General features: G+C 43.6%; 1 protein-coding gene and 1 long non-coding RNA gene across 4 annotated transcripts; one reads left to right on the top strand and one right to left on the bottom strand.

The window, feature by feature from the left end:
- Nucleotides 1-22408: 22408 nt before the first annotated feature.
- Nucleotides 22409-25834, bottom strand: LOC123106725 (uncharacterized). Of its 2 annotated transcripts, XR_006451446.1 has the most exons (6): nt 25551-25834; nt 24889-24956; nt 24186-24458; nt 24019-24087; nt 23330-23413; nt 22409-22690 (listed from the first exon to the last, which is right to left on the bottom strand). It is a non-coding gene; the product is annotated as an uncharacterized lncRNA (long non-coding RNA). The 2 variants fall into 2 exon arrangements; XR_006451445.1 differs by having other exon boundaries at nt 24019-24458.
- A 17348-nt stretch (nt 25835-43182) lies between these two features.
- Nucleotides 43183-59623, top strand: LOC123102673 (phosphoglucomutase). Of its 2 annotated transcripts, XM_044524096.1 has the most exons (18): nt 43183-43356; nt 44529-44750; nt 44955-45021; nt 46387-46570; nt 47565-47617; nt 49815-49903; nt 53239-53463; nt 54391-54455; nt 56822-56882; nt 56956-57073; nt 57144-57225; nt 57306-57378; nt 57478-57539; nt 57630-57725; nt 58100-58254; nt 58802-58898; nt 58986-59063; nt 59159-59623. In XM_044524096.1, the coding sequence occupies exons 1-18, from the start codon at nt 43194-43196 to the stop codon at nt 59264-59266; spliced, it is 1998 nt and encodes a 665-aa protein (XP_044380031.1). In that variant the 5' UTR covers nt 43183-43193; the 3' UTR covers nt 59267-59623. The 2 variants fall into 2 exon arrangements, with proteins under 2 accessions (XP_044380031.1, XP_044380033.1); XM_044524098.1 differs by lacking the exon at nt 44529-44750 and having other exon boundaries at nt 43198-43356.
- The last annotated feature ends 12466 nt before the right edge of the window (nt 59624-72089 follow it).

Below are 72089 nucleotides of genomic sequence, written 5' to 3'. Positions count from 1 at the left end.
AAATACAGGCTTCTCCAAAAGTCTGTACAAACCCAAATGCTTTGATTACACTATCAAAGCGTTTATTCCAACTCCGAGAGGCTTGCACCAGTCCATAAATGGATCGCTGGAGCTTGCACACTTTGTTAGCTCCTTTTGGATCGACAAAACCTTCCGGCTGCATCATATACAACTCTTCTTCCAGAAATCCATTCAGGAATGCATTTTTGACATCCATCTGCCAAATTTCATAATCATAAAATACGGCAATTGCTAACATGATTCGGACAGACTTAAGCATCGCTACGGGTGAGAAGGTCTCATCATAGTCAATCCCTTGAACATGTCAAAAACCTTTTGTGACAAGTCGAGCTTTGTAGACAGTAACATTACCGTCAGCGTCAGTCTTCTTCTTGAAGATCCATTTATTCTCAATTGCTTGCCGATCATTGGGCAAGTCAACCAAAGTCCACACTTTGTTCTCATACATGGATCCCATCTCAGATTTCATGGCTTCAAGCCATTTTGCGGAATCTGGGCTCACCATCGCTTCTTCATAGTTCGTAGGTTCATCATGATCTAGTAGCATGACTTCCAGAACAGGATTACCGTACCACTTTGGTGCGGATCTTACTCTGGTTGATCTACGAGGTTCAGTAGAAACTTGTTCTGAAGTTTCATGATCATCGTCATTAGCTTCCTCACTAATTGGTGTAGGTGTCACAGAAACCGGTTTCTGTGATGTACTACTTTCCAATAAGGGAGCAGGTATAGTTACCTCATCAAGTTCTACTTTCCTCCCACTCACTTCTTTTGAGAGAAACTCCTTCTCTAGAAAGTTTCCGAATTTAGCAACAAAAGTCTTGCCTTCGGATCTGTGATAGAAGGTGTATCCAATAGTTTCCTTTGGATATCCTATGAAGACACATTTCTCCGATTTGGGTTCGAGCTTATCAGGTTGAAGCTTTTTCACATAAGCATCGTAGCCCCAAACTTTAAGAAACGACAACTTTGGTTTCTTGCCAAACCATAGTTCATAAGGCGTCGTCTCAATGGATTTCGATGGTGCCCTATTTAACGTGAATGCGGCCATCTCTAAAGCATAACCCCAAAATGATAGCGGTAAATCAATAAGAGACATCATAGATCGCACCATATCTAGTAAAGTACGATTACGACGTTCGGACACACCATTACGCTGTGGTGTTCCAGGTGGCGTGATTTGCGAAACTATTCCGCATTGTTTCAAATGTACACCAAACTCGTAACTCAAATATTCTCCTCCACGATCAGATCGTAGAAACTTTATTTTCTTGTTACGATGATTTTCAACTTCACTCTGAAATTCTTTGAACTTTTCAAATGTTTCAGACTTATGTTTCATTAAGTAGATATACCCATATCTGCTTAAGTCATCTATGAAGGTGAGAAAATAACGATATCCGCCACGAGCCTCAACATTCATTGGACCACATACATCTGTATGTATGATTTCCAACAAATCTGTTGCTCTCTCCATAGTACCGGAGAACGGTGTTTTTGTCATCTTGCCCATAAGGCACCGTTCGCAAGTACCAAGTGATTCATAATCAAGTGGTTCCAAAAGTCCATCAGTATGGAGTTTCTTCATGCGCTTTACACCGATATGACCCAAACGGCAGTGCCACAAATAAGTTGCACTATCATTATCAACTCTGCATCTTTTGGCTTCAACATTATGAATATGTGTTTCACTACTATCGAGATTTAATAAGAATAGACCACTCTTCAAGGGTGCATGACCATAAAAGATATTACTCATATAAATAGAACAACCATTATTCTCTGATTTAAATGAATAACCGTCTCGCATCAAACAAGATCCAGATATAATGTTCATGCTCAACGCTGGCACCAAATAACAATTATTTAGGTCTAATACTAATCCCGAAGGTAGATGTAGAGGTAGCGTGCCGACCGCGATCACATCGACTTTGGAACCATTTCCCACGCGCATCGTCACCTCGTCCTTAGCCAATCTTCGCTTAATCCGTAGTCCCTGTTTCGAGTTGCAAATATTAGCAACAGAACCAGTATCAAATACCCAGGTGCTACTGCGAGCATTAGTAAGGTACACATCAATAACATGTATATCACATATACCTTTGTTCACCTTGCCATCCTTCTTATCCGCCAAATACTTGGGGCAGTTCCGCTTCCAGTGACCAGTCTGCTTGCAGTAGAAGCACTCAGTTTCAGGCTTAGGTCCAGATTTGGGTTTCTTCTCCTGAGCAACAACTTGCTTGCTGTTCTTCTTGAAGTTCCCCTTCTTCTTCCCTTTGCCCTTTTTCTTAAAACTAGTGGTCTTGTTGACCATCAACACTTGATGCTCCTTCTTGATTTCTACCTCCGCAGCTTTCAGCATTGCGAAGAGCTCGGGAATTGTCTTATCCATGCCTTGCATATTATAGTTCATCACGAAGCTCTTGTAGCTAGGTGGAAGTGATTGGAGAATTCTGTCAATGACGCACTCATCTGGAAGATTAACTCCTAATTGAATCAAGTGATTATTATACCCAGACATTTTGAGTATATGCTCACTGACAGAACTGTTCTCCTCCATCTTGCAGCTATAGAACTTATTGGAGACTTCATATCTCTCAATTCGGGCATTTTCTTGAAATATTAACTTCAACTCTTGGAACATCTCATATGCTCCATGACGTTCAAAACGTCGTTGAAGACCCGATTCTAAGCCGTAAAGCATGGCACATTGAACTATCGAGTAGTCATCAGCTTTGCTCTACCAGACGTTCTTAACGTCGTCAGTTGCATCAGCAGCAGGCCTGGCACCCAGCGGTGCTTCTAGGATGTAACTCTTCTGTGCAGCAATGAGGATAATCCTCAAGTTATGGACCCAGTCCGTGTAATTGCTACCATCATCTTTCAACTTTGCTTTCTCAAGGAACGCATTAAAATTCAACGGAACAACAACGCGGGCCATCTATCTACAATCAAACATAAACAAGCAAGATACTATCAGGTACTAAGTTCATGATAAATTTAAGTTCAATTTGTTGGGGAACGTTGCAGAAAATTAAAATTTTTCCTACGGTTTCACCAAGATCCATCTATGAGTTCATCTAAGCAACGAGTCAAGGGAGAGAGTTTGCATCTACATACCACTTGTAGATCACGTGCGGAAGCTTGCAAGGTGATGATGTAGTCGTACTCGACGCGATTCGAATCACCGATGACCAAGTGCTGAACGGACAGCACCTCCGCGTTCAACACACGTACGGGACGGAAGACGTCTCCTCCTTCTTGATCCAGCAAGGGGGAAGGAGAGGTTGAGGAAGATAGCTCCACCGGCAGCACGACGGCGTGGTGATGGTGGAGAGGCAGTACTCCGACAGGGCTTCGCCAAGCGCACAACGGAGGAGGGGAGGTGTTGGGGAGGGGAGGGCTGCGCCTTGGAGGGTGGTGCGGCTGCCCTCCCCTCACCCCTCTATTTATAGGGGGAAGGGAGAAGGGGGCCGGCCCCCTAGAACCCATCTAGGGGGGGTGCGGCGGCCTAGGGGGGAGGGGAGAGGGTGGCTTGCCCCCCAAGTCAAGGGGGGCGCCCCCTCTAGGGTTCCCCCTCAACCCTAGGCGCATGGGCCCAAGGGAGGGGGGTGCGGCCAGCCCACCAGGGGCTGGCTCCCTGCCCCATGCAGCCCATGTGGCCCCCCGGGAGGGGTGGCCCCTCCCGGTGGACCCCCGGAACCCTTCCGGTGGCCCCGGTACAATACCGGTATGACCCCGAAACTTCCCGGTGTCCGTTTGACAACTTCCCATATATAAATCTTTACCTCCGGACCATTCCAGATCTCCTCGTGACGTCCAGGATCCCATCCGGGACTCTGAACAACATTCGGTAGTCACATACTAGTCTTCCTAATAACCCTAGCGTCACCGAACCTTAAGTGTGTAGACCCTACGGGTTCGGGAGACATGCAGACATGACCGAGACGCTCTCAGTCAATAACCAACAGCGGGATCTGGATACCCATGATGGCTCCCACATGCTCCTCGATGTTGTCATCGGATGAACCACTATGTCGAGGATTCGATCAAACCCTGTATGCAATTCCCTTTGTCAATCGGTACGTTACTTGCCCGAGACTCGATCGTCGGTATCCCAATACCTTGTTCAGTCTCGTTACCGGCAAGTCACTTTACTCGTACCGTAATGCATGATCCCGTGTCCAACACCTTGGTCACATTGAGCTCATTATGATGATGCATTACCGAGTGGGCCCAGAGATACCTCTCCATCATACGGAGTGACAAATCCCAGTCTCGATCCGTGTCAACCCAACAGCTACTTTCGGAGATACCTGTAATGCACCTTTATAGTCACCCAGTTACGTTGTGACGTTTGATACACCCAAGGCACTCTTACGGTATCCGGGAGTTACACGATCTCATGGTCGAAGGAAGAGATACTTGACACTGGCAAAGCTCTAGCAAAACGAACTACACGATCTTTTATGCTATGCTTAAGATTGGGTCTTGTCCATCACATCATTCTCCTAATGATGTGATCCCGTTATCAACGACATCCAATGTCCATAGTCAGGAAACAATGACTATCTGTTGATCACAACGAGCTGGTCAACTAGAGGCTCACCAGGGACATATTGTGGTCTAAGTATTCACACGTGTATTACGATTTCCGGATAATACAGTTATAGCATGAATAAAAGACATTTATCATGAACATTGAAATATAACAATACTTTTATTATTGCCTCTAGGGCATATTTCCAACAGTCTCCCACTTGCACTAGAGTCACCAATCTAGTTACATTGTGATGAATCGAACACCCATAGAGTTCTGGTGTTGATCATGTTTTGCACGCGAGAGAGGTTTAGTCAGCGGATCTGCGACATTCAGATCCGTGTGCACTTTGCAAATCTCTATGTCTCCATCTTGAACATTTTCACGGATGGAGTTGAAACGACGCTTGATGTGCCTGGTCTTCTTGTGAAACCTGGGCTCCTTGGCGAGGGCAATAGCTCCAGTGTTGTCACAGAAGAGTTTGATCGGCCCCGACGCATTGGGTATGACTCCTAGGTCGGTGATGAACTCCTTCACCCAAATCGCTTCATGCGCTGCCTCCGAGGCTGCCATGTACTCCGCTTCACACGTAGATCCCGCCACGACGCTCTGCTTGCAGCTGCACCAGCTTACTGCTCCACCATTCAACATATACACGTATCCGGTTTGTGACTTAGAGTCATCCAGATCTGAGTCGAAGCTAGCGTCGACGTAACCCTTTACGACGAGCTCTTCGTCTCCTCCATAAACGAGAAACATGTCCTTCGTCCTTTTCAGGTACTTCAGGATATTCTTGGCCGCTGTCCAGTGTTCCTTGCCGGGATTACTCTGGTATCTTGCTACCAAACTTACGGCAAGGTTTACATCGGGTCTGGTACACAGCATGGCATACATAATAGATCCTATGGCTGAAGCATAGGGGATGACACTCATCTCTTCTTTATCTTTTGCCGTGGTCGGTGACTGAGCCGAGCTCAATCTCACACCTTGTAACATAGGCAAGAACCCCTTCTTGGACTGATCCATTTTGAACCTCTTCAAAATCTTATCAAGGTATGTGCTTTGTGAAAGACCTATGAGGCGTCTCGCTCTATCTCTATAGATCTTGATGCCTAATATATAAGCAGCTTCTCCAAGGTCCTTCATTGAAAAACACTTATTCAAGTAGGCCTTAATGCTGTCCAGAAATTCTATATTATTTCCCATCAAGAGTATGTCATCTACATATAATATGAGAAATGCTACAGAGCTCCCACTCACTTTCTTGTAAACGCAGGCTTCTCCATAAGTCTGCATAAACCCAAACGCTTTGATCATCTCATCAAAGCGAATGTTCCAACTCCGAGATGCTTGCACCAGTCCATAAATGGATCGCTGGAGCTTGCATACTTTGTTAGCGTTCCGAGGATCGACAAAACCTTCCGGCTGCATCATATACAGTTCTTCCTTAAGATGCCCGTTAAGGAATGCCGTTTTGACGTCCATTTGCCATATCTCATAATCATAGTATGCGGCAATTGCTAACATGATTCGGACGGACTTCAGCTTCGCTACGGGAGAGAAAGTCTCGTCGTAGTCAATCCCTTGAACTTGTCGATAACCCTTAGCGACAAGTCGAGCCTTATAGATGGTAACATTACCATCCGCGTCCGTCTTCTTCTTAAAGATCCATTTGTTTTCTATCGCTCGCCGATCATCGGGCAAGTCTGTCAAAGTCCATACTTTGTTTTCATACATGGATTCTATCTCGGATTTCATGGCTTCAAGCCATTTGTTGGAATCCGGGCCCGCCATCGCTTCTTCATAGTTCGAAGGTTCATTGTTGTCTAACAACATGATTTCCAGGACAGGGTTGCCGTACCACTCTGGTGCGGAACGTGTCCTAGTGGACCTACGAAGTTCAGCAGTAACTTGATCCGAAGTACCTTGATCATCATCATTGTTTTCCTCTTCAGTTGGTGTGGGCATCACAGGAACGGTTTCCTGCGCTGCGCCACTTTCCTGCTCAAGAGGTAGTACTTCATCGAGTTCTACTTTCCTCCCACTTACTTCTTTCGAGAGAAACTCTTTTTCCAGAAAGCATCCGTTCTTGGCAACAAAGATCTTGCCTTCGGATCTTAAGTAGAAGGTATACCCGACAGTTTCCTTAGGGTATCCTATGAATACGCATTTTTCCGACTTGGGTTCGAGCTTTTCAGGTTGAAGTTTCTTGACATAAGCATCGCATCCCCAAACTTTTAGAAACGACAGCTTAGGTTTCTTTCCAAACCATAATTCATACGGTGTCGTCTCAACGGATTTAGACGGTGCCCTATTTAAAGTGAATGTAGCTGTCTCTAGAGCGTATCCCCAAAATGATAGCGGTAAATCGGTAAGAGACATCATAGACCGCACCATATCCAATAGAGTGTGATTACGACGTTCGGACACACCGTTTCGCTGAGGTGTTCCAGGCGGTGTGAGCTGTGAAACGATTCCACATTTCCTTAAGTGTGTACCAAATTCGTGACTTAAGTATTCTCCTCCACGATCTGATCGTAAGAATTTTATCTTTCAGTCACGTTGATTCTCTACCTCATTCTGAAATTCCTTGAACTTTTCAAAGGTCTCAGACTTGTGTTTCATTAAGCAGACATACCCATATCTACTCAAGTCATCTGTGAGAGTGAGAACATAACGATATCCTCCGCGAGCCCCAACGCTCATTGAACCGCACACATCGGTATGTATGATTTCCAACAAGTTGGTTGCTCGCTCCATTGTTCCGGAGAACGGAGTCTTGGTCATTTTGCCCAAGAGGCATGGTTCGCACGTGTCAAACGATTCATAATCAAGAGACTCTAAAAGTCCATCGGCATGGAGCTTCTTCATGCGCTTGACACCAATGTGACCAAGGCGGCAGTGCCACAAGTATGTGGGACTATCGTTATCAACTTTAAATCTTTTGGCATCTACACTATGAACATGTGTAATATTACGCTCGAGATTCATTAAGAATAAACCATTGACCATCGGAGCATGACCATAAAACATATCTCTCATATAAATCGAACAACCATTATTCTCAGACTTAAATGAGTAGCCATCTCGTATTAAACGAGATCCAGATACAATGTTCATGCTCAAACTTGGCACTAAATAACAATTATTAAGGTTCAAAACTAATCCCGTAGGTAAATGTAGAGGCAGCGTGCCGACGGCGATCACATCGACTCTGGAACCATTCCCGACGCGCATCGTCACCTCGTCCTTTGCCAGTCTCCGTTTATTCCGCAGCTCCTGCTGTGAGTTACAAATATGAGCAACGGCACCGGTATCAAATACCCAGGAGTTACTACGAGTACTGGTAAGGTACACATCAATCACATGTATATCAAATATACCTTTGGTGTTGCCGGCCTTCTTATCCGCTAAGTATTTGGGGCAGTTCCGCTTCCAGTGACCCTTCCCCTTGCAATAAAAGCACTCAGTCTCAGGCTTGGGTCCATTCTTTGACTTCTTCCCGGTAACTGGCTTACCAGGCGCGGCAACATCTTTGCCGTCCTTCTTGAAGTTCTTCTTACCCTTGCCCTTCTTGAACTTAGTGGTCTTATTGACCATCAACACTTGATGTTCTTTCTTGATTTCAGCCTCTGCTGACTTCAGCATCGAGAACACTTCAGGAATGGTCTTTTCCATCCCCTGCATGTTGTAGTTCATCACAAAGCTCTTGTAGCTTGGTGGGAGCGACTGGAGGATTCTGTCAATGACCGCCTCATCTGGGAGGTTAATGTTCAGCTGGGTCATACGGTTGTGCAACCCAGACATCTTCAGGATGTGCTCACTGACAGAACTGTTTTCCTCCATCTTACAACTGTAGAACTTGTCGGAGACATCATATCTCTCGACCCGGGCATGAGCTTGAAAAACTAGTTTCAGCTCTTCGAACATCTCATATGCTCCGTGGTGCTCAAAACGCTTTTGGAGCCCCGGTTCTAAGCTGTAAAGCATGCCGCACTGAACGAGGGAGTAATCATCAGCACGAGACTGCCAAGCATTCATAATGTCTTGGTTCTCTGGGACGGGAGCGTCACCTAGCGGTCCTTCTAGGACATATTGTTTCCTGGCAGCTATGAGGATGATCCTCAGGTTCCGGACCCAGTCCGTATAGTTGCTGCCATCATCTTTCAGCTTGGTTTTCTCTAGGAACGCGTTGAAGTTCATGTTGACATTAGCGTTGGCCATTGATCTACAAGACATATTTGCAAAGGTTTTTAGACTAAGTTCATGATAATAAAGTTCTAATCAAATTATGAACTCCCACTTAGATTAGACATCCCTCTAGTCATCTAAGTGTTACACGATCCGAGTCGACTAGGCCGTGTCCGATCATCACGTGAGACGGACTAGTCATCGTCGGTGAACATTCTCATGTTGATCGTATCTTCCATACGACTCGTGTTCGACCTTTCGGTCTCCGTGTTCCGAGGCCATGTCTGCACATGCTAGGCTCGTCAAGTTAACCCTAAGTGTTTTCGCTGTGTAAAACTGTCTTACACCCGTTGTATGTGAACGTAAGAATCCATCACACCCGATCATCACGTGGTGCTTAGAAGCGACGAACTGTAGCAACGGTGCACAGTTAGGGGAGAACACTTCTTGAAATTTTATAAGGGATCATCTTATTTACTACCGTCGTCCTAAGTAAACAAGATGCATAATACATAATAAACATCACATGCAATTATATAGTTGTGACATGATATGGCCAATATCATATAGCTCCATTGATCTTCATCTTCGGGGCTCCATGATCATCTTGTCACCGGCTTGACACCATGATCTCCATCATCATGATCTCCATCATCGTGTCTTCATGAAGTTGTCACGCCAACGACTACTTCTACTTCTATGACTAACGTTTAGCAATAAAGTAAAGTAGTTTACATGGCGTTATTCAATGACACGCAGGTCATACAAAAAAATAATGACAACTCCTATGGCTCCTGCCGGTTGTCATACTCATCGACATGCAAGTCGTGAATCCTATTACAAAGAACATGATCTCATACATCACAATTCATCATTCATCACAACTTCTGGCCATATCACATCACATGATCAATCGCTGCAAAAACAAGTTAGACGTCCTCTAATTGTTGTTGCATCTTTTACGTGGCTGCAATTGGGTTCTAGCAAGAACGTTTTCTTACCTACGAATTACCACAACGTGATTTTGTCAACTTCTATTTACCCTTCATAAGGGCCCTGTTCATCGATTCCGCTCCAACTAAGGTGGGAGAGACAGACACCCGCCAGCCACCTTATGCAACTAGTGCATGTCAGTCGGTGGAACCGGTCTCACGTAAGCGTACGTGTAAGGTTGGTCCGGGCCGCTTCATCCCACAATACCGTTGAGCAAGAAAAGACTAGTAGAGGCAAGTAAGATGACAAAATCCACGCCCACAACAAAATTGTGTTCTACTCGTGCAAAGAGAACTACGCATAGACCTAGCTCATGATGCCACTGTTGGGGAACGTTGCAGAAAATTAAAATTTTCCTACGGTTTCACCAAGATCCATCTATGAGTTCATCTAAGCAACGAGTCAAGGGAGAGAGTTTGCATCTACATACCACTTGTAGATCGCGTGCGGAAGCTTGCAAGGTGATGATGTAGTCGTACTCGACGTGATTCGAATCACCGATGACCAAGTGCTGAACGGACAGCACCTCCGCGTTCAACACACGTACGGGACGGGAGACGTCTCCTCCTTCTTGATCCAGCAAGGGGGAAGGAGAGGTTGAGGAAGACAGCTCCACCGGCAGCACGACGGCGTGGTGATGGTGGAGAGGCAGTACTCCGACAGGGCTTCGCCAAGCGCACAACGGAGGAGGAGAGGTGTTGGGGAGGGGAGGGCTGCGCCTTGGAGGGTGGTGCGGCTGCCCTCCCCTCACCCCTCTATTTATAGGGGGAAGGGAGAAGGGGGCCGGCCCCCTAGAACCCATCTAGGGGGGGGTGCGGCGGCCTAGGGGGAGGGGAGAGGGTGGCTTGCCCCCCAAGTCAAGGGGGGCGCCCCCTCTAGGGTTCCCCCTCAACCCTAGGCGCATGGGCCCAAGGGAGGGGGGTGCGGCCAGCCCACCAGGGGCTGGCTCCCTGCCCCACGCAGCCCATGTGGCCCCCCGGGAGGGGTGGCCCCTCCCGGTGGACCCCCGGAACCCTTCCGGTGGCCCCGGTACAATACCGGTATGACCCCGAAACTTCCCGGTGTCCGTTTGACAACTTCCCATATATAAATCTTTACCTCCGGACCATTCCGGATCTCCTCGTGACGTCCAGGATCCCATCCGGGACTCCGAACAACATTCGGTAGTCACATACTAGTCTTCCTAATAACCCTAGCGTCACCGAACCTTAAGTGTGTAGACCCTACGGGTTCGGGAGACATGCAGACATGACCGAGACGCTCTCAGTCAATAACCAACAGCGGGATCTGGATACCCATGATGGCTCCCACATGCTCCTCGATGTTGTCATCGGATGAACCACTATGTCGAGGATTCGATCAAACCCTGTATGCAATTCCCTTTGTCAATCGGTACGTTACTTGCCCGAGACTCGATCGTCGGTATCCCAATACCTTGTTCAGTCTCGTTACCGGCAAGTCACTTTACTCGTACCGTAATGCATGATCCCGTGTCCAACACCTTGGTCACATTGAGCTCATTATGATGATGCATTACCGAGTGGGCCCAGAGATACCTCTCCGTCATACGGAGTGACAAATCCCAGTCTCGATCCGTGTCAACCCAACAGCTACTTTCGGAGATACCTGTAATGCACCTTTATAGTCACCTAGTTACGTTGTGACGTTTGATACACCCAAGGCACTCTTACGGTATCCGGGAGTTACACGATCTCATGGTCGAAGGAAGAGATACTTGACACTGGCAAAGCTCTAGCAAAACGAACTACACGATCTTTTATGCTATGCTTAAGATTGGGTCTTGTCCATCACATCATTCTCCTAATGATGTGATCCCGTTATCAATGACATCCAATGTCCATAGTCAGGAAACAATGACTATCTGTTGATCACAACGAGCTGGTCAACTAGAGGCTCACCAGGGACATATTGTGGTCTAAGTATTCACTCGTGTATTACGATTTCCGGATAATACAGTTATAGCATGAATAAAAGACATTTATCATGAACATTGAAATATAACAATACTTTTATTATTGCCTCTAGGGCATATTTCCAACACAATTGGTCATATTACTAAAGAACTCCCACTTAGATAGACATCCCTCTAATCCTCTAAGTGATCACGTGATCCAAATCAACTAAACCATGTCCGATCATCACGTGAGATGGAGTAGTTTCATTGGTGAACATCACTATGTTGATCATATCTACTATATGATTCACGCTCGACCTTTCGGTCTCCGTGTTCCGAGGCCATATCTGTTATATGCTAGGCTCGTCAAGTTAAACCTGAGTATTCTGCGTGTGCAACTGTTTTGCACCCGTTGTATTTGAACGTAGAGCCTATCACACCCGATCATCACGTGGTGTCTCAGCACGAAGAACTTTCGCAATGGTGCATACTCAGGGAGAATACTTTTACTATGATAATTTAGTGAGGGGTCATCTTATAATGCTACCGTCAATCAAAGCAAGATAAGATGCATAAAAGATAAACATCACATGCAATTAATATAAGTGATATGATATGGCCATCATCATCTTGTGCTTGTGATCTCCATCTTCGAAGCACCGTCATGATCACCATCGTCACCGGCGCGACACCTTGATCTCTATCGTAGCATCGTTGTCGTCTCGCCAATCTTATGCTTCTACGACTATCGCTACCGCTTAGTGATAAAGTAAAGCATTACAGGGCGATTGCATTGCATACAATAAAGCGACAACCATATGGCTCCAGCAAGTTGCCGATAACTCGGTTACAAAACATGGTCATCTCATACAATAAAATTTAGCATCACGTCTTGACCATATCACATCACAACATGCCCTGGAAAAACAAGTTAGACGTCCTCTAATTTGTTTGTTGCAAGTTTTACGTGGCTGCTACGGGCTTAAGCAAGAACCAATCTTACCTACGCATCAAAAACCACAACGATAGTTTGTCAAGTTGGTGCTGTTTTAACCTTCGCAAGGACCGGGCGTAGCCACACTCGGTTCAACTAAAGTTGGAGAAACTGACACCTACCAGCCACCTATGTGCAAAGCACGTCGGTAGAACCAGTCTCGCGTAAGCGTACGCGTAATGTCGGTCCGGGCCACTTCATCCAACAATATCGCCAAACCAAAGTATGACATGCTGGTAAGCAGTATGACTTATATCGCCCACAACTCACTTATGTTCTACTCGTGCAAATAACATCAACACATAAAACCTGGCTCTGATACCACTGTTGGGGAACGTAGTAATTTCGAAAAAAATTCCTACGCACACGCAAGATCATGGTGATGCATAGCAACGAGAGGGGAGAGTGTTGTCTACGTACCCTCGTAGACCGACAGTGGAAGTGTTATGACAACGTGGTTGATGTAGTCGTACGTCTTCACGGCCTGACCGATCAAGCACCGAAACTACGGCACCTCTGAGTTCTAGCACACGTTCAGCTCGATGAGGATCCCCGGACTCCGATCCAGCAAAGTGTCGGGGAAGAGTTCCGCCAGCACGACGGCGTGGTGACGATCTTGATGTTCTACCGTCGCAGGGCTTTGCCTAAGCACCGCTACAATATTATCGAGGATTATGGTGGAGGGGGGCACCGCACACGGCTAAGAGAACGATCACCAAGATCAACTTGTGTGTCTAGAGGTGCCCTCCTGCCCCCGTATATAAAGGAGCAAGGGGAAGGGAAGGCCGGCCAGGAGGAGGCGCGCCAGGGAGGAGTCCTACTCTTACCGGGAGTAGGACTCCCTCCTTTTCCTTGTCCAACTAGGAGAGGGGGAAGGAAGGGAGAGAGGAGAGGAAGGAAAGGGGGGGCTCCGCCCCCCCTCCTTGTCCAATTCGGACTAGAGGGGGAGGGGTCACGCGGCCTGCCCTGGCCGCCCCTTCTCTTCTCCACTTTGGGCCCATGAGGCCCATTAAGCCCCCGGGGGGGGGGGGGGTTCTGGTAACCCCCCGGTACTCCGGTTTTATCTAAAACTTCTCCGGAACACTTCCGGTGTCCGAATATAGCCGTCCAATATATCAATATTTATGTCTCGACCATTTTGAGACTCCTCGTCATGTCCGTGATCACATCCGGGACTCCGAACAATCTTCGGTACATCAAAATATATAAACTCATAATGAAACTTTCATCGTAACGTTAAGCGTGCGGACCCTACGGGTTCGAGAACAATGTAGACATGATCGAGACACGTCTCCAGTCAATAACCAATAGTGAAACCTGGATGCTCATATTGGCTCCTACATATTCTACGAAGATCTTTATCGGTCAGACCGCATAACAACATACGTTGTTCCCTTTGTCATTGGTATGTTACTTGCCCGAGATTCGATCGTCGGTATCTCAATACCTAGTTCAATCTCGTTACCGTCAAGTCTCTTTACTTGTTTCGTAATACATCATCTCGCAACTAACTCATTAGTTGCAATGCTTGCAAGGCTTATGTGATGTGCATTACCGAGAGGGCCCAGAGATACCTCTCCGACAATCGGAGTGACAGATCCTAATCTCGAAATACGCCAACCCAACATGTACCTTTGGAGACACCTGTAGAGCTCCTTTATAATCACCCAGTTACGTTGTGACGTTTGGTAGCACACAAAGTGTTCCTCCGGCAAACGGGAGTTGCATAATCTCATAGTCATAGGAACATGTATAAGTCATGAAGAAAGCAATAGCAACATACTAAACGATCGGGTGCTAAGCTAATGGAATGGGTCATGTCAATCACATCATTCTCCTAATGATGTGATCCCATTAATCAAATGACAACACATGTCTATGGTTAGGAAACATAACCATCTTCGATTAACGAGCTAGTCAAGTAGAGGCATACTAGTGACGTTTAGTTTGTCTATGTATTCACACAAGTATTATGTTTCCGGTTAATAGAATTCTAGCATGAATAATAAACATTTATCATGATATAAGGAAATAAAATAATAACTTTATTATTGCCTCTAGGGCATATTTCCTTCAACTAGATTGGTAGTTCTTGCCATGGGAGAAGTGCTTAGCTTTGGGCTCGATCTTGCGGTGTCCTTTCCCAGTGACAGAAGGGGCAGCAAGGCACGTATTGCATCGTTGCCATCGAGGATAACAAGATGGGGTTTATTTCATATTGCATGAATTTATCTATCTACATCATGTCATCTTGCTTAAGGCGTTACTCTATTTTTAACTTAATACTCTAGATGCATGCTGGATAGCGGTCGATGAGTGGAGTAATAGTAGTAGATGCAGAATCGTTTCGGTCTACTTGTCACGGACATGATGCCGATATACATGATCATGCCTAGATATTCTCATAATTATGCTCAATTCTGTCAATTGCTCAACGGTAATTTGTTCACCCACCGTAGAATACTTATGCTCTTGAGAGAAGCCACTAGTGAAACCTATGGCCCCCGGGTCTATTCTCATCATATCAATCTCCATAACTTTAATATTGTTTTGCTATTTACTTTGACTTTACTTTTTACTTTGCATCTTTATACCAAAAATATTCTATCTATCAGATCTCACTCTCGTAAGTGACCGTGAAGGGCTTGACAACCCCTAATCGCGTTGGTTGCGAGTAGCTATCGTTTTGTGCAGGTACGAGGGACTTGAGCGTGGCCTCCTACTGGATTGATACCTTGGTTCTCAAAAACTGAGGGAAATACTTACGCTACTCTGCTACATCATCCCTTCCTCTTCGGGGAAAACCAACACAAGCTCAAGACGTAGCAGGATCATATTCCTCAAAAGGATCAAAGTGCTCATATGAACATCATCGTGCTAACCCGTCTGTTTCGCAGGGAAGATCTAAGGATTATGGATATGTGCATTATTCTTCAAATCATTATGTCCATAAGTCCTCGAAGAATTTCTTTGCTTACTCTTATGCGTACTCTAACCCCTCTTATGTGAAACGAAATGGAATGGCTTCTATGCCATCCTTCTCGTATGGAGCTCGCAGAATGATGAACTCTTTGCCACCCCTTCAGATGTGGGTGGTGAAGAAAAGGAACTAATCTCTTCTGCAGGGTCAGGTCTCCAGACGTACGTAATCGTCTGAAGAATTTGCTGGAGACCTGAGTATGCCTGATAGGACACAGGCTAATCATGAAGAAATGAACTTTCATTTCTCACATCCTCATATTGCTTTATCTGTTCTTTTGCTTGATGAAATTGATCTGATTAATTGATGTCATATTCTTCCCTGATGAAGTATATGAGTTTGTAAGCTGCACTAATTCATCTACAGGATGATCAACCCAAAGCCACTAAGTGGGTCCTCGATAGTGGATGTATAAATCACATGACTGGTGACAAGAATCTATTGATGGATGCTCCATTATCTCCGTCGCATCTGAAGTATATCATCTTTGCTGACAAAGGAAAAAGTCAGGTATTGGGTCTAGGTAAGGTTGCGATCACAAAGGATTGACACATGGACAAAGTCATGCTTGTTGAGTCCTTAGGGTACAACCTTATGTCTGTCTCAATGCTTTGTGATCTTGATATGGTTGTTGTCTTTGGCAAATACCGTTGTGTTCTGGTTATGGAAGCTGACAATTCCAAAGTCTTCGAAGGTTTTAGGAGAGGAGACCTGTATATTGTTGATTTCTCTATAGGACCACAACCAGCCGTGTGCTTACTTGCAAAAGCTTCAGAAGGCTGGCTCTGGCATCGACGACTTGGTCATGTAGGCATGAGGAATTTGCACACGCTTGCGAAGAAGAAGCATGTCATTGGCATTGAGAATGTCAAATTCCTCAAGGATCACTTATGCGGAGCCTATGAAGCTGGAAAGATGACCAAGGCCAAGCATCCAGCGAAGACTATCATGACCACTACTCGTCCATTTGAATTGCTTCACATGGATCTCTTCGGTCCTAATCATTATTCTACTGTTTCAAATGAAGCATCTCAATATGGCTTTGTTATTGTTGATGATTACTCTCGATACACATGGGTACACATTGTTACTTATAAACATGAAGTGCAGGAAGTCTTCAAACGATTTTCCTCGAGGGCTTCAACCAACTTTGGTGTGAAGATCAAGCACATCAGAAGTGACAATGGCACTGAGTTCAAGAATTCTGATCTCGATGACTATCTTGATAAACTTGGTATTACTCATGAGTTATCTACACCTTACACTCCTCAGCAGAACGGCGTCGTGGAGTGCAAGAACAGGACTCTTGCTGAGATGGCTCGTACTATGCTTGATGAATACAAAACGCCTCGTCGTTTCTGGACTGAGGCAATTGATACTGCGTGCCACATCATCAACAGAGTATATCTTCACAAATTCTTCAAGAAGACTGCCTATGAACTCCTCACTGATAAGAAACCCAATGTAAGTTATTTCAAAGTCTTCGGTGCTACATGTTGGATTAGAGATCCTCATCACAACTCAAAATTTGCACCGAAAGCACATGAAGGTTTTATGCTTGGTTGCGGAAAGGACTCGCACACCTACAGAGTCTTCAACAACGTTCTTCACAAGGTTGTTGAAATTGTAGATGTGCGGTTCGATGAAACTAATGGCTCGCAAAGAGAGCACCTACCTACTGTGATAGATGAACCAGCACCTGAGGAAACTATCAAGTTCAAGGCTACTGAGGATGTCATTCCCACTGAAGAATCTGCTGAAGAATTCATTCCAGAACATGAAGAACGTCGAGCTAATGCACCTGAAGAAAATACTGAAGAAAATGGTGTTGAAGAGAATGTTGATCAAATTCTTCAACGACAACTAGCTCATCCTCGCATTGCAAAAGAAGTGCAAGTTGAAAAGATCATCAATGACATCAAAGCGCCAGGTCCTCTCACACACTCAAAAGCTTCACATTTATCTAACTTTTGTGGGCACTATGCTTTTGTCTCTATTACAGAGCCCACTAAGGTAGATGAAGCATTTCTGGAGCCTGAGTGGATTCAGGCCATGCAAGAAGAATTACATCAGTTCAAGCTCAACAATGTCTGGGAACTGGTCAAACGTCCAGATCCTCGCAAGCACAATATCATTAGCACAAAAGTGGATCTATCGCAACAAGCAAGATGAAAATGGCCTTGTGGTGAGGAATAAGGCACGACTTGTAGCTCAAGACTACACACAGGTTGAAGGAATTGATTTCGATGAAACTTTTGCACCTGTTGCTAGACTTGAGGCTATTCGCATATTACTTGCTTATGCTAACCATCATGATATCACTTTATATCAAATGGATGTGAAAAGTGCATTCCTCAATGGTAAGCTTGAGCAAGAAGTATATGTTGCTCAACCCCCAGGTTTTGAAGATCCAAAGAATCCTGACAAAGTCTTCAGACTCAACAAGGCCCTCTATGGCCTCAAGCAGGCCCCACGGGCATGGTATGACACCTTGAAGGAATTCCTCATGAAGAAAGGCTTCGAACCCGGTTCACTCGACCCTACTCTTTTCACTAAATCTTATGATGGTGAATTGTTTGTGTGCCAAATATATGTTGATGATATTATCTTTGGCTGTACTGACCAACGTTATAGTGATGAATTTGCCTATATGATGAGTGAAGAATATCAAATGTCTATGATGGGAGAGTTGAAATTCTTCTTAGGTCTTCAAATTCGTCAACAACGCAATGGCATATTCATATCTCAGGAGAAATACCTCAAGGATGTACTGAGGAAATTCGGCATGCAAGATTGCAAAGGCGTCAAAATTCCTATGCCCACAAATGTCCATCTATGCACTGATGAAAATGGTATCAACTTCGAACATAAGGTATGCCGCTCCATGATTGGCTCTTTTTTGTACTTATGTGCATCTAGGCCAGATATAATGCTTAGTGTTTGCATGTGTGCCTGATTTCAAGCTACACCGAAGGAATCACACCATAAGGTTGTGAAGCATATTCTTCGATATCTTGCTCACACACCAACACTTGGATTATGGTACCCCAAGGGCTCGGCTTTTGATCTCATTGGATATTCTGACTCTGACTATGCTGGTGATCGTGTGGACCGCAAGTCAACATCTAGTACATGTCATTTCCTCGGACGATCTTTGGTCTGTTGGTCCTCAAAGAAACAGAATTGCATATCACTATCTACTGCTGAAGCTGAGTATATTGCCGCTGGTTCTTGCTGTGCTCAATTGCTATGGATGAAGCAAACTCTCAAGGACTACGGCGTCAACATGAAGAATGTGCCTCTCTTCTGTGACAATGAGAGTGCCATCAAGATTGCTCACAACCCAGTTCAGCACCCGAAGACAAAGCACATTCAGATTCGTCATCATTTTCTTCGTGATCATGTGTTGAAGAGCGACATTTCTATTGAGCATGTGAAGACTGAAGAACAACTAGCCGATATCTTCACAAAGCCCTTGGATGAGAAGAGATTTAGCAAGTTGCGTTGTGAGCTAAATATCCTAGAATCTTCGAATGTTCTTTGAAAAGGATACTCATCCTAACACTTATGCAAAATTGATGACTTAGATGTGCAACACATGAAGAAACGTTTTTCTTCAATCAATGAAGAATAACACTCTTAGTGTGAAGAAATTAACGAAGAATTTGATTCTCAGAACCCTACGATAATTGTACGCGGTGTTTGAAATCATCATTCTTATACAGTGGGTTACACCACCACCAAAAATTGCAATTCCTCAATTGTTCATATTCTTCAACTTTGCATTGTCTTCACTGTTTCCGTCGTTTTCTTCATTGGCTATATATATATGAATTTATGTCCTCTACATCATTCACTTATTGCTAATTCTTCAAGTTGGTTTTTCTGCTAAGTGAATGTGATCGGACCCTTCCCCTCTATGCTATACTCAACCCAATCTGTTCACAAATTCTTCATGTGCATTCTATTTGAAACTCGTTCAAAATCTTCACTGTGTCCTTGTCAGCTGAAGAAATTGTGAACGGAACTTTAAAACCTATCTTATTGAATTTTTGGCTTTGCCGCTCAAACCGTTCCGCATCCCACGATACACTTATCCATTCACCCATGATCGCACATGATCTCCACCTCTTAGTACGTGGGTGACACATGTCAAGCGGATGAGAAGGGTCAGGGGCACGTTCGTCCAATTTCTTCGGGCGAATAGTTATTCACCGTGGCTATAAATACCCCTCCTTCCCTTCCTCACTTCTTTTACTCCACTCGATCTCTCTCCAGCTCGAGCTTCTCAAACCCTAGCGCCGCTGCTACTTCACCGTCGCCGTTGAGGAAGAGCTTCACTGCCTCGACCTCGTCGCCGACGTACTCGCACCGACCACGGAAATCTTCACTCCGCCGCTGCCGTAGCCGTCTTCCTCCGCCAAGTTAGGGCGTGGAAGATCTACACAGACGAACTTCACATCTCCACTTCACTGTTCATCGTGTTCGTCGTCCAGGGTAATTAAAAGTTACTTTTACTATCCTCGTTGATTCAAATGATTATCTACAAAATCTTCAAAGGTGTTTTTCTTCATATCTTCACTCAACTACAAAGCTGATTTTCAGAATCATCTCAGCTACTTTCCCCCAATTGAAGTCCTCAAGCAGACCTATTCCTCAGTTGATGGAAAGGGCAAGGCACCAGCTGTTATAGATGAAGGCATTCGTCCATTGGATGGTCAATTTCGCAAAGCTGCTTCTTATTCCACCAATGATGACTCTGCCACACATGACTTTGCCAATGCACCCAAGTCCACTCCTCAAGCCACTGCTCCACGCGTGATAACTGACCATGAACTTCTGCTTAGTCTTCACCAGAAGGTGGATCGATACCACAAATGGGTTAAGCGTCAGTTTGGTTCATTTCTTCACAACATGACTGCTACACACAACGCAGTGAAGAAAAACCATTACTACCTCCATCAAGTCTTCGGTCGCACCTGGGCAATCCTGTCACATCTGTATGGTGAAGACGATCTGAAGAAAATGGGTCTTAAGGAAGATTTTGACTGGTCTACACCTCCACCTAAGAAATTCAAGAAGGTCAAGGTTCCTTCTCTGGTGGCCAGCTCATATTCTTCATCACGCGACACTGATGAAAATGAAGACTTGGACGACACTGCGGCAGGCCCTACTACGACAAACGACCCCAACAACACTGGCGCTCCTTCATCAACTTGATATTCTTTGGGGGCGTTAGTCCTCATATTCGATCCTTTTGGTCATTTGATGACAAAGGGGGAGAATTTTGAGTTAGTCTTCAAGCGGATCTTTCTATATGGGCATTTTTTTGTTAAGTTACAACTCTTGTTCTTCTGAGACTTTATTGGATCGAGTTGTAAACTTAAACCCGATGGTGCTCTGATACTTTTGATATGTTTTTCTGCATGCTTATTCCTCATATATGCTAATGCACGCATGCTGAATTACATCAGTCACCATATTTCATCATGCATTTAAAATTCTTTATTATGATATGTCAAATGCGTGTATGAATTACAAGATATAGGGGGAGATCTCCATGATTCAACTCTTCAAGTGTGCATTGCTTCAAAAGCAAATTCCTCACTATGCACATCTTCAGGGGGAGTTCTTCTATATCTTGCAATCAAATTCCTCAATATCAGTATTTACACTTCATGTGTTTATCCCCGTTGAAAACTTAACCTATATTGTCATCATTCACCAAAAAGGGAGAGATTGTAAGTGCATCTAGTGCCCCTTAGTGATTTTGGTGTATTGAAGACTTATAGGTTAAGGGACTAATGCGTTTGTGAGTGTACACAGGTCTATAAGTCTATGAGGAGTTTGATATTTACAGAGAAAGTCGACCCCTAAAAATTAAGTTCTTCAACTGAAGACTTTGAATCTCTGAAGACTTTCTGAAGACTTTGAAAGTGAAGAAATTGGTGTGACCTTGAAGACTTGGTATTCATTCGAGGAACATGAAGCGTGAAGACTTTTGTTTTTATAGTTTCATTTTCCCTTTCTTGAGTCATAGGAAACACCGTACTATTAAAGGGGGTCGAGGAAATACTAAGGAAAAATTTCCATGTGATGCTCAACTCAAAATCCTACACCTACCAATCCCTTCGAGTGAAGCCATTGGAAATCTCATACAGTTCAGTCATATTCTTCAGTGACAGAGACGAAGTTCTTCTGGTCACTGAGGAATTTGTTCTGACTGAGGAGTTGGGAATTCGCCAGTGCGGATTGCCTACACAGTGAGGAACATGATAGCCCTGAGGATTTTGCTACTCAAAATTCCGACCGTTGCTGTGCTATGCGTCAGCTGTTCCAAAATATCTATCCACCTAGCGGTCATATCATTGAAGGCATTTATGTCTTACCATGTCGGGCTGCTCCCACTACAACAAGAATCCCCCTACAGCAACGCATCATTGCGTTGGCAAAGGTCCATATAAGCGTTGGTAGGGCCTACACCAACGGACTTGTATGCGTTGCCGTTGGTGGCGTTGCAAGGGTCTACAACAACATATATGCATCCGTTGGTAAACGACCGGAATAAGTGTTGTAAGATAGCAACGTATAGAGTTAGAGCCCAACAACGGTTCACATGCGTTGGTGGCTACCCAACAGGATGATTATAAATGAGTACTACAATACTAGTGCATTGCATGAAAAATACATGGTATTTATATATCACCATCAAGAATTATTAGGACAATGTTGATATTGCACAGGGAACATTGTATAATAAACAGAAATTTCTCATCATATATTAAATCAACTTGGTTGCATTACAAAGTACACCATACAAAGATTACAAGATGTGAAACTAGTAGTAATCCCATTCTTGACCTTGCAACCTCCGTGTCAGCCATTCTGAAACATAATGATCTAACATTGATACCAAAAATATCAGATACATAATGATTGAAACATTGGAACTGGAAATGGCATTCTAAGACACAATGTGAAACTATCTAGTAGCACCCCTATTCTTGACCTTGCAACCAACATCTGAGATATGCACCATCGAATATTTGAATCTATCTACAAAACAAAGAAATGAAATAGGTTAATAGGGCAGAAAAATTGAAAGGAGCAGCAACATGGAAAGGTTGAAGGCAATGTGATAATTAATCTTGCTGCATGACAAATAAATTTGACCTTTTTTGTAGTTGTAAAACCTTATAAGATTTCACTAATGTAGTATCAGCTCGCAATACCAAGAATTCATTACCAAGTTTAACAACATCAAATTTAGCTTTATATTTGGGTTTAATCCTTTAGATTGAAGTAAAAGCAGTGTTCTTGTTCGGATTTTTCCAGTATCACATTTGTAGCTAACAATAGTCATTTTAGCTCACGGTAAACTAACTCAGTTAATTTAATTTTTAAGTTTCCCCATGTTAATAGAAACAGAGTGCTTTATAGGGGTGGGGGAATGTAAGGCAGGCATACAGTAGTTGATGAATTGTTTTACTTAATCTAGCCGCAAAGATTCTTATCTCACAGAAGTAGTACGGCCATTTTTACATGCAAGAAAAGTGTTCTCTTGTACTAATTATGTGAAAAAGAGAGAAACATGTCCAAAATAATAAAATATAGTAATGCTATTAATACTCCAAAATTTCCATTAAAACTGGTGAAGAATCATTCGCGCAATATGGAACTACGATCAGAAAATACCTCCTAGTAAATCCAGCTTGGCACAGTAGTCTTCTATGTTTTAGCGCCAACAACATCGACTTGGAACAATCGAGTCTCTGTAGCCTGCTAATTTGGCATATGCATTAGTAATCTATGTTCGCTTTTGCCCACAGAATTGAACATCAAAATAGTTGAATACATGTGCACGAAGTCCTTTACCGTACTCTTTCTTATCTTATTTTATACCAAAACTCTTACATGACCTTGTTCTTGTATGGAAAAACTCTTGCACGACCTGGTTCCACGATATGACATGCTACATGGCCGAAACAATCTAAACCTACTCCCTACTTATAGCATCTAAAACAACGCAGACTCCAGCGCCCTTTCCTACACTAGTAAGGCATGCCAACTCCAAGACATAGTAGTATAACATGTAGGCAGCTAGCTATGCAAACTCATTGAATCATATATGGACTAGTACGACCACCCAAGTACACAAATGCTTATGACATGCAAACCAGACTTGCTGGAAAACTAACTAATCAATCTAACCAAATTAGACTCAAACTTGGCTAGTTAAACTAGCACGGACTCCTACTAAACTACTTGACATTATTCTAACAATTTAGAAGACCACAACATTCATGCAGACTAAGTAGTGCCAGTGTATTAATATATGCCAACATTTATTAAATAGGATTGGCTTTCTTAGTTCACTTGTTTACCGAGAACGTGGAAACTTAGAGCAGTTCCAGTATGCTCAGCTTTGTCACCATGGTTGCTGGATGCTGAAACTGTTGGCCGAATAGGTAGAGGAGATGGCCCTGAGTATTACAGAGAAGAGGGGATCCTAGTAAGATCCAATAGTTTCAGATCAGTGAATTTGACGTACCTGACACACTCGCATAGTCGTCCCATCTGATTGCTTAGCTATCTATTTATGGCTGTTGGTATCATCCAACCACCGTAGTGTGCCCTGTATGTCAGGGAAGGAGAGTGCACAAGAGGAATACTTTTCATGTTTACGTTCTTGGATGAACCAAGTACATGCTCATTGTGTTAACAGTTTAAGAAGAATATAGTACAAACAAGAGAAGATGTGAGAGGCACCTGGCCAAGAGTTTGTGTGCGACCCATCATGCATCATTCTAGTATTTGGAAACATCTGTGGCTCCTCACAAAATACAAAATTAGTACAGAAATTGCAGGAATTCAGAAGTACCTGTATTTCCAAAAAAAGAGCACTAAACTCGATTTAGAGGCGAGATTTCAACAATATGAGTCATATACATATGACAAGAATATCAAGGTATGTTCTTGTATCGCACCTTCAAACTTTATCAATTATTTAACAATTTATATTGGATAACATGAGTGTAAGAATTATTTCCATCTGAGCTCTTGCATTAACTTCAAGATTGTAGTGTGCAAATTTTAACTGAATAAGAAACTGAAACTAACATAAGTTTTTGTCCAGGGAAAATAAATATTACATCAACCAGAAAAAAGAATAAGATACAAATTCATGTTTTCCTTACTGTAACATAAACTAGCGAAAGGATCCTCGCCATGCTATAAACAAGTGAGTTACGTACTCTTCTTAAGGCTTCTTCTACATGGATCGATTTCTCCTGATTGTAATGCATAAGTGATGTACATCGATCTGTTAAGAAACAACAGAAGCACACACTTAGTAAAAGACAATGTCAGAACCTGTGAGTGTAGATGGAACAAAGGGTTATAGAATAAATACAAATATTGGGACGGAGGATGCGAGTGTGACTTATTTATTTAGTATATTGTACATGTTACACCAAGTAAATAACGATTCAGTGTATTGAGAAGGGGAATCTCCATTTGAAATAATTATGCCAGTATCATGGACCCATAATTACACTGACATGTTGATTTTTGCAGCAATGTTCTTCAGTGACATACACAATCACATATGATATATCGTTGATGGACTATCCCAATCCAATTTGAACTAAGTTGATCTTTTTTATAAGAAAAAACTGCGTTTATCTTATTGAAGAGGTCGTGCTACATGCTAGCATGTAATGATTAATTGAACTTGAAAAATACTTAATTATCCATCGATCCATCTATATAGGAGGAGGAAAGTCTAACCATAACGCATAACAGAGTATTCGTCCGAAATTAGTACAGATCAACACATGGTGAATCACATCTAATCAAATAAACACCAGAACCAGAAAACGTCAGCGTCGGAGTTGAGGTAGAAGAGGCGGAGTACCAACGTAAGCCCGAGCCGAATGCCGCGCGTGAGGTGATGCAGGGGTAGTGGGCCGACAAAGCAGAGCTGCCGGAGCCACGCCGGCGATGCGTGGCGGCTAGGTTTGTTGCGTGCCGCGCGTGTAGGGGAGTGGTGGCCTCGGGCGAAGAACCGGAGGAGAACATAGACGGAGTGGGGCAGGCCGGTGAGCAGTGGGTTGGGAGTCCACCGGAGCTTCCTGCAATCGGAGTTGGCGGCGACAACCCTGTAGTGCAAGAGACAGAGAGGAATCAGGGGGAGAGGCGGCCGGGTGAAAAAAAAGGCTTCAGGGGGGAGTATTTGGATGGAGGGGTCGCGGATAAGGTGGAGGTGCGTACGGGAAGGTTAGTCCTTCGTGGGGAGGTGGGGTGGATCCCAACAACACATAGGCCGACATCGTTGCTAGATATGTGTTGGTGTATATGGGTGTTTGTTGTAGTGTCCCTAGGCTATAAATAGCCACCCCCTACAACCACTAGCTGGTTGGCTGCTCCGAGAAAAACTGACACTTGTCATTTGAGAGCAACCCATCCTCCGAGGACTTTGAGCGAAAATCATCAAGTGAGGAAAAACCAAAAACCCAAACACCTACAAACCCCAAGTGATTGAGCATCACTGAAGAGATTGATTCTGCGTGGATCCGACGCTTGTTACTTTTGAAGATTGTGCTTCTTCCAGACGGTTAGGTGTCATGGTCTAGAGCATCCAAGAGGAATTGTGGATCGTCGAGTGACCAAGTTTGTGAAGGTTTGGAAGTCGCCTGAAGACTTACCACGAGTGATTGGGCGAGGTCTGTGTGACCTTAACTCAAGGAGAATATGGTGAGGACTTGGTGTCCTGAGCTGCGTGCTCAGGACTGGGTGTCCGGGACTGTGTGTCCTCGAGTTTAAATACTCAGCCGCTCCAACCAGACGTATAACTGAGACAGCATTTGGAACTGGTCTACCAAATCATTGTATTCACCAAGCTTACTGATTCTATTCCCTCAACTCTTTCATTTCCTCATAACTGTGTTGTGTGCTTGTTCATATCTATGTTTGAAGACTTTGGCTGAAGACCTTCTCAATTTTCTCAGTTCAATTTCTTCAGTCTGTTTGTCTTCATCCTGTGTTATCATGTGCTTACGCTTCCTGTACTCTGTGCCTGTCTTCATTGCATCATGATGACTATGCTTGTATTATGTTATGTTTACTTTTGAGTACTTATTCCGCTGCTAGTAATTCTTCGCTAAGGAATTTCCTCATCGGCAAATTCCTCAGTGAAGAATTTCATAAAAATCGCCTATTCACCCCCCTCTAGTCGATATAACGCACTTTCAGTAGCGGATAATCTATCCGCATCCTCTGTAGGGGGATTATCCGGCGCCTGCCCCATATTGGCTTCCGCCTCTATGTCCGGTCTTGGCGCCCGATTGGTGGAGGCGTGATCAGCAACATCGCCGGACATATTCCGGCGAGCATTTTTTCTATTAATGAAACACAGGCGTCATTACATTTTGAGAGAGACGACAACCACGGAGCCGGGTTTTTATACCTTTGCGCCGGTGTCTCCGTCCTGACCGCCTTCCTTTTTGGCCTACCCGGCCTCGGCGCCTCTTGTTGGCGAGTTGCTACGGGTTCGGCAGGGCGTCCCGAATGCCTTCCCTGTAAAAAATGCCATGTGTATATGGTGGGTGAAGTGTCTAAAAGGGGATCCTAGTTTTTGGAGTTGAGATTTTTGATTTTTCTTACGTGCGATGCAGGGAGCAGTCCGGGATAGTCGGCCGTAATGGCCACCGTGGCATCGTCGCAGCTTAACTGATAGAACTGCCGGTCTATTAGCTCCACGGAGATAACCGGATCTTCTTCAAGTCCGGAGTCGAGGGCCCGGTCAGGGTCCTCCGGTTGTGGAGAGGGGCTGCTGACCTCCTTTATGGCTTTTCGCAGTTCCTGCCGCAAACTGGCAAGGTGAATACTTACGACAAAGAATGCGGGAAAATGGAAGTAAGGGGATATAGCTTACCCAGCTTGGAGGATTGTACATGGAGAATCCATCCCATAGCTTGATACGGGTGAACTCCTCCTCCTCTCCCTTAAACAATTCAGACAGAATTTTGGCTAAAGCGGCAGCATTGCCCGGACCCTTACGCCCGTAGCGGGTAGCGTCATCCGCCCCGTTGAAACACCACAATGGGTGCCCACGGTATTGAAGTGGTTGCACTCCCCGCATTATGCAAATCGACATAACTTCGATTATTGTCAATCCTGATTGAGCCAGTGCTTTGATCCGGTTCATCAGATAGAGGACTTCTCTGTTGTCTTCCACCTAGGGGCTCCGTGGGCGCCAACTTCGGCGCTTCTTCGGAGGAGTATTGTTGAACTCAGGAAGACCCCGCCGAACAGGGTCCGGAAGGGGAACGTCCTCCATATAAAAACCATTCTGAAGGCCAGTCTTCGGATGGCTTCTTCGGGGTACCGGACGGGTATCTGGTATCGGCGATGCGCCATATTTCGGCTCCGCCCACTTGATAAAGTGATTCCCTCTGTGTGCGAGGGACGAGGCAAAATAGCCTTTTCCACAGCTCGAAAGTGAGCCTCGCAGCCCAGGAACAACTTGCAAAGAGCAACATAGCCGGCGATATGTAGAATGGAGGCAGGGGTGAAGTTGTGTAATTGGAGGCCGTAGAACTCCAGGAGCCCGCGGAGGAACGGATGAATTGGAAATCCGAGTCCTTAGTAAATAAGGAACAAGGCAGACCCGTTCCACCATGGAGGGACGGGGAAAGCTCTCCGCTTGCTCCCCGCCATTGTAGGTGGCAAGCCCGGCTCGAACGGGCACCATATACGCCGGAGGGAGAAACCCCTTGGTCTGCAGTTCGACCAATCGACTGTGTGGGACTGAACACCTCTCCCAATCACCGGGCTTAGGGCTACAGGGGCGGGAGGAGGAGCTGCGGAGGTCGGCCATGCTAGAATGGATCTTTCCGAAACACGCTCTGATGGATTCTCGCTGAGGGGAGGATGGTGTGGACCGGATCTAAGAATCCCTATCCCTTTAATAGACAATTTATTTATCTGGCTAGGGGGCAAATGTAAAAATGCCCTAGCGCCTCGTATTCATTCGACGCATGGGAGATAGCCCTTATTGGGCACAGAAGCCAAGAGGTTCAACATTTATGGGGCCGGACACTGCTTACAAACACTTGGAAATTGGAGAAGAACACGCCTTGCAATGCCGAAGACAATATTGCACGCCGGACTCATCGTCATTGAAGCCTGGTTCGGGGGCTACTGAGGGAGTCCTGGATTAGGGGGTCTCCGGACAGCCGGACTATATCCTTTGGCCGGACTATTGGACTATGAAGATACAAGATTGAAGACTTCGTCCCGTGTCCAGATGGGACTCTACTTGGCATGGAAGGCAAGCTAGGCAATACGGATATGTATATCTCCTCCTTTGTAACCGACCTTGTGTAACCCTAGCCCCCTCCGGTGTCTATATAAACCGGAGGGTTTAGTCCGTAGGACAACATACAATCATACCATAGGCTAGCTTCTAGGGTTTAGCCTCTCCGATCTCGTGGTAGATCAACTCTTGTAATACCCATATCATCAAGAATAAATCAAGCAGGACGTAGGGTTTTACCTCCATCAAGAGGGCCCGAACCTGGGTAAAACATTGTGTCCCCTGCCTCCTGTTACCATCCACCTTAGACGCACAGTTCGGGACCCCCTACCCGAGATCTGCCAGTTTTGACACCGACACTAACTAAGCAATTATGTATTGTCAAAATAACATGGCCAAAGAAAGTTATCCCTACAAAATCATATAGTCTGGCTATGCTCTATCTTCACCACACAAAATATTTAAATCATGCACAACCCCGATGACAAGCCAAGCAATTGTTTCATACTTTTGATGTTCTCAATCTTTTTCAATCTTCACACAATATATGAGCGTGAGCCATGGATATAACACTATATGTGGAATAGCATGGTGGTTGTGGAGAAGACAAAAAGGAGAAGATAGTCTCACATCAACTAGGCGTATCAACGGGCTATGGAGATGCCCATCAATAGATATCAATGTGAGTGACTAGGGATTTCCATGCAACGGATGCACTAGAGCTATAAGTATATGAAAGCTCAACAAAAGAAACTATATGGGTGTGCATCAAACTTGCTTGGTCATGAAGACCTAAGGCATTTTGAGGAAGCCCATCATTGGAATATACAAGCCAAGTTCTATAATGAAAAATTCCCACTAGTATATGAAAGTGACAACATAGGAGACTCTCTATCATGAAGATCATTGTGCTACTTTGAAGCACAAGTGTGGAAAAAGGATAGTAGCATTGTCCCTTCTCTCTTTTTCTCTCTTTTTTGGGCCTTCTTCTTTTTTATGGCCTTTCTTTTTTTTCGTTCGGAGTCTCATCCCGACTTGTGGGGGAATCATAGTCTCCATCATCCTTTACTCACTGGGACAATGCTTTAATAATGATGATCATCACACTTTATTTACTTACAACTCAAGAATTACAACTCAATACTTACAACTCAATACTTACAACAAAATATGACTCTATGTGAATGCCTCCGGTGGTGTACCGGGATGTGCAATGATGCATGAGTGACATGTATGAAGAATTATGCATGGTGGCTTTGCCACAAATATGATGTCAACTACATGATCATGCAAGCAATATGACAATGATGAAGCGTGTCATAATAACGGAACGGTGAAAAGTTGCATGGCAATATATCTCGGAATGGCTATGGAAATGCCATAATAGGTAGGTGTGGTGGCTGTTTTGAGGAAGGTATATGGTGGGTTTAAGGTACCGGCAAAAGTTGCGCGATACTAGAGAGGCTAGCAACGGTGAAAGGATGAGAGTGCGTATAATCCATGGACTCAACATTAGTCATAAAGAACTCACATACTTATTGCAAAAATCTATTAGTTATCGAAACAAAGTATTACGCGCATGCTTCTAGGTTGATAGATTGGTAGGAAAAGACCATCGCTCGTCCCCGACCGCCACTCATAAGGAAGACAATCAATAAATAAATCATCTCCGACTTCATCACATAACGGTTCACCATACGTGCATGCTACGGGAATCACAAACTTCAACACAAGTATTTCTCAAATTCACAATTACTCAACTAGCATGATTCTAATATCACCATCTCCATATCTCAAAACAATTATCAAGTATCAAACTTCTCATAGTATTCAATGCACTCCTATGAAAGTTTTTATATTAAAGCAAGTTTCCATGTTGTTCTAAAGGACTCCCAAAATAATATAAGTGAAGCATGAGAGATCAATAGTTTCTAAAAAACAAAACCACCGCCATGCTCTAAAAGATATAAATGAAGAACTAGAGCAAAAACTATATAGCTCAAAAGATATAAGTGAAGCACATAGAGTATTCTAATAATTTTCAAATCATGTGAGTCTCTCTCAAAAGGTGTGTACATCAAGGATGATTGTGTTAAACTAAAAAGCAAAGACTCAAATCATACAAGACGCTTCAAGCAAAACACATATCATGTGGTGAATAAAAATATAGCTCCAAGTAAAGTTATCAATAGACGAAGACGAAAGAGGGGATGCCTTCCGGGGCATCCCCAAGCTTAGGCTTTTTGGTGTTCTTGAATTTTACCTTGGGGTGTCATGGGCATCCCCAAGCTTAGGATCTTGCCACTCCTTGTTTCATAATCCATCAAATCTTTACCAAAACTTGAAAACTCCACAACACAAAACTCAAAATAGAAAATCTTGTGAGCTCCGTTAACGAAAGAAAACAAAACACCACTTCAAGGTACTGTAATGAACTCATTCTTGATTTATATTGATATTAAACCTACTGTATTCCAACTTCTCTATGGTTTATAAACTCTTTTACTAGCCATAGATTCATCGAAATAAGCAAACAACACAAGAAAAATAGAATCTGTCAAAAACAGAACAGTCTGTAGTAATCTGTAGCTAACGCAACTTCTGGAACCCAAAAATTCTAAAATAAATTGCTGAACGTGAGGAATTTATCTATTAATAGTCTGCAAAAATAATTAACTAAATAGCACTTTCCAAATAAAAATGGCAGAAATTCTCGTGAGCGCTAAAGTTTTTTTTACAGCAAGATCAAAAAGACTTTCCCCAAGTCTTCCCAACGGTTCTACTTGACACAAACACTAATTAAACACAAAAAACATAACCAAAACAGAGGCTAGATAAATTATTTATTACTAAACAGGAGCAAAAAGCAAGGAATAAAAATAAAATTGGGTTGCCTCCCAACAAGCGCTATCGTTTAACGCCCCTAGCTAGGCATAAAAGCGAAGATAGATCTAGGTATTGCCATAATAATAGGATAGATCACGAAAACTCATTTCATATTCTCTATGTTCAGCAGCAAGTTTTCTTTGAGGCAAACAAAAGTAATCAAAAGGTCTAAATTTAATGGGACAGAAGTCCCCAAGATCAATTTTGGGAGGTATAGGTTCCTCCTTTGGCCCTTCATATTGCACAACCAATTCATCATTATAAACATTCTTTTGACAGAACTTCATGAGCCTATACTCAAGAGAATATCCTAGATCATTGTTTCGAATAGCAAAATCATTATTAAGTTCGGAAATTCTATCAACTAGAACATTGGCAGGAACCTTTTTCCTAAGGTTCTCATTAAAAGCAACATAGTCTAAAGATTAAAAACGCATTATTTCCTCTTGATCAAAGAGGATTGCCTCTATGGGAGGACGGCCAGCGTCCACCCTATAGTGCGCAAAGATTTCTTTGGCCTCTTTTATTATAAATCTGAACTTATAAGCCAAAAAGATAGTAGCGGCACGCTTAACAGAAGAATGCTAGAAAATTCTAGGGAAATCCTTTGTATGCAAGGATGCATGTGCATAAATTGTCTTTCAAGTTCAACTACAAGCATGGCGATAGCGTCCGCAAGACTACTAGTTCTATGAAGAATAGAACTACGCATAGAAGGCAAAGCACCGGCACAAGTAAAGAAATATTGGATAACTCATTTTCCAATAATATTACCACTACCGATTCGGATTTTTTTGTATGTAAGATAGGGGGTTCTTCAGCAGGAGCATCAGACTTTTTCATGTTATTATTATCCATATCGACAATAATTTCCCCAATTTCAGACATAACGGCAGAAAATGCGAGGAGCAAAAGAAAGAGGGAAGCAAACAGAAGAGAGAGGGCGAAAGGAAAAGAGGGTGAATAAAACGGCAAGGGTGAAGTGGGGGAGAGGAAAACAAGAGGCAAATGGCAAATAATGTAATGCGAAGGATAAGAGTTTGTGATGGGTACTTGGTATGTCTTGACTTGTGCGTAGACTCCGGCAACGGTGCCAAAAATAGCTTGTTGTTAGGAGTCAAATCTTGACTTGACTTGGCGTGAATCTCCCCGGCAACGGCGCCAAGAATCCTTCTTGCTACCTCTTGAGCACTGCGTTGTTTTCCGTTGAAGAGGAAAGGGTGATGCAACAAAGTAAAACAAGTATTTCCCTCAGTTTTTGAGAACCAAGATATTAATCCAGTAGGAGATCACGCTCGAGTCCCACACACGTACACAAACAAATAAGAACCTCGCAACCAACGCGATAAAGGGGTTGTCAATCCCTTCACGGCCACTTACGAGAGTGAGATCTGATAGATATGATAAGATAATTTTTTTAGTATTTTTATGATAAAGAGAAATAAAGATGCAAAGTAAAATAAACGGCAAAGGAAATAACTAAGTATAGGAAGATTAATATGATGGAAGATAGATCCGGGGGCCATAGGTTTCACTAGTGGCTTCTCTCAAGAGCATAAGTATTATGGTGGGTAAACGAATTACTGTCGATCAATTGATAGAATTGAGCATAGTTATGAGAATATCTAGGTATGATCATGTATATAGGCATCACGTCCGCGACAAGTAAACTGAAACGATTCTGCATCTACTACTATTACTCCACACATCGACCGCTACCCAGCATGCATCTAGAGTATTAAGTTCATAAGAACAGAGTAATGCTTTAAGTAAGATGACATGATGTAGGGGATAAACTCATGTAATATGATATAAAACTCATCTTTTTATCCTCGATAGCAACAATGCAATACGTGTCAGTTCCCTTTCTGTCACTGGGATCGAGCACCGTAAGATTGAACCCAAATCTAAGCACTTCTCCCATTGCAAGAAAGATCAATCTAGTAGGCCAAACCAAACTGATAATTCGAAGAGACTTGCAAAGATAAACCAATCATACATAAAAGAATTCAGAGGAGATTCAAATATTGTTCATAGATAAACTGGATCATAAACCCACAATTCATCGGATCTCGACAAACACACCGCAAAAGAAGATTACATCGAATAGATCTTCAAAAAGATCGAGGAGAACTTTGTATTGAGATCCAAAGAGAGAGAAGAAGTCATCTAGCTAATAACTATGGATCCGAAAGTCTGAAGTAAACTACTCACACATCACCGGAGATGCCATGGAGTTGATGTAGAGGCCCTCCGTGATCAATGCCCCCTTCGGCGGAGCTCCGGGAAAGGCTCCGAGATGGGATCTCTCGGGTACAGAAGGTTGCGACGGTGGAATTAGGTTTTCGTGGTGCTCCTGAATGTTTGGGGGGGTACGTGGATATATATATGAGAAAGAAGTACGTCGATGGAGCATCGAGGGGCCCACGAGGGTGGAGGGCGCGCCCCCCTGTCTCGTGCCCTCCTTGATAATTTTTTGACGTCCACTCCAAGTCTTCTGGATCACGTTTGTTGAGAAAATCACGTTTCCGAAGATTTCATTCCGTTTGGACTCCGTTTGATATTCCTTTTCTTCGAAACCCTAAAATAGACAAAAAACATCAATTTGGGCTGGGCCTGCGGTTAGTAGGTTAGTCCCAAAAATGATGTAAAAGTATAAAATAAAGTCCATTAACATTCAAAATAGATAATATAATAGCATGAAGCAATCAAAAATTATAAATACGTTGAAGACGTATCACAGCCAACATTGTTTTTCTAAGGTTGTGATAAAATGGATGAGGTCGTCCTTGTACAAGCCGTCGTGAGCTGCTATATGATCTATTTGTACATATGGCATGACGTTCAAGGAAGCAAACGCGCTATATACTTGTCGTTTGGTAACTTCCGTACTACGGTTTTTGCAAAGAATTATAATGTAGCATGTAATTTCAGCTTATGGCCATCTTTTATATCAAGACGAATACCTGATAATCCTAAAAATTTAAAAGAGAATCAAAAGTTTTTGCTGATATACATTTTGATCTTGGTGTGCGCCTCTATGTCATCCTCGGATGGCACCGTTTGAATATGATGTGTCGCATTAATGGTCGTTTATATAGGCATATGAATTTTTTTTCTCCCGTTGCAATGCATGGGCACATGTGCTAGTAACCCATAAATACGTAGCATTTTCAATAAGCAAGAGCGTCGAATCCAATAATAAAGAAAAAGAATTAGTTGATGGAAACCAATAACAATTCACTGTAAAAGGCTTAAAATAATGACAAAAATGCAACTATGCATCAAGTGACCCAATTTTTAATTATGCTAAGGACAAACAATTGTCTTATTTTATTTTTTATTATATTTATGGCGCTTTGTATTTCTGGTGAATATTTATACTAGATTTGCCTTTTCTATGAAAAAAAATCATCAATCGAGGTCTCAGATTGTGGATCTTGTATTTCTCTCCTCTTATTTTTTTGGATTATGTAAAATGTAAATATATGATGTTTTAGTAGTTTAATATTTCTTTTTTTTACTGCAAATAGACTTTATTTCTCAAATAATAAACATGTCATTTACAAGCAGATGAGAAATAAAATCAGGGATCTCATCATCCCAAGAACTAGAAGATCTAGTAGTAAAAGAGTTCTTTGCTAATTTATCTGCCACCTGATTGGCCTCTCTATAGCAATGTCTGAAGGATATGGACGCAAAGTCCATCATAAGTTGTTTACACTCTGTGACGATAGCTACCTCCGCGCCTAAATAATCATCAACTTGGTTCAGCGAGTCCACTGCGAACGAACAATCTGATTCAATTTCTATGTTGTTGCATCCAATGTGAGTTGCCAAGTATATCCCATTTCTGATGGCAGTTAGCTCAGCTGAGTCAACTCCACTGATGTTTGGAACAAACCAACTTGCTGCAGCAATAAAATCACCCCGGTAGTCCCAAGCCACAGCACCACAAGCACCTGAAAGTGTTTCATACTGAAAGGAAGCATCAACATTTATCTTCACGATCCCATATCCTGGTTTCCTCCACATGTGGTCGTTCTTACATATTGGTCCTTTGGGTATAGTTGACCTGAGGAAATTTGTCGCCAAAACCTTGATGGCTAGTGCAGTTTTTTCCGGCGTTTGGACTTTGACTTCCTTTACTATCTGTCGGCGCTGCCACCATATATACCATGCTGCTACAACAGCAAGCTCTGCCGTTGGTACCTCCGCATCATTGCCCTGAAGCTTTGATAAAATTTCCATCGTAATAGATCCTGATCTGTCCTCGGCGACAGCTTTCCGTATGACTTGTAGCAAGCCCAGCCGCTCCCAAACATCCGTCGCTCGTCGGCACCTAAATAAGCAGTGTTGAATGTCTTCTGCTCCGACTAAACAAACTGGACATTGAGCTGAGCATGGGATGTGTCGGCTTGCTAATACACCAAAGCATGGGAGGGCGCCATGCAAAACTTTCCATGCAAATTTTTTTATCTTCCCTGGTATTTTCAGCTTCCACATATCCTTCCAAACTGAGTTTATATTTTCTGTACCTTGCCCATCAGCTCTCACCCACTGTGCCCCATGTTGATGTTCAAACTCCTTATGATAAGCCGATCACACGGAAAACGTGCCTGATCGTGTATAGTTCCAAGCCACAAAGTCTTTCGTCAAGTGATAATTCAAGGGGATTTGTAATATCCTATGAACATCAACAGGAGAGAACACATCACGAATTAGATCCTCATCCCACTGGTCTGTGTACGGATTTATTAACTCATCAACCTTTGAAAGCATTGTTGCACCCCTATTCGTGTTTACTTTCCTTGTGACACTTGATGGAATCCATGGATCATGCCAGATATCAATTTGAGCTCCACTTACAACACGCCAAATGCAACCCCGCTTAAAAGTCTGAATACCTGCGACAATACTATGCCAAGTATAAGAAGAGCCTTTTTTTGGTCCAGCTTTCAATATGTCACCATCTGGGTAATATTTTTCCCTCAGAACTTGCGCACACAAAGAATCCGGGTTTTGGATTAGTCGCCAACACTGTTTTGCTAACATAGTAAGATTAAAACTGTGCAAGTCTCTAAAACCCGATCCCCCTTCCTTCTTCGGAATACACAACCTCCACCACGTAAACCAATGCATTTTCTTTTTCTCCTCATTGTCACCCCACCAGAACCCAGCAATTTCATCAGTGATAGACTTACAGATTCCTTTAGGCAATTTAAAAACTGACATTGCATAAGAAGGTATTGCTTGGGCTACCGACTTTACCAGTACCTCTTTACCTTGCATCGAGAGTGTTTTCTCCTTCCACCCCTTCAACCTCTGGCAAACTCTATCGATCAAGTGCTGGAAACAGTCAGTTCTGTCGACTCCCACCATTGTAGGGAGACCCAAGTATGTGTCGGATAGAGCTTCTGTCTCAATATTTAATTCTGTACACACATTCTCCCTGGTATTGACATTAGTATTAGGACTAAAAAATATACTCGATTTAGCATTACTAACTAGTTGCCCAGAACTAGCACAATATGTGTCAAGAATCCTTTTGAGTGTACTTGCATTATGTGAGTCCGCCTTCATTAGGATCAAGGAGTCATCTGCAAATAGTAAATGTGAGATAGGGGGAGCATTTCTACAAACACGGACCCCTTCCAGACCTCCAATTTCCTGTTCATGAGCTAATGAGCTTGAAAGACCCTCAGAGCACAAGAGAAATAAATAAGGTGATAATGGGTCGCCCTGTCTGAGCCCTCTCGTGGGAGCGAATTCTTCAGTTTCTGTATTATTGAACCGGACCCTATAGCTTACTGAAGATACACACTCCATGATAAGCTCCACCCAATGTGCATGAAATCCCATCCGCAACATTATTTTTTCCAAGAAGCCCCACTCAACACGGTCGTAGGCTTTGTTCATGTCCAGCTTCACGGCACAAAATCCATTTGATCCATGTGTTTTTTTCTTGATTGCATGAAAACACTCATAAGCTACCAACACATTATCAGTAATAAGTCTGCCTGGGACAAAAGCACTTTGTGTTGGAGATATAATTTCAGGAAGGATTCGTTTTAGTCTGTTTGCAAACATTTTTGAAATTATTTTATAAACCACATTGCAAAGACTGATTGGCCTGTATTGCGTAATTACCTCTGGACTATTGACCTTGGGAATTAGCACTACATTTGTTGAATTCCATCCTGTAGGGATCTTCCTTTTATTTATAGCATTGAGCACTTCATCAGTCAACTCGTCGCCTACAATATGCCAAAATCTTTTAAAAAAGATAGCATGAAGTCCGTCCGGGCCAGGAGCCTTCAAATCTCCTATTTGAAATAAAGCTTGGCGAACATCCTCCCTCGTGTACTCAGCCAAAAGCATATTATTCATATCGACGGTCACCACGGGTTTTACAGAGTTCAGCAATCCTTGGTCCACCACACCCATATCGGATGTGAAGAGGCCATGGAAGTAGTCCCTAATTAGGGGCTTAAGATTATCATTACCTTCCACCCAGGAATCACTACTACTCTTGAGCTTTTTTATTAAATTCTTCCGTCGGCATGCCGAGGTGAACTGATGAAAATAAGCCGTGTTCCGGTCGCCTCGACGTAGCCAGCTTACTTTGCCTCTTTGTGCCCAATATATCTCGTCTTGCTCCAGCAAATTTTCTATAAAAAGAGACAACTCCTTCTGCTGCATACGAACATCCAATGCCGGGCTGGATTTTGTAAGCGACTCAAGTTCCCGTTGTGCCTTCCTGAGTCTTGAACGAGGCTCCTTCAGGACCATACGGTCCCATGCATGCAGGTCTTGGTGCACCACTGTTAGCTTTGTCCCTATATCTGGTCCAATACCCCGCTGAGCAGCCTTGCACCATGCTGTTTTTCACTACTTCCTCAACAGTCTCCTCTGCCACCTCGCCTCAAATTTCCTCCCATAGGAAGGTCGTTGTTCTGCAATTCCAGCCAGGTGATATGTATCCAGGCAGATCGGTCGATGATCTGATTTTCCTAATTCCAGGTTGCAAAGACCAGCCAAAGGATGGAGCTGCATCCATCCAGCATTCGTCATTGCCCGATCGAGTCTTTCCCGCAACCCTCCACGGAACCACGTGAATATGTCTCCCTCATAACCCAAGTCTTCAAGGGAGCAGTCATACAAGGCGTCCTGAAAAGTTGTAGACGGGATTGATGTCGAGGGGCCCCACCATCTTTCTCTGATGAGAATAGAATCTCGTTAAAGTCGCCAATTACTGTCCACGGCAACCTGGATTGGGCATGAAGATCCCGTAGTAATTGATACATACGACTTTTGTTGTCCCAACTTGGTTCACCGTATATTCCAGTTAACCTCCACATGTCTCCATTATCCTCTTCCACAGAGACATCGATGAAATCCAGGGTAGCAGCCCGGGAGTAGATCCTCACCTTCTTCTTCCAGACTAGTAGCAAACCACCCTTTCTTCCATCTAGACTAGGAACCACAATCCTGTGATCCATACGTAATTTTTTTATTACACTTTCTGCCCTTGATTCATCCAGATGCATCTCAGACAGAAAAAATGCATCTGGTTCATGTCGCCTCTGTATCTACTACCCCTATAAAAGCACGAGAGGGCGGAGAACCAATACATCTCAACCGTATAATGGAGAGATCTGACGATCAAAATCATCTCAATGTTTAATGTTTAGCATCAACCACGCGGTTAGTATACGGTTAAGCCACTAAACTTTCCTCCACGCAGCAACCCACGCCCTCCGCTTAATCCTCCTCTGCCCCGCTGCATCCGACGCGCCCAGCCGCCCCTGCCCCTCCGCCCCGCTCCTGGCTCCGCGCTCGGTCACCCCTGCTCCCCGTCCGCCCTTGCTCCTCTACCACAGCCAACACTCCTCCACCAGTGCCCGCCGCGCCCGGCCTCCCCTGGCTTCCGCGCCCGCCCGGCCGCCACTGCTCCCCCGCCAGTGCCCGTCCCAGACGCCGCCTTGCGCGCCCCCACGCCCGGCCGCCCCCAGCACGCGTCCGCTCCACGCCTACCCACGCACGTAGCCGACAGCCCTTCATGCCTCCCACGACATGCCCATGGAGCTCTTTCTGCAACAAATCCCTCACCAATTGGAGCCCCAAGGAAACACATATCCTTTCTCGTAAGTAATCATCATCAATAAGGAGCGAGTATTTATGCTCAATTATGTGCTTGTACTGATTTCTTCACTTCCCCATGGATTTACCTTCACACAGATGAATAATCATCATCCACCTGCATCTCCATTACGATCAGAAGAATGTTCTCCATTTAAGGACCTGACAATCACGCCTAATCACGGGAATGCAAATGCCCTAGGTGAAAATCTGCGAGAACAACTGAATTGGGGTCAAAATTGGGATGCCCAAGTGTCTGATGAGAAGATAATGGAATACAACAGGAAGCGACCTACAACCCTCTCCATTGCCCAAAGTAATGTAAGCTAGAGGAATTCTTATTAATGCTTTAGTTCAGTTTAGAATCTGGTAAGGGAAAGGATACAATGTGCATGCATGTGAGTTGTATACATTGCATTCCACATGACAATTTCATTTGGCCTACTTACATGCCGTCAGAAGCTGGACATGGACTCCATGCAAATATATAGGCCTGCAAATAATTAACAAAACGATATACTAAGACATATCTATATCACTAACAAAGAGTGTAACTGATTTTCCCTTGATCTATTCAGCCCATGTCTTGTTAGCTTGGATCTTTATTTTGAGCATATGTTTCGTGTTCTACAGAGCATTCACCATTTTCTTTTTCTTTGTGGCCGTATATATTTTTGAAAAAAAATTATGATCTTGTTCTAGATTGATGGTACTACCAATAGCATACATGTATTTTTTTACTTTCTCATGTTTTTAATTTTAGCTCGGCCAACGTTTGTAATGCGGCGATGCCATATTTGTCAGAAGGTTGGTTTTAGTTTCTTGTTCATAGTTAATAATCATGACATATGGTAAGATGTCTTTATGGGCTCATATGTACTCTATGAAAATGTTACATGAAAAGCATTGCTAGGAATTTTAAATTGGGATGTGTACTGCTTATTATTTCCAATTTTGCACTATAGACTCACAATCCTATGATTAATCTTTTTGGTTGACTAGCACACCATTTTTTGATTGTGACCTCATCTTAAATAGTTAAATTTGGCAGGTTGCAGAAATTCAAATTCACTATCTCTTCAGAATCAATGCAAATTCACCGAATGCTTCATAGCTTCGTGGAATTTTGCTGCTTACATTGCAAATACTTGATCCTTGATAGCTATGCTATGTTGATCATGCCAATAAATGTTTGGAGACAGGAAACATCATGTACAAGTTAATATATAGAAAATATTTTTTACGCACCACTAGCTCCAAGGAATTGTTTCCTCTACTTGAAACATAGAGGTGAGTGTTTGATACTCCTTTAATCATGTATCTCCTTACTGAAACTGAATGCAGTTTTTGTTGGCTTGGGGGAATGTCTGCACCAATCCACCACACTCGAATTAGGGGATCATATACAATGTGGTGGCAAAAATTGAGATGATGATCCATCAGGTTCGCCTCATATTTGTTTTTGGGAATGACTTAATTGGTCCCAGACACTTTTTGTGGCATAGAAAAAATCGTAAATGTTCACCGGTCAGCCGCCTCCTCCGCGATTGACTCCCTGCAGTTATTGACCCAGCACATTGATTGTTCTACCCCATATACCCACTTCATTCTTGCCCTAATATATTAACCAACTGTCATGTTGATCCGTTTATCTATTTTGAGCATATGTGGCATGGTCTACAAGGCATTCAGTTTAGATTTTTCTTATCATGGATTCAGTTTTTTATTGTAGTTTGTGGGGTTATTTTAGTTACTAGCTTGCAACGATTCAGTTTATCCACTGCTACTCCTAGAGGGTGCATTTGAATGATGAGAAGGTGGAAGTTAATAACTTCATATGGTTATCTGATTTCTCTACGAGTGATTTCCTTTTGTTTTGTTCGTGCAAGCTTGATTTATATGCGCTCACATGGTTAATGCTCTCTTGCAGTATATGCATGCAAGGCACTGTTTGGGTTGGCTTGCATTTATGGGTATGTGATAAATCTGAAAGAAACTTATGCCATGTATATCATGTACTACCTGGAGTTTTTGCAGCCGTTGAATGTAGAACCCTTGAAATTTTTTTTATGTACTTCTAATTTTCTCCGAGCAAAGACGTTTAACCTACTTAAGGACAAACATACATATATTTCCACAAATTATTTTATGATCCATGTCATAAGAGTCTTTCTATCTACCAAACTATATACTTGTCATGAACCGGAGTTTTTTGGTTTTCCTTTTGTGTACATATTGTGTATGAAATTGTTCTTTTAGAGAAAGGAAAAATTTAGTATGCTAAATACTTGCCATGAACCGGAGTTTTTTGGTTTTCCTTTTGTGTACATATTGTGTATCAAATTGTTCTTTTGGAGAAAGGAAAATTTAGTATGCTAAATAAGAGGACATACTTAGAAAATGTTACATTAATTTGTTTACATTATAGCTTTTGTTCAGTTGATTGAGTTTCACGATGCATGTGGATAAACTGAATCGTTGGCAATAGTAGAAGGAAGATTCAGGGGTTGAGCATTAGGTACGCTGCAATCATGTTGATGCTCCTCAAGATCATGCCGCCATTATTGTTATCCTTCAGAGGGAACTTGACCTACTAATCAACAATGAATTTTATTGATAATAAACCAACATCCTACAGTTCTACAATCAAATTTTAGTTGACTGTTGTCTTACTATATATTGTAGGTAATTTTTGTTCTTATATTTTTATGGGCCTTAAGATTAACTTATCGTTATTCCATTTCACAATCCCAAAGCATGTAAAAATATTACTTTCTCCGTCCCATAATTCTTGTCGTGGATTTAGTTCAGGTGAAAGATTCATTGTGGATTCACTAGATTCATGGTATCATTTTAAGACAGATTTATGGCTATGTCATACAATACGTAGGTAGGCGTGTATGATTCTTTTTCAGTAAAAAGTATTGGTGCAGAGCTAGAAGAAAACCTTGAGATGGTCCAACTTTTTATAAGTGTGCTATTGTTAGATAGTGATTTGTATGATATCTCGTATTTTCCTATAATTATACGTGTGTTACACGTACACGCTTACTAGTATTCAGAAGTGAACGAACCGTCGGGGCACCAAGAATACCCCGACAGTTCCAGCTGATCAATTTCATTGCTCCCGTCCGTCGTCGACGAGAAAAAACGCACGGTCGACAGTAGCAACCAGGCTGTGGATCTTATATCGACGGTGCCGCGCACCTTGAGATGCTCGATCTGATCCAAGTATCCAACAACACAACTCCCTGCCCTGCCTTCCTCCCCGCAGAAAAAACCCCCTCTCTGCCCTCCACACCTCGTGCACGCTGTCCGCGCATACGCACAGGAAAGCCGGCTTCCCGCGAGCTCTTCCTCCTCACATCCATGGCCGGTCAGTGATTCGCATCCTCCTCCTTACACCCCGCAGTACGTACAACAGCTACTCTAGTTGATCCGCCTGATCGAATTGAACCGTATCCCGTATTCGAATCCGTGGCCGCAAGCCCCGACCGGTCCGTGAAGGGCAGAAGCGTAGAGCCAGGGAAGCGCGGGCGGAATCCATGGCCGTAGAAAGGATTGCCGTTCGTTCTCTCGCGCCGTGTGGGGGATTCGTGGGCGTATTCGGAATAGAAGGGAGCCAGGTGAAGTTTCCGATTGGCCACCGCTTCTATTTTCCAACCGTAGAAGGGTTTGTTTAGACCGATGGAATGGGTGGAAATCCACGTCAGCCGAATGCGTTGTGCAGGAGAGAATAGATTAGTGGGATTAGGGGCATGGCGAAATTTCCTTGGGTTGATGAATGTAAGAATTGTTGGTTTTATCTGCTTGCCTCTTCGATCGGAGGACTAACTTTCGACAATCGTAGTTATATCTGACTGAAATTTTAAACTGATTCAATCACTGCTTGTCAAACAAAGAAAATAAGAAACTTGAACGGCTGGTGAAATTCATTTGAGTTCATGGAAAACCACCGTGGATGAAGACTGACAGCAAAATTTAGGGCCTTTCTTTTTGCTGGCAGCTCTCTGTGGCTGCCTTCGGGCCCAGAAAGATCCATATGGACCATATTTCGTGGTGTTATGATAGTTGTTGTTAAGCATTGTATTTCGAGATTCAGCTAGTGGCTAATACTTGCATTTTAGCCAATATTGTTTTTATTCAAAGATGTTTCTAGTTCCTTTTTAATGAAATTCCACTTCCAGTTTTGAACTGAATGTTGGCTTCAAGAAAAATACACAGTTTGATTGTTCCTTATTCTAAGTATTCTATCATTCTAATCTTATTCCTAGATATAAGCATTTTATCTTTCAAAGGAGATTTCTTCAATTCTTAGCCCGTGCATCCCTTCTTTAATTAGTTGCTAAATAGGTTCTGGAGTAATATATAGGGTATGGTTTTCACACATGCCTATATTCTTGTACCATATATTTGAGAAATGAGAGAGTACAAATATTTCTGTATATTTCGTGGAACAAAACTATGCTATAAATGACCCAAATAAGCAATTATCTTGTGCACTGTCATAAGAATAGAAGAAGCTGATAGATTTGGACATTTGTGCAGCATTATCAGCGAAGGCCATACAAAATGCATTCTTGGCACAAGATGGTCCACGGACTAGGCACAACACAAGATATACCTGTGATTTTTGTGCCCTCAATACCCGCAGCATGCATTCCGTCCAGGGGTGTAGATTATCATTAGCTGATACTTCAGCCAAGTGGTTAAATACCACATCAACAGCATGGATTAGCTTCGGGAAACAAGCAAATATTAGCTGCAATGGTCTGTTCTAGGCTCTCAATGATCGTTATTAGTTTACGTAGTTTTTTTTTACCCGCTCAATATGGTGTGTCTGTCAAATATTGGCTTATTTTCCAATTATTTTATGTCAGATCATAGCTTGGTTACTGGTTTTAGATAGTTTCTGCTGTGCCATGTATGCTCATGCGAAATTCTGAAAACTTTCTTACATAACTTCCATTACAGCTACTCAAGGTGCCAGTGATGTCTTGTCCATTGACAAAGTTGATTTCCTCAAGCTCCAAAATGGCAGGTATAACAAGGTTTCTACTTTGTATGATACTCTCCTTGGCATTGCATGCTCTTAATTCTTATAGCGAGACTGTATATTTTTCTTTTTTGCTATATGCATGGTAACAAAACATGTACTTTATTTCCTTGGTGTTTTTTTCCAAAAGCAATGAAATATGTTTGTCAATAGACAATGACGTGCATAAGCTTTTCAATCCCATTTTTTCTTATTGAATATTTAATTTAGTTGCTTTGGTAGTTCACAGAAATGGCCAATTAAGTATTGTTGATATCTACATTTGCTTGTCTACTCTGCTGTCTTTAGGCCATCTATTACGTAGACAAGATTTTGTATCCCAATCCTTGGGTGAGAATCGATGCTTGTCGGACTGTTTCTGTTAGTTCGCCTTTTAGCAGTAAGCAACTTTCCATACACATTTTTCTTAAAAAATATTCTGAACATATTGACCCTATCAAATATCTGAGTACCCAATGGAAAACAGCTACATCTTCATATATGTTGCAATATTCAGAGATTTATTAGTAGTCATATATCACATTAAATAGCAGATATGTGAAATCTAATTTTCAAAATTACCATGGAAAAGTAGTGTTTGCCAAAGCAAGAGCACTCATTGATACTTTCGCTGCCAAGTGCAAGGGATACTTTATTTTACAGAGAGGTGGCATGCACGATATGTCGGAATAAAACCCCTAACCCAAAAAAGTGGGAAGAGGATGCAAGTGTCTGTGGGTGTCCAACCATGTTTTAACCCATACATATAACCATGCATCAGTGCATAGAAACTTCCTGCTTGATCAGCAGGTCAACTTGTCATCAGTTAGCAGAACAGTACACCATATTGCCAATTTGTATGGTATATGTGAGGTTTAGCATGTCATCCTTAGCAGTGGTTCCCTTCTTTGGCATGAACGGCGTCACAAACAATGATTGTGACATTCGACACCCAAAGTCTTTACTGCTCCGTCAAATGGGTGCATATGTCTTGCAGCTTTCCATAACTTTATTTTCATCAAGCATTTCTCAGGTATAATGCTGTTATCATGCATCAATGGTTGTGTTGGATAAACTCTTTGAAATATTATATTGCTTCCAGTGATTTCTTTGTGATTGGATGATATGATTCTTGTGAATTAATATTGTACTCGAATAATGCAAAATATGGCAGTACAAAGTCGACTCCCATTTGAAATTAGCTTTTAGAGTCGTCTAATTTGTTGAAACTAGTGTATTATTCACGTTCGTTAAGAAACCTGAAGAGGCATTTGATGGACAGTTTCAAGATGTTCTAGATATGTGTGTTCATATGTATGATATGTTACAAAAAAAATCAACTTCTTTTATACAGACTATTTTGTTTTACAGTGATATTCGTGGTGTTGCTATTGCTGGGGTTGAAGGTGAGCCTCTCAATCTCACGGAGCTTGTCGCTGAAGCTATAGCTGCTGCATTTGCTGCATGGTTATTAAACAAGAAGGAAGCCGATGGCTTGAGACGTTTAAGAATCTCTGTTGGACATGATTCACGAATTTCTGCTCATAAATTGCAGGTACCTGATTTCTATGCATTTAGAAAAAGGACCCACAAGGTCCTGTGTGCATTTTTGTCTAATTTATTATTTCTAGTTTTGTATTCTTACTTAAGCCACTATTAGACCAAAACCATGTTCCAACAAGTCATGGTTTTGACTTTCCGGTCATTTCAAGAGTTAGCCGAGAAACTAGGGTAATTTCTGTCGAATCGGATAACATATGGTGACCGATTTTTATCTTCAGCTCATTGGGTAGCTGGCATTCTGTTATTGTGTTGGAGGTGGAATTCTCATCACATGTTCGAGCTCTGGGAATTAATTGGGAATTGGTAGTACCACCCTACGCACACTCTCCCTCTAAAAAAAGCTTAAAGTTAAACCCGAGTAGAACCCTATTTGTAGATGTGCATGCTTAAATACTTACATCCTTAGTTGTTAAGTTTGAGTAGATCGCTCACATTTCCTTAAAAGCTTAAGGTTCTGGATGAATTACGATAGCAGAGCCAATAGGTCCAGAGTCCGGAACATGTCTATCGCAATTTTAAGACAAATAATCATGCACGGCACACATTTAAGTATACACCATAGATGGATAGGCCTGATGGAGCCTAGACATCAGAGGAAGTAAGGGAAGTGTTAAAAGTGCGATTAGATTGCAGCTACATTTCCTCAACAGCTTCAGGACAGGTCTAGGTCTGCCTTCTCTGTTTGCAGGATTTTTGAATGATACAAATTTATGATGGTCATGTTGGTTGCTGCTGTTTCGATATCCTTTGTGCCTATAAAGTTCATAAGTATCGCCTGCGTTCTGATGCTTAAACTGATCAACAATTTCATTTGGAATTTCGCTACCCTCCCCACCCAAACAAAGTTCATAAATATCGCGTTGTGATGCTTAAACTGATCAACAATTTCATTTGGAATTTCGCTACCCTCCCCACCCAAACAAAGTTCATGAGTAACATTTGGATAATTATTTGATTATTGAATATTGAACAGTAATTGTTTTCAGAATGCAGTTACTCATGGAATCACTGCTGTCGGACATGATGTTCTACAGTTTGGGTGAGTTCAAACTTCTTTTTGCTTACATTCAAGATATGAGATCTTCTGTGTTGTATAGACTCTAGCAGGGACCAAAAACACAGAGGCAATCTGAATTTTCTTGTCATGTGAGATCTTTTTGTACTTATAATCTGCACACATCCTTTTTCTATTGCAAGGGTAGACATCCATTATTGGGAATCTAGAAACTCACTTTCATACATCCGTTCTTGGGAAGCTATAAACTCACTTTTAACTGTTCCAAGGGGTTTGCCCGTTTGAGCTCTCCATAAATGTGACCTCTCTACTCTGACATGCCAACAGATGAGTCAAATATCCAAGACAAAATTGCTTATTTACCAGTATATAAAACCCTATCCTGTCAGATATCACCAGAATAACTCCTTATTCATTCCATGCCATCCATTTTCAAATAGCCTTCGTTCTTTGCTATCGCTGTTAACTTGCCGTCCAAGGCTGTTAAATCAAGAGAACATCCATATTGCCCTTATGTAAAGTGGTGAGCCGAGAATATGCCATCCAGTTGATCCAGCATTCCATGTATGTATGTGTGCATGCCTACTCTTGGAGTCTTGGTTATGCATTCAGCTACAGTTATTCAGGTCTATGCTACTAATGTCTATGCATCTACTAAAGTGTCAACAAAATAATATTAAATCTTCCCTGATGGCATGTTCTGCAAAAGAATAAACAATATGATTCATGTGGCATCCGTGCCTTATAAATTGCACAAGACAAATCCTTTTCCAGAGACAAGCACATAAGAAACCCATACCCGGCATGATCCCAGTTGAAGCGGCGGATGACCCTAGCAAAATGGACAACAACAAGTTGGGGTAGGCTAGAGGTGAAACCCATAAGATCTCGCGACCAACTCATGGCTCTGGCACATGGATAGCAAGCTTCCATGCACCCCTGTCCATAGCTAGTTCTTTGGTGATACTCCAATCCTTCAGGTCTCTCTTAACGGACTCCTCCCATGTCAAATTCGGTCTACCCCGACCTCTCTTGACATTCTCCGCACGCTTTAGCCGTCCGCTATGCACTGGAGCTTCTGGAGGCCTGCGCTGAATATGCCCAAACCATCTCAGACGATGTTGGACAAGCTTCTCTTCAGTTGGTGCTACCCCAACTCTATCTTGTATATCATCATTCCGGACTCTATCCTTCCTCGTGTGGCCATACATCCATCTCAACATACGCATCTCCGCCACACCTAACTGTTGAACATGTCGCCTTTTAGTCGGCCAACACTCAGCGCCATATAACATTGCGGGTCGAACAGCCGTCCTGTAGAACTTGCCTTTTAGCTTTTGTGGCACTCTCTTGTCACAGAAAATGCCAGAAGCTTTGCGCCACTTCATCCATCCGGCTTTGATTCGATGGTTCACATCTTCATCAATACCCCCATCCTCCTGCAACATTGACCCCAATATCGAAAGGTGTCCTTCTGAGGTACCACCTGCCCATCAAGGCTAACCTCCTCACACCTAGTAGTACTGAAACCTCACATCATGTACTCGGTTTTAGTTCTACTAAGCCTAAACCCTTTCTATTCCAAGGTTTGTCTCCATAACTCTAACTTCTTATTTACCCCCGTCCGACTATCGTCAACTAGCACTGCATCATCCGCAAAGAGCATACACCACGGGATATCTCCTTGTATATCCCTTGTGACCTCATCCATCACCAAGGCAAAAAGATAAGGGCTCAAAGCTGACCCCTGATGCAGTCCTATCTTAATCGGGAAGTCATCAGTGTCGACATCACTTGTTCGAACACTTGTCACAACATTATCGTACATGTCCTTGATGAGGGTAATGTACTTTGCTGGGACTTTGTGTTTCTCCAAGGTCCACCACATGACATTCCGTGGTATCTTATCATAGGCCTTCTCCAAGTCAATGAACACCATATGCAAGTCCTTCTTTTGCTCCCTGTATCTCTCCATAAGTTGTCGTACCAAGAAAATGGCTTCCATGGTCAACCTCCCAGGCATGACCATAGCAAAATGGACACTAGAGACAAATCCTTTTCCAGAGACAAACATAAGAAACCCATACCGGCATGACTTAAGAGCAGCCCTCAGACGGCAAACTAACTGTGATAAAAATAATTAATAATATTTGAAAATATGTTAAGTAGATGAGCAGTATCCTTCTCAGTATTCAGTTCTGACAATGTGTTATATATATAGATTGGCTTCAACACCGGCAATGTTCAACAGCACACTTACCGAAGATGCGATACATCATTGCCCAGCAGATGGAGGCATAATGATAACAGGTACTATTCCCAGTTTGATACGCTCCATCACAATCAAGCATTTGTATATATCAGTAATCAGTTCCTCTACCAACTATATGTATTGTTGCCTGCTGACACTGTTTGACTATTTTTATCGCTCTTTATTTATTTGACATTTACCCATCTCAGCAAGTGCATATTCATGCAGTCACAACTTTATCTGGCCCATTGGTTTCTACCAGATTTTTTCCCTAACACTACTAACAGTGTAAACACGGCACGACTTCACCCTGGAATCTCTCCTAGTGCCACTGTCCATTACCACATCGAAATCACACACAAACACTTCGTTCTTTCAGGGCATACTGTTGGAAATATGCAACATGTATTTCCTGGGGGGCAAATGGCACTTCTTAACACCCCTTATACTACAGGGGAACTATACAGGCTACATGGAAACATAACATAACTCTTAAGACTCCCCTCAAACTCAGGGTGGATCCACAACACTGAGTTTGGAGAGTTAAAATCCATGTCAAGGAGGATGGACGCGGGTAGAAGGGACGAGACTCATCGAAGGTCACATCCCGAGAAATACGCATCCGACGACCAACGGGATCCCAACACCGATAGCCCTTATGCTCATCACTGTATCCAAGAAAGACACTCAACAGACTGAGCAGTCAGTTTGGTGCGTTCACGAGGGGCAAGCAAAACATAGCAAACGCAACCAAACAAGCGAAACACCGAATAATCAGGAGAACGACCAGAAAGACGCTCGAGAGGAATGCCACCCTGTAGAGCAGCAGATGGCTGAATGTTAATGAGATACGTGGAAGTGGTAACAGCCTCAGTCCAGAAGTGAGGCGGAAGAGAGGTGGCGATCATCATCGCACGCGCCGTCTCAAGAAGGTGATGGTGTTTGCGCTCAGCCACACCATTCTGAGCATGAGCACCAGGGCAAGAGAACTGAGGAAGAGTACCTTGCTCAGCAAGGAATCCTCGCAGCGCGGAGATATACTCACCAGCTGAATCTGCACGAAAAACACGAATAGGAGTGGAAAACTGGGTTTGAACCATGGCAGCAAATTTTTTGTATATAGATAAGACCTCACTACGAGAAGACATGAAATAGATCCAAGTGTACCGTGAAAAATCGTCTATAAAGATAATATAGTAGCGGTGACCCCCTTTTGAAGCAAAGGGAGCCAGGCCCCAAACATCAGAGTGAACGAGGTCAAAAGGGCGCTCGGACACCGACTCACTGTGAGGATAGGGTAGCTGAATCTGCTTACCAAGCCTACAACCCAGACAATCCAACGAAGCGTTACCGGAGACAGACCCCAGAACACCACGATGAACCAAAGACGAGAGACGAGAACCACATAAATGGCGAAGACGATGATGCCACTGCTGAAAAGAACTGGTAGATGCAGCAACAGGAGCTACGAGACTGACAGCGGTGGCAGCGGAAGCAATGTTCAAGAAAGCGGAAAGCGTAAGCGAAGCGGAAGGCCACAGCTTAGAGCAATGAGCGCTTAAGCGCAGCTTAATCGCACTTAAGCGTTTTTTGAAATTGGCTAGAATTTGACAGATTTTGAATGATATACACATGAAAATAGGAAGCATGGCACATGGGTAATTGAAGTAGCATCTGAAATACAGTTCACACAATAGCAAATACATATCAGGTTAGCATAGCAAGCAAAATAACAACTAAAATGCAGTTCAGTTCAAATAGACATAACCTAACAGATATCATGTGGACAGAATTTTACCAAAATATGAAGGAAATAGTTCTTGAACATAGCCTAGTAATAAGATAAATAGCATATTGCCATTATTGCGCAAGCAGACCAGCAGAAGTACAAAAATTGCCAAATTTTGGTCAAATTTAAATAAAAAACGCTTAATCTACCGCTTAGGGCAAAAGTGAAGCGCTTTGCCATCGCTCAGCGCTTAATCGCGCTTAAGCGTCGCTTAAGAACGCTTTCTTGAACAATGAGCAGAAGGAAGACGTAGCCAGTCAAGCTCCCAAAGACCATCAGAGCGTCGAGGGCTAGCACCAAGTAGAGTGCCCGTGCGATGATCCTGGACGGAACATGAATCAAAGTCAAGGATGACCCTACAACTAGAGTCAACAATCTGACCACCAGATATGAGCTGCATGGTAAGTCGAGGAACATGAGCGACAGAGGGAACATGAAATGAAGAAGTGCTAAGAGTGCCTCGACTAGCTACAGGCAAGGGAGTGCCATCAGCTGTAAGAACACGAACAGGAGACTCAACAGGTCGAACGGAGGTCAAAGTGGAAGAGTCATATGTCATATGAAAAGATGCTCCAGTATCAAGAATCCATGGGGATGTACCTGAATGACTAGAAGGTGGTTTCTCAGTGCCAGAAGAGTCAGTCACGGAACCTGCAGAACTTGTTGGTGAAGAATCCCAAGTAGCAAGCAGAGATTGCAGCTGCTTAATCTCACGCGGAGACAGGGACATGGCGGAAGAGGTCGAGGTAGAAGCACCTGTTGATAAAAAGCAGTCTTCACCACCCGTGGAAGCCGCGTGCAGAGTCGACCGAGAGTAGCGAGTCGGCGTAGAGCCATATGTGGAAGCCACTGGGGGAGTCGACATAGAGCGATCACCGCCGCGCGCGGAAGCCGCGAGAGGAGTCGACATAGAGCGGTCACCGCTGCGTGCGGAAGCCGTGAGAGGAGTCGACGTAGAACGGTCACTAGAACGGTCACTAGAACGGTCATTTGATGCTAATGGTGAACAAGAGAGTGAAAAGAAAAGACTGACAAATATATTGTTTAGATGGTGTTCTCACTAGATGGTTGCGCAGAAAATCGTTTATGTGATTGTCTTATTCTTCACTGGAACCTATGTATTCTGATTAGGCCTCCCCCGCTGCAGTTTTTTTTTTGAACACGCAGGAGATCTGCGTATCATTATATTAAGAAAAAGAAATGGGACAAGAACCCATACACAATTATCATGCAGTGCCATGTAATCATTAAGATGATGTGGCACTACAATTGAAGATGAGAGAGGTGGTAGTAGTATCATAGCACACAGAAGAAGGAAATTTAATGGCAAATAGATATTGTACAGTCACAATTTCACATTTAGATTCTACAAATGAATAAACAAGGTAGCACTATGATGCTATGCAATGGGAAGGTAGTAACTAAAGTGGTATTTTGCGTTACGATACTACCCACTGCAAGAGGCCTTATATATCTTACGTGCATGTGTCCTCATTCTGACAGCAACGTTTTGCAACTCTGCATTAGTTCAGAGATCATTTCTACTTCATTTCTTAAAGTTTTGTTAAATATAGGCTCACTATTTTTTTCACTGGTTCTGTACAGCGAGCCATTTGCCCTACAATCGGAATGGTTTCAAGTTTTTTACAAGTGATGGTGGTCTAAATAAGACTGATATTAAAGATATATTGGAGCGGGCTTCTAGAATATACGAGGAATCTGCGCATTGTGGCAAACAAGAACAGACCGGTGTCGTAACTCATGTGGATTACATGTCAATTTATGCTTCCGATCTAGTGCAAGCAGTTCGTAAATCTGCTGGAAACAAAGGTGTTCATCATATGCTTATTTTATACTGTATTTTGATTCATTAGGAAATTTATGCTCAATCACGTTTGATTTCTTGCCTTTGCTTTGCATATCTGATGTTTTTATTTCCGCCATTGATTGATTTCTCATTGTCATTACGTATATAAATTTCATGCGCTCAATAAACAAATTATCTTGCTGATGAATTTCACATTCTATTTATATTTTGCTTGATCCTAGTTGCTGTGATATTAATCATTAATATTATATGCTTTATTCTATCTTATACTCCCTCCGTTTTTATTTACTCCGCATATTAGCTTTTGTTTGAAGTCAAACTTTATAAACTTGGGCCAAGTTTATAGGAAAACTATAAAACATACACAATACCAAATCAATACCATTGGATTCAACACTGAATATATTTTCACATCATATAGATCTGTTGTTGTAAATGTTCATATTATTTTCTATAAACTTAGTCAAACTTTATAAAGTTTGACTTCAGTCAAAGCTAATATGCGGAGCTAGGCGCCTGAACCCGGCCCGCTTCATATGCAAAACTAAAATTAGTTCCAGCTGAAGTAGAGTGTGTTATACTAGTTTATACTATTTGTCTCTTTGGCGGGTCTTTGCGGGACACCGCTTTGCACCCCCTATGCGGTGTATATAAAAATAAAGGGGGCATAAGTATTATTGTTATTTTACAATCCACATTTCTCGGATGCATTACACATGTCAATTTCTACTATTCATATACCTTTTTATCTGCTCATTAGAAAGCTACTGGTTCATGTATCTCACATTCTATTTGTATTCAAATATGTGACTATTGCCTATGTGGAAGATTAATCTGATAGCTAACTGTGAAATGATTGAATATAGAGAAGATAAATATGAAGGAAAATGACTTTTTCTATGCTTATATTTTTGTCCATTTGGTCTTAGAGAAACCATTGGAGGGACTGCACATAGTTGTTGATGCAGGGAATGGAGCAGGTGGCTTTTTTGTGGTAATGTGTTTACTCCTACTTGTTCTGTAGCAGTATGTTTTTTCAGTCAGGGTTTTTGTGTTGTGCATTCTATCCTTACCTTCGGCCAACTGATCGACAAGTCTATTGGATATTTTCTCAGTTTTCTTATGCAATATTATAGACACATTATTCTAATAGAAACAGAAGTTTAGTTATTTCAACTTAGTTGTTACTCCCATATAAGACAACATATTATGCAAAACATTAAGTTTTCTGAATTTGAACTTAGCATTAAAAAAAAGATTGTCTGGTTTTGAATTTGTAGTCATATCCACTCAATCTGGTTGCCAGCAGAAACTGGATTTTTTCCCCAGGGCGAATATGAGCCCTGGTGAAATATTAGGTTGTTACGTCAAATTATTAGAATATGTGCTTATGGCTGACTCAGTGAACATAAAATTTGATTTCGATAAATCTATCTGCCATGGGGCTTGAATTTGGGTTTGGTGTGGTAATAAGTAGTAACAGACTAATTTTTTTGTGGACTACCAGGTCCAGGTGGGAGTCCAAACAGAGAGGAGTGCGCTAGCATATTTGGTAGGCTAGGTGTTGAAATGGGAGTTCTATAAGGAGTCCCATTGTATTAGGAAGGTTAAGGCTAAGCATCTACAGTACTATATAAGCATACCATTACCATGTATCTTGGGTTGAGGCAAGCAAGAACAGTCAATTTGATCTCTCCTAGTTATTCTCTCGTACCAACCTATGTCTACTCAATCCCTCACAGCCGTGTCGTCTGCCTATCTTCAGTGTGGTAGTTATCCCATTGTGAATCGAGGTTCACAACAAATTCATACCACAATTGTCATTGAGTGTTCGGACAGTGTCCTATAGAGGCCAAGGCCACATGTTGGCCTGTGAGTTTATTTTTGTTTCAACCCAATCCTTGCACATAGGGGGAAGAAAACATGTTGAGTATGAGACGGAGCATACCTGCTCTGCTCTCGTTCGTGTGTGTCGGCGCTGGCGGCTAGGTCTCTTGGCTGGGAGAGAGCCCTCCTGGATGCTTATACTAGAGAGCCCACTTGGGCCTAAGAGGTGATGGGCCAGGCCCATACCGGTTCAACACTTCCCCTCAAGATGGGTTGTAGATATCTATCAACCCCATCTTGTCACATGCCAAGTTACAATCATTTGTTCCCAGTCCTTTGTCAAGCAATTTGCAATTTGCTGCCCAGAGCTGACATGAGTAAGGCTGAAGAACCCAGCGTCAAGTTTCTCCTTAACGAACAATTTCCGCATGTTCTGTCCTGTCCTATCATGTTGAACTGGGTTATTGGCAATGTTTATAGCTGACTGATTGTCACACCACACTCTCAGCGGTCCCTTCCTCTAAAGTTTCAACTCGCCCAGTAGGTTCTTCACCCAGAGCATCTCACTCAATCCTTGAGATAATGATGTTCTATACTCAGCTTCTGCTGTTGATCTAGACACAACTGTCTGTTGGGTTAGGCTAGAGCTGAAACCCATAAGATCTCGCAATCAACTCATGGTTCTGGCACATGGATAGCTAGCTTCCACGCACCCCTGTCCATGGCTTGTTCTTTGCTGATACTCCAGTCCTTCAGATCTCTCTTTACGGACTCCTCCCATGTCAAGTTTGGTCTACCCGACCTCTCTTGACATTATCAGCACGCTTTAGCTGTCTGCTATGCACTGGAGCTTCTGGAGGCCTGCGTTCAATATGCCCAAACCATCTCAGACGATGTCGGACAAGCTTCTCTTCAATCAAATTTCCTCCCACAAACACACAATAGCCTGAAGTTGATCTCCTAAAAATTTCAAATCCAAATTTGAAATACACATGGAGAAACAAAAAGGACAAATCCATATGTGAATAGTGTCCTTTTTGTTTCTCCACGTGTACATTGGATTTGAATTTTTTACAGATTGTAGGCACATGTCTTGAAAACATTCACACAAAAATCCGAATTTTTGAAACATTTAAATATATTTTCTGAAAGTTGGGAGCACGTGAGCATTTAAGGGGCGGTAGCACCTGATATTCTCCCATGATTGAAGGCCATCATCATCTGTGTATTTTGCAAGTTTTTTTATCTGTTTTGCATTTCCAGTATAATGAAATATGGGTTGTTTTGGGCAGGGCTAGGAATATACATACAAATGAACTTGACTTGTAGATACTAGATAGGAAGTCATATAATAATGATAAATACTAAATAGAATGCCCATTGCACAGAATTTGTTGATACTTAGAATCACTATAATCTCTTTAACCAAGGTTGATCCATTGCATTGGTGCCAACATGCCGATTGAATACTTAAAATGGGCTGCTGAAATTATCTAATATTGCCTTCTGGAATTGCTGTGGTTATTGGACCAGGACAAGGTACTAAAACCATTAGGAGCTGTTACTGATGGGAGCCAATTCCTGGAGCCTGATGGTAATAGCTGGATCTTTTCTTCATTCCAGTAATCTCTTTGTGGCCTTTCTCTCATTATGAACTACATATTTAGGTTTGTTTCCCAATCATATTCCGAATCCTGAGGACAAAGCTGCAATGGAAGCCATTACACAAGCAGTGCTTAATAATAAGGCAGACTTGGGCATCATATTTGATACTGATGTTGACAGGTGCAAAAATAATCATTGAGATTCTGCATATGCGTAATAACATCAATGCTAAAAATCTTGATTTTTGCAGGTCAGCTGCTGTTGATTCCAGTGGACGTGAGTTGAACCGCAACCGATTAATTGCTTTGATGTCTGCCATAGTTCTTGAGGAGGTAAGATTTTGTGGAGCTGCAGTTTTGTTTCGTATTACTCTGTTGCTTGTGTCTTAACTAATTCATTGATCTGCTACTAGCATCCAGGAACCACTGTTGTGACTGATAGCGTGACATCAGATGGACTGACTGTATTTATTGAGAAGAAACTTGGTAGATACTTTTTTTGAACTGAAAACTTGGTATTGTGCTAGTCACAGCTTGGTGCTTATTTGCTTAAATAATCATTTTCTTATCTATTTTATGCTCAAGGAGGGAAACACCATCGATTCAAGCGAGGATACAAGAATGTAATCGATGAGGCTATTCGTCTGGTTAGTTTGCTCTTTCTTCATGATTCAGATCACCCTGTAATTTGTCCCATGATACCTAGTAGTATGAAATGCAAATTATGAATATTTCAGAATTCTATTGGTGAGGAATCACATTTGGCGATGGAAACAAGTGGCCATGGAGCACTAAAAGAGAATCACTGGCTCGATGATGGAGCGTATATGATGGTAAGGGTTCTTGTTCTGCTACATTCCTTGAACCTTTATGAACATGCAATTATATGGGAACCAGATGAAGATGTTGCCATTTTATGCTTAACATTGGTTGGTTTGAAATCTCCCTCTGAACCTTTATGACATGTTATAGCTGAATCTCTTATAGCTACAACTTTAGAAGCATTGCTATTTGTATCCCTCTATTCTTAAGATAGTTCCTCCTTACTAGACTAATTCCAACAGTATATATCATTGTAGTTCCGGATGTGCTGTATTTCATTTGACCTGGAAAGAAAACTGGAACATCATATTCCCAAGGACACATTGCCATCTCTCTTTATTGGCACACGCTTCCTTACTTATCTTCTCTTATTTTTTTGCCCTAGGTTAAACTTCTGAATAAACTTGCTGGTGCCAGAACATTGAACCCAAACATCGGTAGTAAAGTTTTGACTGATTTGGTCGAGGGCCTTGAGGAGGCTGCTGTGACAGTGGAGATAAGGTTGAAGATTGATCAAAATCATGCAGATTTGAAAGGAGGGTATGTTAAGTTCTAACCAGCAACATTCAGTCCATTTTTAGAAAAATGATGCTACCCATGGCCTTGACTACTGTCTGAAATAAAAACACTTTCATTCAGTAGCCAGTTAAGGTGGGATATCATGGAAGACTACTGGCCCAAGATTCAATAGAAATGGAACAATAGTTATAGTAGGAAGCATGCGTGAACCTTAGTTGAACTTGCTACAGCAAAATTGATTGAACTTATGCTTAACTTTGAGAGTTCTAGTTGTCACATGCTTCTATTGTGCATAAGCATGTCTCAATGTGTTAATATTGTGAGTTCATCTGCATGACATCCATGGAATGCTCTGATTTAGATTGTTTTATGTTCTAGGTAAGAGAGCTTTCACATTTGAAGGAGATTAATTGGCCATTTGAAAATAGGGTTACCCCTTGTCTTTTTAGCAGTAAATTACACATGCTGGCACAACAAAAGCCGGTCAAGCTTGACTACAGAGATGTATTTAAGTACTCTATATCAAGTACTGATAAAGTTCATGGGTTTAATTTATTCTTTTTTGCAGGCCCTTCCGTGACTATGGAGAATCAATCTTGAAACATTTGGAGAGTGTGATCAGTAAAGACCCAAATCTTCGCAAAGCCCCAAAGAATCATGAAGGCGTACGTCGATCATCTTTGCTAAGCTGATGTATACATCTTCAGTTCTTTACTGATTAATATTTCATGCTGCATTACTATGGTACGCAGGTCAGAGTTTCTGGATATGGTGGCTGGTTCCTGTTGAGGCTATCCCTCCATGATCCAGTTCTTCCCCTTAACATTGAGGTTGTCCTTTCTTCCCTTTTCTTTCAACTGTCAAACCTTAGGAAGCACCATTCTATTAAAAAGAAATTGACCGGCCATGTCACATGTGCATGCAGGCACAAAGCAAGAATGACGCCATTAAGCTCGGACTTGCAGTGCTTGCTGCTGCGAATGAATTTTCAGCATTGGACACAACTGCATTGAACAAGTTTTTGCAGCAGTGAAGGGTAGGAAAATCGATTGATCTGCAGCCTTTGCATGGCTTGTTCGTCTGTGTTGAGCTGGATTTGGATACAGGGCAACAGTACTATACAAAGAAATACTTGTTTCAAACTATGCCCTACCCATATATACTTCACTTGGCCTCTCCTTGGTAAGGAAGTACCGAAACGAATTCTTCATGTTCTCCAGCAGATGACAAAGCAATTGTCAAAAATCTTGCATACTGACATGGCCGCATGGATGCTTTGTCCTTGAATATTTGCAACTTAATAGTTAGGCCCTGAAATCTCAGAAATCTGCAAGGCAGAAACATTTATGAACTGCTTTTGAATTGAATGAAGTATCTCCTGCTTGATTTTGCCGATGTGTTGCATGGAAGTGAACATTTGAATCTCGATCTTGCATTTGCTATGTGTTCATGAAAAGTTTCAAAGGTACTGATTTCGCATGAATTTTGTGGGGAACATGCATGGACTCGAATCGCAAGTTTGTTCAGGGAGATTGCCAAGTTTGGTAAAATAAAGACAGTTTCTCTGTCTAGGACTGTGACTTCTTGCAATAAGAAGGGCAATACGGTACGTAACAGCGAAGTCCAAGTGTTTGAAACAAAAATGCATTTGCTTTTTTTTGGTCGTTGGATCTTCATCGAACGGCTTCTGCGTCGTCTTCTACATCTAGCCTCCTTCCTCCTGAACAACCCACAACCACCGATCGATCCACCACCTGCGGCTGCTGGTGCTCTTGTGCTGCCTCACCTACCCGCTTTCCCCTCACTGTTGCGCTGCTGACACCCTTGATCACCCCTCTAAAGAATACCTGGTGATTAGATTTTGTCCGGTGAGCCATCGCCTCTGCTCGTCGGCCAGGCCTCCTTCCTTCCCACAGAAAATTGATTTGGGAAAAAAATCAGATGACTTACATATAGCTCATGCGTTTGAATATTTGTTGGGTACAGACATACACCTCAAAGTTTGATGCCAACGACATGCTTGGGCCTGCTTTAGACTAGAGATCCCCTCCCCTCGCGGCGCTGCCAACGATGGTAGCGGCGGGGCTTCTGGCTGCCCTGCCTCCATGCGGGGGGCTTTGGATCTGGAGCAGCGACTCCCTTGGCAAGGCTCCACCGGCTTTGCGGCAAGCGGCGGCGCAGATGATGGATCCGGTGTCCAGGACGCGTGGGCGGCGGGATTTCGATGGCCGAGGGCGGTGGCGGTGGCTTCCGCGATAGCTGCCGATGTGCGAGATTTGCCCCCTCCTTCCCTGTTCGGCGTGCGGGCCTTCCTGGTCAGGCCGTGCTACCCTGGGTCACCGGCTCTCAGTTAGGAGATGCTGCTGGTGGCGAGGATCGGGCAAAATTCCTGGCCGGCCGCGCCGACAGCGACACCCGTTGTCAGGACCCCGACTCGATGTCACATCGATCTAGCCGGTAACACTTCATATCACTTTGCGGCCTCACGCACGGTGTTCCCACGGGTGTCGCCTTACCTTTGCCCGGAACCGTTTGCGCCTTTTGGCTCACGTATATGATAGTGTCGCTAGCATCCATATGATAAAGAGCCCGGGCTGACATGACTAGTCGTAAACCTAAAGTGGCACAGACTTACAGGGACAGGCATCCATGACCCAGCTTCGAACGTGTCGGTCATCAGCAAGTGGGTCCGGGCTGTAGCACTGGGCTAGCAGGACTCCGGTAAACCGGGCTGTAGCGGGCTAACAGGACTCCGGTACTCAAAGCGTGACATTTCCCCGAAGGGACAGACACAGGAACGAAGAAGGACACATGCCGGCCAGCCTAAGTGTTCCAGAGCAGTAGCAAGCTACCATGGCTCAGCGGTAACACTAGGAGACATTTCCCGGTAAGAGAGGCTACTAAAGATAAACAACTAGATAGTCAGATCCCACACATACCAAGCATTTCAATCACACACACAATATGCTCGATATGTGCAAATACAACGAAGCATCACAACATGACTCTACGACACAAGTACTTTATTCAATAGGCTCCGAGGAGCGAGATATTACAAACATGGGTCTCATGACCCAACACTCAGAGCATACAAGTCAAAGCACAAGCGGAAGCTATCATGTCTGAGTACAGACATCTATAAATGAAAAAGGCTGAGAAGCCTGACTATCTACCAAATCCTGCCGAGGCACAAGATCGTAGCTGAGGTAACAAGCTAAACGTCGAAGACCACGCGGAAATACTAGTGAGACTGAAGTCTCTCTGCAAAAACATAAAATAAGCAAACGTGAGTACAAATGTACCCAGCAAGACTTACATCAGAACTATCTACATATGCATCATTATCAACAAAGGGATGATGGGGTTTAACTGCAGCAAGCCAGCTTTGACTCGGTGGCTATCCTGAACTACGACTGCGAGTAACTTTTTTGAGGTGGCGCACACGAGTCCACATATTCACCATATCAATACACCACTATGGATCCGCTCCCGTCTCCCTACGAGAACGCCATCCATAGCACTCACGCTTATCTTGCGTATTTTAAAGTATCCACTTTCACTTGTCTATGAACTGATATAAGCAACCCAGAGGTCCTTTTCCGTGGACACGGCTATTCGAATAGATTAGGTTAACCCTGCAGGGGTGTACTTCTTCACACACGCTCTCACCACTTACCGCCGTTTACACGACATGTACTCGGCAACCTTCAAGCGGAAGCCCAACGTGGGTGTCGGCCACGGCCTACCTAAACACTCAAGTCTCTAGTCCAGGTTTATCGCCTATTCGGGTTCCATCCATGAGAAGATCCGGCCGGAGTTTCGCTCACAGCCCCAAACGATGTGTACAGGGTTCCGTGACACCAAACGGGTGCCCGGTTTACCCAGCCACGTGCCTACCGCATCACAGCCCACCCCTACGGTCAGCGCTGCGCACGGCCTCCAGCATACTACAAACACCAGAAACTACTTGCAACTCCTGGACAGAGGACAAGGGTGATCAAGAAGCCGAGAGGGTCCATTGGTTTCGGGCCCAATGCGTGGTAGTAGCTGAATCATGGATCACAAACACAGAACTCAGTTCCTGAGGACGGCTGCAATGAGACAACCCACCATGTACTCCTACATGGCCTCTCACCGCTACCTTTACCAAATCGTGTTCACACACTTAGCTCACACACAGTAGGACATGTTCACACGCCTCTGATTCATCCCCGATGAATCAGACCTGACTCAACTCTAAGCAGTAGCAGGCATGACAAACAAGCATGAATGAGTAGGCACATCAGGGCTCATACAACTCCTACTCATGCTAGTGGGTTTCATCTATTTACTGTGGCAATGACAGGTCATGCAGAGGATAAAGGGGTTCAGCTACCGCAGCAAGTAACAGGAAAATCGGTGTTGTCCTAATGCATTAAAAGAGAGCAGGAGCAAGAGAGTAGGATTGTATCGGAATGAACAAGGGGGTTTTGCTTGCCTGGCACTTCTGAAGATAACATTGAGTCTTCATCAGTGTCAACGATCACATCATCGGTACACGTCTATCGAGAGGGGACAAACACCGGTAACTGAGAAAGAACACAATCAATGCAATGCTACAATATGATGCATGATCATGACATGGCAATATGCTGTGATTTGAGCTAATGCACCTAGCTATGATTTAAATGAAGTTGGTTTGAATACAAGATTCAAATTCAAACTCCATATGTGGATATTTAAATGCCCTTTATTTGATTTGTACTAAACAGCAGCTATAAGTTGTTCTAACATGCATGAAAATGGTACAGATGGATTCCTTGAATTTTTCTGATAATTTTTCATATATAATTTATTTAATTTGGAGTTACGGTTAATTTTCTATGATTTTTAGAAGTTTATATAATTTTCTGGAATTTATAAATCATTTAATAATTATCTAAATTCCAGAAAGGAATTATTGCGTCAGCACTAGGTCATGCTGACCTCAGCATAGTCAACAGGGGCTGGTCCGGTCAAACCTGACCAGTGGGGCCCGCTGGTCAGTGACAGGGGGTTAACAGGGGTTTATTCAGTTTAATTAAAAGATTAGGGTGGGGGTTGGGCCCACTGGTCAGCGACTAATAACTAACTAATATTTAGTTTAACATTAATCCTAGCCTAATTAGCCGGGCGGGCCCGCAGGTCAGTGAGAGAGGGGGAGGTCAAACCTGGCAGTGGGTCAACCCACGCCGGTCAGCGGGTCAACGGGCGCCGGCGTTTAGCCGCCGGCGAGTCCAGACGCGGCGGAGGGCTCGGAAATGGCCTACAGAGCGCCGTTTGGCGCGCGGAGCACGACTACGGGATGCGGACGCTCGTCCGCATCCAACCAGGGTGGTGGCGCGGCCGGGGAGTGGCCGGAGAGTGGTCGGCGACGACCTTTAGCGGCGGCCGGAGTTCGGCGAGGTGCGGCGTTGCGGCTAGGGCTCACAGGCGAGGGGTCTGAGCAAGGCAGCGACGAGGGGAGGCGCTCCGGAGCACGCCTATTGCAGGGGAGTAACGAGCGGAGCACGGGGAGCGCGCGAGCTGCGGCCATGGCGGAGCAGAGCTTCGGCCGGAGGTGGAGCCGTGGCTAGGGAGCGTGGAGAGGCCGGGGAAGAGGGGTAATCGACGTAGGAGCTCACAGTGATCACGATGGGATGCTCGGCGAGGTCGGGGACGGCCCGGAGCCGACGAATTCGTCGATGGCGACCGGCGGGTCCAAAGAGGGGAAGAACGGCGGGGCGGCGCCTCGGGGCTTCTCCGGTCGCGTGAGATGGCGGGGAGGGTGAGGATGGAGTGGCGGAGCTGGTGGGCTAGTTGGGGGAGCGAGGGAGGCCCTGTGGCCGAGCGATTGGTGGACGGCGGCGACGGCAGCTGTCGGGCGCGAGAGAGAGAGATCCAGGGGAGAGGGTGAGGACGGGGGAGAGAGTGGCGGGGCGTCGGAGCGATCCAGACGACTCTCGCGGGTCTGTCCGCGGCGCCACGCAAGCTAGCAGGCAGGAGGTGGCACGGGCGCGTGTGTGCACACGGCGAGCACACGCTCGGTGCCCTCTGGCGCGGTGGAGACGACGACTGGCAGCGCCAGTCAGCTGGGCCAGTGCAGATGGGCCGCCAGGTAAGTGGCCCAGGTGACCCTCTCTCTCTGTGTCTTTTATTTTAATTACTGTTTTCTATTTCTCTGTAACTGTGAGGCTTTATTAAAAATACTTAGGCATCTCTAAAAATCCAGAAAATAATCAGGGGCTCTGTTTAGATTATTTCCAACAGCCCACACTTATTTTTAGAATTATTTGGGCATTTAAGATATTTACTAGCATTTAAATGCCCAAAAGCAAGGTACATATGATTTTATTCAGTGACCAAATATGTCATGGAAAAAATGTGCAACCCTCTGGTTATGGTTTCAAGCATTTTCCAGAAATGATGAACATTTTTGGAAGCCATTTGGATCACTGAAAATATTTTTGGGTTGAACCTATTTGATTTCCATTTGGTACTAGGGTTTAGGCAATCCCCATTTCAAATTTCATTTGAATTTAAACATGATGCAGCAACCAAGCTAGTCCATGGCCAGGGTAAAGCTAGGGATGTGACAACTCACCCCCACTAAACAGGAATCTCGTCTCGAGATTCAAGCGTAGGGTAAGGTGAAGGGAAGACGCAAACTAGTACAATCTTCACGATCCAGGTTGCACTTCAAATGAACGTTGATTTGAACACCATCTTTGTCTTGTCGTCTTGCTCTGAGAACTCCAGCTAATCATGACAAGAAGAGGAAAGGAAAACTCTGGAAGGATCGGTCTTCTCGAAGATCGAACAACTCAGGATTAACTCCCGGAATGAGACATAGAACCATCTCTCGGTTGAGACACGAGATACACATCAAGAGGGGTGGAAAGAAACGGATGACGAAGGTTCACTAGGTAGACAACAATTCCACACCTAGGAAGGTGGTAAACGATTGTCAACGTAGCGAGGAGTTGAGTTGCCATGATACCACGAAGAAACATCCTGGAGGAGGGTGATTCGTAGATTATTATCTTAAGTGGCAAAAAGAATTAATTTTGATATAGAGATCATTGGAACTCTTTATACCAGCCTAAGGTAATCACAAGCGATCATTTGGAGGGGGTCGGTAGAATGGCATACTCGGACTTGGATGATGTGGATTACCTTGTTGAAGACAACGTAATGGATGATTTTACTTATCACCGGAAATGGAAGAGACCCATGGTAGAATGGCACATTGGTGGTGCAAGCTGGGAACAAAATGCAAATGCTGGGAATGATTCTGGTAACTGGGGGAGAACCCAACAATAGAGAGTGAATTCACTGTTGGAGTGGTTATAGCATAACCGAAGAATCTGGGGCAATCCCAGCTAGTGTCGATGACAAGACGTAGCGCTTGTGCGTGCTCTCAAGAACTTAAGCATTTCCACATTCATCAAGGTTTTACCAACATCCGTGTCAAGGGTCCGGTAGCACAACTTACTACCATGATGAATGGTGATGGAGGATGCAGATGCAAAGGAAGATAACACTTTCTCAGATTTCACCTTAGCGAGGTCAAGGAAACAAAATCTGGATGATCGACCGAGAGACATTTAGCACTCCGCTTCTAATGTTCTCCTTGACGTGCTAGTGTATCCCATTCATAGATATGGTTTGATAACTAGAACATCAAGTAAAAGGTCGGACATCGGGAACACAATAATCATAAGGCACAACTAGGAAGTAAATCCTACGAAGTCCTTATGGGAAGGTGGCCAACTGCTTCAATCAAGATACCACAATAATAGGTCCTTCGGCTGGGTGGTGCTGGCCACGACATCCACTTTACCGGTTATCGAGGGACAAATGTTATAGTTCTTGGGAAATGTTCCAAACCATCATATCTGCCTGAGATTCAGACCTAGTTGGTGTCAGGATAATCCAGACTCATCGAGTCTAGGAAGAAAAATGAAAGTTTGCAACACAATTCGACGAGATAACGTTGCGAGATTCTCGGGAAATGAACTACGATAGCAAGCTCCAAAACATGAGCTGGTTCTGCTACAAACATGTGAACACGTTGTCCAAGACAAGCATGACCACAAAGTAGTCTTATAATAAAACACTACCGAGTTCAGGAGGGGGAACCATCAGCGAGGGTATCGAAGTTTTGTACGAATCCATCTGGTACCTTCGGGACTAGCACTTAAAACTTATTAATCTTGAACAAATCAATCAGTGGCTTGGTGTGCTAGGGACCCATATAGAATGGAGGTTGCAAGTCTCCGAACCACAGAATACTTCGCACGTATGCATGACTGATTTGGGATGATTCCAAAGGAAACAACATTGACTTTCTCGAATCCACGGCGACAACTTGCATCAAATGCACATGGACTGGAGGAAGTCACTTCTTACATTCGAACATATGCTTCATGAACTAGCATGAAGAAATGCTTTCAAAAGTTTCCAACACTAACTTAATGTTCAACAAAATCATGGAGGGAATAAGGATGTTGTCAATGGGCTCAACAACAATTCATCCGGGTTTCCTTTTAAAAGGAATTCCATAGTTAAGTGAACAAGTGATAGCATTGGTCAGACCAAAGATGTAGGGGTGTATGCTCGAGGGGTCAACCACGAGTAAGACAACATTACGAGCATCGTTGGTACTGATTTGATTTGACGATAGCCCACACTCAAATCAAAGGATTGATAAGACAATAGGTCCAGCAACTGATCACAGGGACCAATCGATGAAGATATCATCTTTCTTCAACACACACTACACAAGAATATCCCTTTGGAACGAACTAAGTCAGGCAAGCTTTTATCTTCCAACTCTCCAAGTCGTTGTCTAACTTAACCAACTAGCTCAGGGATATCCAACACAGATTCTTGGAGAAGGATGGTTCACAAAAAACCAACTTGATCACGAGCTCAACATAGCGGTCAGGTGACAACCTGGTAATACTTCTGAGAAAATATTCAGAGAATCACGAGCCACCGGTATGTTACTAAGCTCGAGAAGAATCTTGCTTTTCAGGGCAAGACAATATGATCAATAGAGCAAGAATTTGAAATAATCCTAACTCATCGATCGAGCAGTGAACCAGGAGAATGGACTAGGTAGCACGATCAATCTTAGAATGATGATTCAATAACCAACACACTAAGAATGAAATTATTGTCCTTTAGCTACCAAGCAACAAGGTTGCTAGGAGTATTGATTTCACACATCACGATTCACTTGTCGGCATTCCGGTTGCATCAACACGAAGGCCGAGGAATGAACAGTGATGGCAGGAAGTATCACTGTACCAGGAGTTCATAGGATGGGGTGCAATTCCTATAACAATCCCGATTTAAAGATGGTAATACTCCAAGGTAGAACAGAACGAAAGCTGGATTAGCAATTTGATCTGCGGAGCACAACTTCTCTGACCCAATCCTGGATATGGAAGAGGTACTGGAGTTTGTTTCTCCTAGTCATTCTGCAATAGAATGACTTGACGGACCACAAGAGTCATAGGCATTGATGAACGAACGCACGCATACTCTTGACTATCAATTGATAGACGAGGGTCAGAATGCAACTAAAGAGAACAACTCAGAGGAATATATAACTTTCTGAGTTGTGGATGCATAGATTAGTATGTCGAACCAAGTTCAACATGTTTCTTCCGGATAACCCATGCAGAAAGGTAGAACTGGCAGAGTCACAATATATAACGGAGAACTCATCAAGAATAATCCTGTTGTGACATTTCAGTTCAACGAGGAACTTCTGCCATAAGTAGTTCATGGTATTTGGAAGAAGAAGATACCACGGACTTTAAGGACTATCGCAAAGGTTACTAATATCCTAAAGAAACTAGCAAACACTATCAACATGAAGTAAGTAGAGTGAATCTTGGGTCAAGAACCCAGGAGTAGAATACCTACTACTAAGTAGCATCACGGGATGCTTTCGAAAATAAAAGCCAGAATCATCACACTGGGGATCACAAAACATTGCTAGATTACTAGGTGACTCCCTAAACACCTAGGGCCATAATAGTAACTCCAACATAATGTCAAGGCAATAGAATACCTCAACTCAGCAATTAGTGTGATTGAGCTGGCCAAAGGCACATCGGAAACAGGAGGAAGGGATTTGCAAATGCATCAGACTGTTTGGAAACCTGGGATGACTCGGACAGCATGACGGCTGTAAATGCTCAGAAAAGATTTGAGACATTCACAAAAATGGTGGCATAACCACTCAGAAGCACAATATCAAGGTTTCGAGATCAACAGTTAACATACGGAAGTAGTAGGAGCTGAACTGAGGCTTAAGTCCAACAATCTATAAGTCTACGGATTAGTAACACGTGATCCTGATAGAAAGAAGAGATAGCCTAGTTCTTAATCCCCGTAGAAGATAAGATGATGACTCAGATCAGAAGGGCATAAGGTATAAGGAGTAAAAAGAGCCTTACGTTCCATCCCACAATCAATTCCCTTATATAACTAAAGAATTTCTAAACTCAACTTCGACCAGTTTGGCTTGGTAATCCTACAGGCAGTCAAGCTCTGATACCAACGCTGTCAGGACCCCGACTCGATGTCACATCGATCTAGCCGGTAACACTTCATATCACTTTGCGGCCTCACGCACGGTGTTCCCACGGGTGTCGCCTTACCTTTGCCCGGAACCGTTTGCGCCTTTTGGCTCACGTATATGATAGTGTCGCTAGCATCCATATGATAAAGAGCCCGGGCTGACATGACTAGTCGTAAACCTAAAGTGGCACAGACTTACAGGGACAGGCATCCATGACCCAGCTTCGAACGTGTCGGTCATCAGCAAGTGGGTCCGGGCTGTAGCACTGGGCTAGCAGGACTCCGGTAAACCGGGCTGTAGCGGGCTAACAGGACTCCGGTACTCAAAGCGTGACATTTCCCCGAAGGGACAGACACAGGAACGAAGAAGGACACATGCCGGCCAGCCTAAGTGTTCCAGAGCAGTAGCAAGCTACCATGGCTCAGCGGTAACACTAGGAGACATTTCCCGGTAAGAGAGGCTACTAAAGATAAACAACTAGATAGTCAGATCCCACACATACCAAGCATTTCAATCACACACACAATATGCTCGATATGTGCAAATACAACGAAGCATCACAACATGACTCTACGACACAAGTACTTTATTCAATAGGCTCCGAGGAGCGAGATATTACAAACATGGGTCTCATGACCCAACACTCAGAGCATACAAGTCAAAGCACAAGCGGAAGCTATCATGTCTGAGTACAGACATCTATAAATGAAAAAGGCTGAGAAGCCTGACTATCTACCAAATCCTGCCGAGGCACAAGATCGTAGCTGAGGTAACAAGCTAAACGTCGAAGACCACGCGGAAATACTAGTGAGACTGAAGTCTCTCTACAAAAACATAAAATAAGCAAACGTGAGTACAAATGTACCCAGCAAGACTTACATCAGAACTATCTACATATGCATCATTATCAACAAAGGGATGATGGGGTTTAACTGCAGCAAGCCAGCTTTGACTCGGTGGCTATCCTGAACTACGACTGCGAGTAACTTTTTTGAGGTGGCGCACACGAGTCCACATATTCACCATATCAATACACCACTATGGATCCGCTCCCGTCTCCCTACGAGAACGCCATCCATAGCACTCACGCTTATCTTGCGTATTTTAAAGTATCCACTTTCACTTGTCTATGAACTGATATAAGCAACCCAGAGGTCCTTTTCCGTGGACACGGCTATTCGAATAGATTAGGTTAACCCTGCAGGGGTGTACTTCTTCACACACGCTCTCACCACTTACCGCCGTTTACACGACATGTACTCGGCAACCTTCAAGCGGAAGCCCAACGTGGGTGTCGGCCACGGCCTACCTAAACACTCAAGTCTCTAGTCCAGGTTTATCGCCTATTCAGGTTCCATCCATGAGAAGATCCGGCCGGAGTTTCGCTCACAGCCCCAAACGATGTGTACAGGGTTCCGTGACACCAAACGGGTGCCCGGTTTACCCAGCCACGTGCCTACCGCATCACAGCCCACCCCTACGGTCAGCGCTGCGCACGGCCTCCAGCATACTACAAACACCAGAAACTACTTGCAACTCCTGGACAGAGGACAAGGGTGATCAAGAAGCCGAGAGGGTCCATTGGTTTCAGGCCCAATGCGTGGTAGTAGCTGAATCATGGATCACAAACACAGAACTCAGTTCCTGAGGACGGCTGCAATGAGACAATCCACCATGTACTCCTACATGGCCTCTCACCGCTACCTTTACCAAATCGTGTTCACACACTTAGCTCACACACAGTAGGACATGTTCACACGCCTCTGATTCATCCCCGATGAATCAGACCTGACTCAACTCTAAGCAGTAGCAGGCATGACAAACAAGCATGAATGAGTAGGCACATCAGGGCTCATACAACTCCTACTCATGCTAGTGGGTTTCATCTATTTACTGTGGCAATGACAGGTCATGCAGAGGATAAAGGGGTTCAGCTACCGCAGCAAGTAACAGGAAAATCGGTGTTGTCCTAATGCATTAAAAGAGAGCAGGAGCGAGAGAGTAGGATTGTATCGGAATGAACAAGGGGGTTTTGCTTGCCTGGCACTTCTGAAGATAACATTGAGTCTTCATCAGTGTCAACGATCACATCATCGGTACACGTCTATCGAGAGGGGACAAACACCGGTAACTGAGAAAGAACACAATCAATGCAATGCTACAATATGATGCATGATCATGACATGGCAATATGCTGTGATTTGAGCTAATGCACCTAGCTATGATTTAAATGAAGTTGGTTTGAATACAAGATTCAAATTCAAACTCCATATGTGGATATTTAAATGCCCTTTATTTGATTTGTACTAAACAGCAGCTATAAGTTGTTCTAACATGCATGAAAATGGTACAGATGGATTCCTTGAATTTTTCTGATAATTTTTCATATATAATTTATTTAATTTGGAGTTACGGTTAATTTTCTATGATTTTTAGAAGTTTATATAATTTTCTGGAATTTATAAATCATTTAATAATTATCTAAATTCCAGAAAGGAATTATTGCGTCAGCACTAGGTCATGCTGACCTCAGCATAGTCAACAGGGGCTGGTCCGGTCAAACCTGACCAGTGGGGCCCGCTGGTCAGTGACAGGGGGTTAACAGGGGTTTATTCAGTTTAATTAAAAGATTAGGGTGGGGGTTGGGCCCACTGGTCAGCGACTAATAACTAACTAATATTTAGTTTAACATTAATCCTAGCCTAATTAGCCGGGCGGGCCCGCAGGTCAGTGAGAGAGGGGGAGGTCAAACCTGGCAGTGGGTCAACCCACGCCGGTCAGCGGGTCAGCGGGCGCCGGCGTTTAGCCGCCGGCGAGTCCAGACGCGGCGGAGGGCTCGGAAATGGCCTACAGAGCGCCGTTTGGCGCGCGGAGCACGACTACGGGATGCGGACGCTCGTCCGCATCCAACCAGGGTGGTGGCGCGGCCGGGGAGTGGCCGGAGAGTGGTCGGCGACGACCTTTAGCGGCGGCCGGAGTTCGGCGAGGTGCGGCGTTGCGGCTAGGGCTCACAGGCGAGGGGTCTGAGCAAGGCAGCGACGAGGGGAGGCGCTCCGGAGCACGCCTATTGCAGGGGAGTAACGAGCGGAGCACGGGGAGCGCGCGAGCTGCGGCCATGGCGGAGCAGAGCTTCGGCCGGAGGTGGAGCCGTGGCTAGGGAGCGTGGAGAGGCCGGGGAAGAGGGGTAATCGACGTAGGAGCTCACAGTGATCACGATGGGATGCTCGGCGAGGTCGGGGACGGCCCGGAGCCGACGAAT

The sequence above is a fragment of the Triticum aestivum genome, chromosome 5A, assembly GCF_018294505.1.
Source record: "Triticum aestivum cultivar Chinese Spring chromosome 5A, IWGSC CS RefSeq v2.1, whole genome shotgun sequence".
Lineage (NCBI taxonomy): Eukaryota > Viridiplantae > Streptophyta > Magnoliopsida > Poales > Poaceae > Triticum > Triticum aestivum.
The sequence above is the reverse complement of the archived record's forward strand: the minus strand, read 5'-3'. Positions and strand labels throughout refer to the sequence as shown.

Coding starts and splice junctions, on each gene's coding strand:
- LOC123102673 (XM_044524096.1), top strand. CDS start 43,194: ATGCTCGATCTGATCCAAGTATCCAACAACACAACTCCCTGCCCTGCC. Junction 43,357..44,528: donor CCTCCTCACATCCATGGCCG/GTCAGTGATTCG, acceptor ACATTTGTGCAG/CATTATCAGCGAAGGCCATA. Junction 44,751..44,954: donor AGCAAATATTAGCTGCAATG/GTCTGTTCTAGG, acceptor CTTCCATTACAG/CTACTCAAGGTGCCAGTGAT.